This window comes from Gossypium raimondii, chromosome 9, assembly GCF_025698545.1.
Source record: "Gossypium raimondii isolate GPD5lz chromosome 9, ASM2569854v1, whole genome shotgun sequence".
Classification (NCBI taxonomy): domain Eukaryota; kingdom Viridiplantae; phylum Streptophyta; class Magnoliopsida; order Malvales; family Malvaceae; genus Gossypium; species Gossypium raimondii.
Genome location: NC_068573.1, coordinates 10,922 through 83,010, shown reverse-complemented (window position 1 = coordinate 83,010; position 72,089 = coordinate 10,922). Strand labels below are relative to the sequence as shown.

Below are 72,089 nucleotides of genomic sequence, written 5' to 3'. Positions count from 1 at the left end.
CCACTGAGAACAAAATACTTGTTGCTCGGACTGGTGTCTTCCTATAGAGAGAATTTGTTTTTAGAAAAGGAAGTGGGAAAAAGATTGAACTTGAAGAACTTCGAGAATCACAAAATACCACTGAACCAGAGATAGAACAACAGCAAGTTCCACAAGGGATTGAGAAACAAGTAGCTGCTATAGAAACACAACCACCGCGTAGATCTTTAAGAGAACGCCAAGCATATGAGAGATATGGATTTCTCATTACAACGCATGGTGATGTTCTACTTATAGATCAAGATGAGCCTAGGACTTATGAAGAAGTGGTGACGAGCTCAGACTCTGGGAAATGGCTTGAGGCCATAAGGTCGGAGATGGATTCCATGTATGAAAACCAAGTATGGACTTTGGTTGACCCACCCGAAGGGGTTAAACCCATAGGGTGCAAGTGGGTTTTCAAAAAGAAAACCGACATGGATGGTAATGTACAAACATACAAGGGGCCATTAGTCGCTAAAGGTTTTCGCCAAGTTCATGGTGTTGACTATGATGAAATCTTTTCTCCTGTAGCTGTGTTTCAATCCATCAGGATCTTGCTCGCTATAGCTGTATTTCATGACTATGAAATCTGGCAGATGGACGTCAAAACAGCTTTTCTTAATGGGAAACTTGAAGAGGATGTGTACATGACACAACCTGAAGGTTTTGTCAATCCAAAGGATGCTAGAAAGGTATGTAAGCTACAAAGATCCATTTATGGATTAAAGCAAGCTTCTCGAAGTTGGAATCTTCGTTTTAATGATGCAATCAAAGAGTTTGGTTTTATCAAAAATGAAGATGAACCATGTGTTTACAAGAAAGTTAGTAGGAGCACTATAACATTCTTGGTACTGTATGTGGATGACATACTCATCATAGGAAATGACATACCTACCTTGCAGTCTATTAAGACTTGGTTGGGAAGTGGTTTTTCTATGAAGGACTTGGGCGAAGCTACTTACATCTTAGGAGTAAAGATCTATAGAGATAGATCAAGATGACTACTAGGTCTAAGCCAAAGTATATACATAGATAAAGTACTGAAAAGGTTCAGTATGGAAGAATCTAAGAGAGGATTCCTACCTATGAGACATGGTATTTCACTCTCGAAGGAAATGTGTCCTTCAACTCCACAAGAGAGAAAACGTATGAGTAAAATTCCATATGCTTCCGCTGTTGGATCTATCATGTACGCCATGATATGTACCCGTCCAGATGTCTCATATGCCTTAAGTATGACGAGCAGATACCAAGTAGATCCCGGTGAAGGTCACTGGACCACAGTCAAGAATATCCTTAAGTACTTAAGAAGAACTAAGGATACGTTCCTAATATATGGAGGTGAGGAAGAGTTAAGTGTAAAACGTTACACTGATGCCAGCTTCCAAACCAACAAGGACGATTCTCGATCACAATCAGGTTTTGTGTTTTGCATTAATGGTGGTGCTGTGAGCTGGAAGAGTTCAAAGCAAAGTACAATAGCCGATTCTACAACAGAGGCCGAGTATATTGCAGCCAGTGAGGCAACAGAAGAAGCAATTTGGATCAAAAAGTTTATTACTGAACTAGGGATTGTGCCTAGCATATCAGATGCTATAGAACTCCGATGTGATAACAATGGAGCCATTGCACAAGCAAAAGAACCTAGATCTCACCAGCGATCCAAACATATACTTAGGCGCTATGATCTTATTCGAGAGATTATCGATCGAGGGGATGTAGAGATATGTAGAGTACCTACAGATGATAACATTGCTGATCCCCTGACCAAGCCTCTGACACAGCAGAAGCATGATCATCACACTAAGTCACTTGGTATTAGATATATAAGTGATTGGTCTTAGTGCTAGTGGGAGATTGTTAGAGTATGCCCAAAGATCAATCATGAGATGGTTGTAATAACATACTTGATTTATCATGTTTATTAATATAAGGCATTACCATTATTATTTCTGTTTCTTTTCTGTGTGTATAAGTAAACTGTTTTATAATAATGTCCTGAGAATAATATGATTATTCTTAAAGTTCCTTAGTCAAGTATTATTGTTGGATAGGAAAATGATAATGTATTAAGACTAACATGTAGTTGATTGATGATAAAGAGTTGTCATTGATATTGAATGTCAAAATCAATGCGTGAATATGTGTGTTAAAGAACAACATATTGGACCGACCCGCTATGAGTATGTTTCTTGGATTATTATGTAATTGTCACAACATTACTCATAATGATTAATATGTATATGATCTTCAGACTTGAGGTCATCATAATCCCAACATCATGAGTTGTATATTTTGATACAGTCAAATGTACACCGTAACTGGTTGTTCTATAAAGGCTGATGTTGGATATACCACGATCTATGTAGAGGGATATGGTTGATCGAGATAGGATAAGCCCCTCCTACATAATGGGAGTAATATCTTAGGCCACTTGATTGAGTGAGACTAGAAATGCATGGCCATGCTCAAATAAGTTGATAAGAGATGTCATACTTATTTGTATATCATAGTCTGCTTAAGATATCAAGGAACATGGAATGGACTATGCAAGTGTGGCTATCCCATGACTTGTGTCCAATTTAGAGATAAAGGACTTAAGGATTATTGCATAAAAGGTTAATCATAAAAGGTTATGTCGAATCATGATTTCTTGTGACTTAGGCAGCAATGATGCATTGCTAGATGCCACTCATTGTTTGTAACACTGGAATCGTTCTAGTATTACTGCTAACATTACAGGAACGTACAGGGTCACACCCTATAGTCGAAATGAACGGAATAAAACATAGTTGGTATTGTGTTTGGTTGTCGCTTGAATTAAATTAATTATAGAATTAATTTAATTGGGTAATCAAATATCGAACAGATTATGTACAAGGTTATTATACGCATAATGTGAACATGAATTTGGTTAGTATATAAATTAAATAAATATATGGTTTACCGAAATATATTATAATTAGTGGAATTATAATTTTCTGTTTAAAAATATTATTATATTTTTTTAATTTCTAGAAACCCTAAAAAAAGGATATATTTAAAGAATCTCGTTTTTATTTGTTCGGGTCTAGCAGCTGTCAAGGAAAATTTTCTTTTCAAAACTCTTTTAGGGGATTCCTTCCGTTCTTAGTCAACTGGGTGGATTACGTAGAGGCTGGAGTCACGATAGATTGTGGCTTGGTTCGATAGTAGATCAGGCTACTCGTTGCTGAGGCGTTTGTGTCTACTCAGACGAAATATTCGGTAATTTTACAACCTTTATCACCCCGATTCGTTCTTCACACATGGATTCGTGGTTAGGATCGCTGAATTTTTATTTTTTCCGCTGCGTCGTAGGGGTGCCGGCGATCCAACTGTAAGATCGCCGTACATCTTCAAACCAATATGTTACGGGTTAGAATGATAGCAGGGAAAGAATTAGTTAAAATCAGTTAAGTTTAATTAAAACAGAGAGTTTTGGGTATTAGTAGAACAATGCATTTTAATTGTAGCCGAAAGATGCCACTTCATTGTTTTGTTATTTTCCTTAAAATATGCATGTGCTGCATGGGAGGAGGTTATCAAATTACAGAAAAAAGTTTCAGCAATTCTCTTATCTTTTTCTTCTCTTCTCTTCCCCAAATTTTTACTCGATTTTCTATCATTTAACAAATGTATCAGAGCTTAATCGATCCCTTTAATGGCTAGCGATAGAGTGTCGACCCATTTACAAAAAGAGGTGGGAAGCATGCAGCGAGAAATCTCTAAAATCCAGGAAGAGATTGGCCATTTAGAGACTAAAATGGAAACAAGTTTGAAGGAGTTCAAAGAGGAGTTTAGGGGAGATCTGCAAGCTCTGTCGGGTCAGTACTTTGGACCACCACCGATGAGTTCAACAGGGAATGCTACTATCGAAAAAAGGAAGGGGAACTTGAGGGCTCCTCCGGGGTTTCTACTTAAGGACTTCGATCTACCTCACGCTCAGGCAGACCCGTTTGTCATGGAAGGGGGAAGCGTTCACGTGAGGGAGCAACCACTTGCATCGGAAGCTTCGATGAAATGTAGCAGGCTGGAATGTCCAAAGTTTGACGGTACTGACTTCAGGAGTTGGTGGACCAAACTGGAGCAATACTTCGAGGCAGAGGGTACAACAGAAGCTAATAAGGTCCGCCTTGTGATGCTGAATCTGGAAGGTAGGCGTTGGAGTGGCATCACTTTTATTCTTAGAGAAATGGAAGCTGCATATGCTGTCTTGGCTGGCATACCTGAAGAGTTTATAAGAGCGTTCCGGGTTCGGGCAGTTTAGAAATCCTATGAGGGAGCTGGTCAACCTGAAGCAGCAAGGTATGGTTGAGCAATATCAGGATATGTTTGTAGGGTTACTGAATCAACAGCATCTTCCTGAGACCTATGGTCTTAGTATCTTTATTAGCAATTTGAAGGCTGAAATAAGTCATTACTTAGATTTGTTTGAACCTCCTACACTGATGGAAGCCTTTCAGTTGGCCAGGAAAATAGAAGTAATTATCTCCCACTTAGGAAAGGAACATACAGCTTGGGGGGTTAGTTCACCTAAAACTTTACCCACCACATCGGTTGCCTCAAGGTACTCTTCCTCTCCTACTAGGACTTTGACGGGGACACAGTCCATTAACAATGTATCATCCAGCAAAGGAGGGTCCAAAACCATATCCCCAGCGTTGATGGCTAAAAGGAAACAAAAGGACCTCTGTTTCTGGTGCGGGGCTAAATATCACGTGGGCGATAAGTGTGTGAAGTCTCAGTTGTATCAATTTTTGTTGGAGCCGCTCTCTGATAGTGAAGTCAATGAATTTCAGGAGTGTTCTGAGAAGTTAGAGGAGAATGGTAATGAAGAAGAGGGCCTCAAGTCTCTTATTATTTCATTGCGTGCCCTAACTGGACTACAAGGGCATAACACGATGAGGGTGGCTGCTCGAGTTGGATAATGTGTGGCTATCATTTTAGTCAACTCCGGGAGCACCCATAATTTTATTGATATGAGATTGGTTAATAAAATGTCGTTACCTGTGATTCACCAGGAGAAATTAAAAGTATCAGTAGCAAATGGCAGTTCCCTGTTCACGAGAGGATTGTGCAAATGAGTTGTATGGGAGGTGCAGGATCACAAGTTTGAAACTGACTTCATGGTTCTATCATTGAAGGGTTGTGATATGGTTTTAGGGGTATAGTGGTTGCTGGCATTGGGGGACATCATATGGAACTTTAGCTCTTTAAGGATGCAGTTCCAGCTAAAAGGGGAATCCTATATTATTCAAGGCATTGTTCCTGGCGCTCTAGCAACCCAAGATAATGATTCAAAATGCTTTGTAATGATGCGACAGTCGCTGGGACCGTATACAGTAATATTGAGTTCGCTAGAGCAAGTACTGTTCTCCTCCATGGGGGTTGAGGATCTTAAGAATCAACTCCAAACATTGCTGAGGGAATTTAATGATGTCTTCTAGGTTCTTAAGGGATTACCTTCGTGAAGGGTACACGACTACAAAATTCCTTTAAAGGATGAGAGAGCCGTGATTAAAATTTGACCTTATCGTTCTCTAGCATTTCAGAAGACTGAAATGGAGAGGCTCATTCAGGAGATGCTTCAAGCTGGAATAATTCGCGACAGTATAAGCTCTTTTACGTCCCCTATTGTCATGGTTAAGAAGAAGGACGGGAGTTAGAGGTTGTGCGTAGATTATAGACAATGCAACCAACATGCGATTAAGGATAAATTCCCTATTTCGGTCATCGAGGAGTTATTAGACGAGCTAGGAGAAGCTCGAGTTTTCTCTAAGTTGGATTTGCAAGCTGGATATCACCAAATTCGCATGTGGGAACCTGACGTGCACAAAACTTCCTTTTGAACACATGAGGGGCACTATGAATTCCTCGTTATGCCATTTGGCCTAACTAATGCCCTATTAAGTTTCCAAGCTCTCATGAACTCTATCTTTAAGCCATGGTTGCGGAGATTTGTGTTAGTCTTCTTTGATGACATTCTTGTGTATTCAACTTCATGGCTTGAGCATTTGCAACACTTGAGGCCAGTCCTTCTTGTCCTTAGAGAACATCAGTTATATGCTAAGAAAACAAAATATTGGTTTGGTTCACCTCAAATACAATATTTGGGACATGTCCTACATGCGGGTACTGTTGCTATGGACTCTGCTAAGATCAAATGCATTTCTTCATGGCCCATTCCTCAATCGATTAGGGAGTTGCGCAACTTCCTAGGTCTCACGAGCTACTACAGAAGATTTATAAAAGGATATGGGGTGGTTGCTAAACCTCTAACAGATTTACTAAAAAAGAATGGGTGGTGTTGGTCAGAACAGGCCACCGAGGCTTTTCAAGCACTTAAAAAAGCTTTAAGTTCTACACCGGTGCTGATGCTTCCTAACTTCCAGTTAGAATTCACTGTTGACACAGATGTAAGCGGGTTTGGCATTGGTGCAGTTCTACAACAACAAGGTAGACCGTTAACGTTTTTCAGCAAGGCTTTGGGGGTACGACATTAGGCCTTATCAATCTATGAAAAGGAGAAGTTAGCAGTTTTGCTAGCGATTCAGAAGTGGCACACTTACTTGGTTGGCCGGCATTTTAAAATCCGAACAGACCATCAAAGTCTACGGTTTCTGTCAGACCAAGTAGCTGTTACCCCATTTCAACAGCGTTGGGTGGCCAAAATGTTAGGGTATGATTTTGAGATTGTATATGAAGGGGAACAAACAACAGGGTAGCTGATGCCCTCTCGCGTCAACCACAGTTGGAGCACTGTCAGCACTTTCAGCAAGTTCAGTTATCTCGAGCCTTTTAGAACAAGTACAGCAATCATACATTTTGGATGGTAAATTGCAGAGGATTATTTAGAATATCCAACAACAACAAAACCAAAACCAGAAGTACTCTTGGGATGGTCGATTTCTGTTTAGAAAAGGGAAAATTGTGGTTGGCCAGGTTCCACAATTAAGACAAGAGCTATTTTCTCATTTTCATGCAAGCTCAGTAGAAGGTCACTCGGGGGTGCACGTTACCAGGAAACGACTCTCAAGTTTACTATATTGGAAGGTATGTTAAAAAGTGGATTCGAGAATGCACCATTTGTCAGAAATGTAAAGGCGAAACAGTAGCTTCTTCTGGGTTGTTACATCCATTGCCAATTCCTGATAGAGCTTGGTCAGTGATAAGATGGACTTCATAGAAAGATTACCAACTTCCAACAAAAAGAATTCCATCTTGGTGGTAGTAGATCACCTCACCAAATATGGTTATTTCTTAGCTTTGTCCCATCCCTATATGGCTAAGAAGGTAGCCCATGTATACATGACACATGTGTATAAGCTCCATGGAATGCCTGAGTCCATCATCTTGGACAGGGACAAATTTTTTGTCAGTAACTTTTGGCAAGAACTTTTTCGGCAATCGGGTACTAAGCTTCTTTTATCGACAGCCTACCACCCTCAAATGGATGGCCAAACTGAGGTCTTAAATTGATGCCTTGAGAGTTATTTAAGATGTATGACGGGAGAAACTCCTGCACATTGGTTCTAGTGGTTGCCCCTTACTGAACGGTGGCACAATTCCTCGTTCCATTCTGCGATTCAGCTCACACACTACGTGGCTTTGTATGGCCAACCTCCACCGACGCATATGTCGTATTTAGCTAGAGCCTCCTCTGTAGTAGTTGTTGATCGTAGCCTACAAGCTCGTGAAGCTGCCAGGAAGTTGCTTCAATTCTGTCTTAAGAAGGCTTAGACTCGTATGAAACATGTTGCTGAAAAATATCGCTCAGAACGAAGATTCCAAATTGGAGACATGGTCTACCTGAAGTTGTAGCATTATAGACAACAGTCTCTTTGAAGGGTCATCAATCAGAAACTATCTCCAAAGTTCTATGGACCTTTTCCTGTTATTGGAAAAGTAGGAGCAGTGGCCTACACCCTTCAGCTTCCACAAAATTCTCGAATCCATCCTACGTTCCATGTTTCCCAACTGAAGAAACACGTTGGGTCAGCCTCAACTCAAGCTCAGCTACCCTTGGTGGATGATCATGGTACATTGCCAAAAGAACCAATTCGCATTTTAGACAGAAGAATGGTTAAGAGAGGGAACCAAACACTGACAGAAGTGTTGATCGAATGGACAAACACCTTTCCGGAGGATGCGACATAGGAACCACTCTCTGCAATTCAGTCCAAATTTCCTCATTTTCATCCTTGAGGTCAAGGATGTGTTTGTGGGAGGGAGTATTGTTACGGGTTAGAATGATAGTAGGGAAAGAATTAGTTAAAATCAATTAAGTTTAATTAAAACGGGGAGTTTTGGGTATTAGTTTAACGGTACATTTTAATTGTAACCGAAATATGCCACGTCATTGCTTTGTTATTTTCCTTAAAATATGCATGTGCTACATCAAAGGAGGTTATCGAATTACAAAAAGAAGTTTCAGTAATTCTCTTATCTTTTTCTTCTATTCTCTTCCCCAAATTTCTGCTCGATTTTCTATCGTTTAACACAATACACTACCGAATTCTTGATAACTCCACCACACAAGCAGGGACCCTTACGCAACCTTTCACCATCTAATTATTCTAACAGAATAAATACGGACACCCCAAATTAGAAAACAAAAAAAGAGTGCTTCAAAATCTTTGAGAGAATTTCATACGCTATAATGCTAGAATAAATGTTGTCCGCGGGACGATTTATAATGTATGTGATATGTGAAGGTTGGTAACATCCTATTACTCGGGTTCGGTGACTGAGTTGGAAATGTGGAGATGGGTAGGAAATGATTTCTAAAAATTTACACTGTTTCTAAAAAAGCGTTGCACCATCATCATCGATATGCATACTATTAAATGTGATTCTGTGATTGTATATTTATGTATGTGTGATTTATTATATTGTCGAGCTTCTGTCTTAATTTCTATTGATATGCAAATTGACCCACATTAGGCTTACAAGCTCACCCCTTTAAGTTTCTGTTTTTTTTTAGATAATAATCGAGGTTAGGACATGGGCTCAACTTATGGGGGTGCTCTCAAATATTTATTTGAATAAACCATGATACTTTATTTTCAGTATTTTTGAGATTGCTTGTTTATTTACTGTGGACTGTGGCACGGAACACTATTTTGGAATTTTTTACGCTTTGAATGATTGGTTTTCAAAACTATCATTTAAAATTGTTTATCTATTTGATAAGAAGAAACTGGATTTGCTACTTAATGACAAACTCAACTTAATGCTTTATTTTAAACTCAAAAATACGTTTTTACGGAACTTAAATCTGCTTATTCACTTTTGTGATATTTTACGAAGAGTATAAGGTTTTAGTTGTTTTTCTACTGCGATATATTTGAAAATGATGTTTTCCTTCTAAAGATCAAAACTAGGGTTTTACTAAATCAATCAAATTCTGATTCAAAAGAAATTTACACAAGACATTACTTTAGGTTTTTCACAAGAAATTTTAAATAACGATTTTAGATGACGACAATTGTTGAAATAAAATGATTAAGTTTTTTTCTGTGCCATCAACATGGCCAATGTGATCTTCGAGATTTGGCCATAACGTCTAGGCTGGGTTTTGGGGGTTACATTCTGATACTCTATTTTCAAGATATGTTTTTGATCTATTGTAATTCGGTGTAGTAAATTAAACTAGTTTTCGCACTTAAGGAGCTTGAATAAAAGTAATTTTATTATGTTTTAATTAAGTTTTTGTATTTTAGTTTGAATTCAAAAAAAATATATTTTGAGCCTTTTATTGACCTTAGGGGCCAAATAAGGCCTAAAGGCGAGCTAAAGTACTTAGTAAGTGTGTAGGACACCATTCAAAGGTGTAGGAACTCAAAGTTAGTCACTATGTTGCAACACGGGGAGTTTGATGTCGCAACATAAGGAGCAGAATACAAGAATTTCAAGTCTGCCTGTATGTGATTAATTTCGAGTCAAGGACGTTTTGGTCTGCACAATGGAAATTAAGCATTGGAACGTCAGCTAAGCTAGAGTTAAGGACGACGACTCTCCTAATTCTATAAATAGGCTCATTTAACACTAGTTTAGGATAACTTTTCATATTCTAAATTTTTTCTCTTTTATTTTAGTTTTCAATGTTCCTTTCTTTTCGGCCTGAGGTTTATTTTTAGTTTTTTTTCTATTTTGTGTTCTTCGGGGAACATGATTTGTAAACGCGATCAAATGCTAGTGTTTTTCTGCACTTTATCTATCAAATAAAAATATGATTCTCTAAACTTTATTCTTGATTTACTCTTTATGCATATATTTATTATCAAGTTTATGATGTTTATGGATTCCATGAGGAACTAATCCTCTTATGGGGGATTAGTGAGTGGAGGTGTGATTAATTAATTGTTATGTAGGGTTTTCTTAGTGGATCAGCTGTTTGGGAGAGGAAGAACTTAAACCCTAGGCTTGACGACCTTAGGAAGTCATTTCAGTGGGAATTAACCCAAAATTGGTATGACCTATCCGTGAACACCTTAGCCCCGAACCGATTTGGACTGTGAGGTCAAGAGATAAGTAGTTATTGTCGACTCATTAGTTTAGTGAAAGATCGAGAGATCCTGCTAGGGTAACAATTAGTTGATTGAATAGAAACCCAAAATATGAATTATTTATGACCATCGAAGTGAGCTAATCACCCACATCTAGACTTGATTAGGCTTTTAAGTTAGTTTTCTAAAGTTTCTTTTATTTATGCTATTTTTATTATCTTTATTATCAAAACCCTAAAATATTCTCTTTATGTTTTATCGTAATATAATTTATTTAGATTACTAATTAATTCTATTTGCGTTTAGGTTAACTTTAATATAGTACTTGCCTCCCTTGGGTATGATCTTCGGAGTACTCACATACTTTGTTGTAACTATATTACAACTTGACCAATATACTTGCGAACATCGCATCATTTTCACATCTTTAGTTGTAGTATTCATACTCTAAACATTGGTATGTTAGGAGGTGGTTAGTTTTCAAGTCATGTTCTAAAGCTATGTTTTAAAGATATGTTTTATGCGTGCTCCTTTGTGAGCCTATGTTTAAAAGCATGTTTTAAAAGTGCAGTTTTATAAGCTGTGTTTTTGCAAGCTTTTTATGTGAGCTCTATGTGATAAGTTTCTGTACGAGCTCCTTTATGAGCTTATATGTTGGATATATTGGAATACCAAAGGATTGTGAGGACTCACCTATAAGTTCTGTGATTTAGGCTTGGAAGCCTTGGGACATGTGGAGAGATAAGGGAATGTCGAGCTATGCTTCATTCAATGGGACATGTTGACATACAAGAGAGTGTTTAGCTTATGCTACACTTATAGGACATGTTAAGGACTCTTTGAATCATTATGAGGCGTTATAAGGAGATCCACATATCCAACAAGATAAGATAAGTATGTTAAGACAAGTGTGAGAACATATTTTATGTTCCTCAGCCATTCTAATAAGACAAGTATGTGAACATGTTTCATGCTATATAAGATTCATATTCAAACAAGAACAAACCAAGTTTTTAAGTATGATTTTCAACAAGTACAATCGAAACTATTTTTACAAACTTATGTTTTCGGGCAAATAGGTTTTGCGAACTAGGTCTCGTACCTTCATTGCGAACCCAACACGCGATAATATTTTTAAGACTAAGTTTTCTTTCTATTTTAAACTCTGTATTGTAAGCATACTCTGATGATTCTTGATTATTCACTAAGTTCGCAATAAAATCAACCACTCTTCTCTTTGCAGGCAAGTAGGTCGCAGATGGTAGTGGCGAGGTAGATAACTTAGCGAGACTCATCCTTGAACAGATATCAACGAACCTGGGAAATAGGCGATGGGGTTTTATTTATACGGGTTTAGATTTATCATAGTTTGATTCTATTATTGAAACAAATTCCTTGTTAAGTATATTGCAAACCTTGTAGCAAAACCTTTGTTACTATATTTTTCTCAACATGAATAAAGTTTGATGTTTCTTTGTTTCTCCTTGCATGCGTACCATGATGTATTCTTTCAATTTTGTCGAATTATGTGTCATAACATTGCCTACATAAAAGTACAGGGGCCTAGTAAGCAAAGCTAGACACGGAGGACCTAAATTAACGTAGAGTTGCCACTAACCAATTAGGGCTAGGTTGGTTAGCCACCTATCATCTAAAAGTCTAGAATTAATACTACAAAAAAACCCTAAAAGTCTAGACTCGATCTTATAACCAAATTTCGGGTTTAGGAGTATGGTTACGTGTGAGTAAGGTTATAACACCCCCACAATACCTATCCGAGGATAGTCCTACGAAATTTTGGGAGCTAGGTTTTTTATTTAAGTATATTAATGTCTTAATGTCTTTATCTGGTTAATGATCCTTTACTTCCTACTATTCCTGCATGTAAAAAATGGGAGCAACCACTGAGTGGGTACACAAAAATTAATTTCGATGTTTCTGTTAATAACAACAAAACATGCTATGGGGTTATTGTTAGAGATGAGGATGGCTTTGTCATTGGCGGTGGAGGGGGTTTCAAAGAAGAGATTTTGATGGCAGAATGGGCAGAATTGTATGCCTTTGAGAAAAGCTTAAAAATAGTGTGGAGTCTTAATATTACTACAGCTATTTTTGAGACTGACAGTGCCAGTCTCAATGAAACTCAAAAAATTATGGACAAGTTTCATTCGGCTATTATTTGTTGGGCCAACCGTAGTTGCAATAGGGTGGCAGATTTTATTTGTAAAAAACTCATAGCTAACTCTTGTAATTGGTCCTTTGATATGGATTATCCTTTGGATATCCATGATCTAGTTATTTGTGATTCAATTTAAGTGAGGTTGACCTTTTAGGTCTTTTTATCAGAAAAAGGTAATAAAATAGGAAAGTTAATTAAATTAGATAAAGTTAATGAAAAATTAAAACTTTTTAAAAGGAAATAAAAAACTTAAATAAATGAAAGAAATAATATCTTGACATGATGATGATAATAATAACAATAATACACCTTATTCATAATACATAAAAGAATCAAAGTAACATAAAAATTAAAATTAAAATGTATGTAACAGAATGTAAAACAAACATGAAAATAAATAAAGATGAAATAAGAATAAATAAAAATTATACAAGTGTGAATAAATATAAAAAATATTAAAATAAAGTGCATAATTGACATCAAATTTATAAGGTATAAATGCAAATGAAAGGGAAGATATAAGTGTAAATAACTTATTAACGATGGAAACAAAATGACATAGCTTGATTTTGAGACTAAAACATAAAAAAATGTGAAAGACAGATGACTGATGTAGCAATTAATTTGCTTTTAAATTTGAAATTTTGGATTAAATTGAAGGTTTGAATAAAAAAAAGGTCATGGGTGTAAATAGGCCAGAGAGTGAGGGTGGCGCTGCAATTAACGAGGTTTTTTTTTTATAAATTTAAAAAGTAAGTGGGAAGGGAAAAAATTACCCATTTGGGCTCCTATAAATAGGAAAAAACTATGCATTCTTTCATTTTTAACCTCATTTAAAAAAAAAAGGAACTCTTCCTCCTTTTCCTTCTTCTATGTTGGCCATAGCTCCACCACCGGAGAGCCCAATGGCTCTCCGGCTTCCGGTGGTGGAGCCGCCACATACGGTGGATGGAATCCTTTTTTTTTTTTGCAAAATAAAAAATTTCTTTTCAAAAATCACTACTTTTCTTAAATATCAAAGCTTTTATTTCAAAATAGTTGAAAAAAATCAAAATTTTATTTTAAAATTTTAAACTTTTTCCTTTAAAAAATAGATTTTTATTTCTAAAAATCTAAACTTTCTTTTTTTAAAAAAAATCAAAAATTTTCCCAAGATCAAGCCACTTTTTTTAAAAAAACTTTAATTTACAAAAGAAAAACGAGATTTTGAGGCTCCTAGGGGCGGAGGACCGATGTTTCGGTGATGTCCCCTCTATCGGAGTCCGAACCCGATCCCTCAAGATATGTATATGGCAAAAAAGAAGAAAGAAAAAAAAAAGAAATAACATGCTTATAGTTGTTGTTTTTTACCTCTTTTTTTTTTAAACATAGAATATGAAAAGCCCCCCCCCCCCCCTTTTTTTCTTTCGTTTCATGTATATATACAATTTTTTTAAGGGCACCCGAGTCAAAAGAAAAAACCAGCCATTGTTTCACTCATGCAAAAAAAAACTCACAAAAACAAACCCTACATAAAAGATTCATGCAAAAACAGGTAAGAGAACCAAAATAATCAAGGAAACAATAGGAAAAGGTAACATCACCGCTTTGACTATATAGCTTCCAAGAAACCAGCCCTCCTTAATGCTAGAAAAAAAAAGCACAGAGCCAAAAGCTTTCACATCAATCATAGACTTCTCTGTCACGCCACCGCCACACCTTAATTCAAAAAAGAAACAAACACAATCGCCACCAAAATCATCACAGAAGTGAAATTAAAACAATAAAACGAAAAACTCACAAACCCAACAACCCCCCGGTCCAATTGATCATAAAAGAACAAAGACAAACATCACACAAACAAGAAACCTAAGCTCCGCAATCTTGGAGAATTTTCTACCAGTTGACATTTTTTTTACAAAAAGACCCAAAAAGGCCAAGAACTTCAATTAATAGAATCACCAAGTACAAGATCATGGATTTCCTTAGGGTAATCCATACCAAAAACCAAATTACAATTATTAGTAATAGCAGTTTTGCAAATGAAAGCCACAATCTTATTACAGCTACAATTGGCCCAATTAACAGCAATAGTGGTAAACATTTCCATTGTTTTAAAAGCCTCTTTAATGCGATAACCCATTATTGTAATATCCTCTTCACGGTAATTGACCCTGTTCACGAGAATGGCACAGTCAATTTTGAAAATGGCTTTGGTAATGTTAAGGGAGCACACAATCTTAAGACCTTCCTCAAAGGCATAAAGCTTCGCCCATTCAGCCGTCATATCCTCATATTTGAAACCACCACCCCCACTAAGAATGAAACCATCAGAATCATGGACAATTACACCAAACCCAGTTTTATTGTTAAAAACAGTAGCATCAAAATTTATTTTCACTGTTCCGTATGTGGCTTTTCCCATTTTTTAAGAGAAAAGGTTAAAGGTAGCACCGGCTTGTTGACTAGATTATGGATCCGAAAATCCTGACAAAGAGTTTTGGCCCTATCCCAAATGACTCGAGCTTCTTCCTCCTTACCACAAAAAACATAATTGTTTCAGTTGTTCCAGCTATTCCATAACGTCGTTATAAAGTCTGCTATAACTTTCTTATCCAAAAAACACATGACATCTTTGATCCAATCAATGCAGTAGGGATAATCTTTGTTGAGAAGCCTACCATCAAGTCCACCGAGGGTAAGAATGGTTCGAGCAGTTGGACAATCTTTAAAGGCATGGATAAGGGTTTCTGCACTCGCACCACACTTACAGCAGTCCTTCCTAAAGTCCTGTTGAATAGAAAATATCTTGGCATTCATGGGAAGAAGCTCATATCCCACACGCCAAGCGAAAACCTAAATTTTTGGAAAGGTTTTGAGCTTCCAAATTGTCTTCCAAAAGAATCTGTGAGGACCATAGCCCACCTGCTTAAGAAGAAGCCACGAATAGGCGACTCAGAGATGTAGAAGCCATGAGGGTTATGGAACCAAACCATTCTACCGTTTGGGCCATTGGAAAAAATAGGTAAATTAAAATTTTGGTTCTCCCACAAAATAGCCATATAAATCACGCACCCTATCTTTGTTTCAGCTCGTATGATTATTGACCCATAAATCATACACTTCTCTTTCATGATTAGTCGAAATAGTGAAGCACAATGAATCATCGTTTAAACCTTCAAAGCCCCACTTGTCTTTGAAAATATCAAAACTATTCCATCACCAACTTGCAAACCGAAGCCATTTTCGAGGGCTTTAGCAGTTGTAGCGATGCTAGTCCATGTGTAACATGATTTGTCAACTTTTTTAGGGTGAAAAAGGTTGCCACTAGGGAAGTATTTCGAGCTAAGCACATGATAACACATCTTGTCTTTAATTGTGAGGAGTCTCTAAACTTGTTTGCCAAGGAGAGCCACGTTAAAAAGACGTAGGTCTCTAAAGCCAAGCCCTCTCATGCCCTTGGGGAGGCAAACTTTGTTCCATGCAAGCATTGCCCAGCCTCTTCCTCTTTCTTTGCATGCCTACCACATCCAACATATTTTGGATTACATATCCTCTAAAATACCCCTAGGAGTAAGGAAAAAAGAAAGTGCATAAGTCGGGAGTGATTGTAGAATAGACTTTATAAATATTTCTTTACCACCGTATGAGAGAAGCCTTTTAAACCAGCTATTGGTCCTGCAAGAAAAACGGTCAAGAATACTATGAAATGCCATAAACTTCTTCTTCCCAACAGAAAGGGGTAAACCAAGATAATTATCCAAATTATCAACCACTTTCACATGAAGCAAGTCGCCATAAAGTTGACGTTGGTCTATGAGAGTATTAAGGCTAAAGAACACCATTGATTTGTCAAGGTTTATTTTTTTACCCGAGACTTGCACAAACTTCCTAAGAATTTTCATAAAGGTTTTGACCTCACTTTTTTTGTTCCTGACAAAGAGAAGGGCTTCATCAGCAAAAAATAAATGGTTAATATGAGGGCCATTTTGACTAGCCCGAATGCCCGACTGGCATTTTGTGTATGTAAAAGCATTTTTGAAAAAGCCTCCATGCAAAATAAAAAGAGATAAGGGGAGAGGGGGTCCCCTTATCGAAGACCCTGCTCAGGAACAATAACCTCCGAGAGAACCATATTACATTTTACCACATATCTCACTGGCCGAACAAAACGCATGATTTTATCAACCCAAGCATCCTCAAAGCCTAAATTCTTCATAAATTTCTTGAGAAAATTCCACTCAACGTGCTCATAAGCCTTGCTCATGTTGAGCTTTATGACAAAGCCTTTATTCTAGCCATTTTTTGAGCTCTATAGATAGTGCATCAACTCATGAGCAATAAGAATGTTGTCATGAATCATGCGGCCTGAGACGAAGGCACTTTGGTTCTAACTAATACAAAGTGGAGAGGTAGCCTTAAAGAGATTTGCTAAGACCTTGTTAAATTTTGTAAATTACCCTGCACAAGCTAATAAGACGAAACTTAGTCATGCCATTAGGATCCTTAATCTTAGGGATAAGGACGATCATCATATCGTAAAGACAAGAAATATCCTTGTTGCCATCTAAAATATCATGACAAAGATTAAAAACCTCTTTACCCACCACCTCCCAATTCTCTTTAAAGAAAATACCCAAAAGGTCGTCAATCCCAAGGGCTTTATAGGGATCCATTTGATTAAAGGCTTCAAGGATCTCACCATTCGTAAAATTCCTAGTCGGCATGTTGTTACTATTCGAAGTGATGCTCTTTTGAATGTAACTCAAGTTGAGCTCATCATAAGAGGAAGCTTCCAACTTAAAAAGATTATGAAAATACTCCCACGCAACCTTACTATATCATCTGTATCATTCATCCAAATACCATTTAAGTTCTTTAACCTTTCTATTTTATTCTTCTTCAATCTACTGGTGGCACAAACGTGAAAAAAATGTGTTTCTATCCCCCTTTTTGAGCCATTTAATACGCGATCTTTGTCCTAGTAGCTCTCCTCTTCGGCATAAAGGTGCCCTAGCTTAAGGCGAGCAGTTTTCAACATGTCAGCATTAAACTCCTCATAAGGGTCATTAATGAGCTTGTCAATCCTTGCAACTAGCTTACGAATATGGTTTTTCATCTTTCTGTACCGACCATGTTGCCACGGGCCAAGCTCATATCGCACCTTCGCAAGCTTCTCAATAATGTTTGTATCGTTACTGCTCCAGACTTTCTTAATAATATCTTTGGCTTCATTCTCTTTCACCCAGCACACATCAAATTTAAAGAAAGTCTTAGGTCTTTAAAATCCTCTCTAGGCTTTCGAACCATAATATCTATGAAAATAGCATCGTGATCAGAGTTTGCTTGTATCACCACATTTGTCGCAAGAAAAGGGAAATTATCAATAGCATTAGCAGAAATTAGGAATCTATCCAACCTCTCCTTAACCATGTGAATCATCCCTTGTCGGTTTTGATGTCAACAAGAGTCAGCTCCTCTATAACATCTCTAAACTCGTCCATGGTTACCTTGGATTTCGTATGGCCCTCTTCTTTTTGAACTTCATTGATGATGGCATTAAAATCACCACCCACGATCCAATCATTCCTGACTGAGCTTTCCACCGCTCTAAGGATGTCTTAAGACCTACTTCTTAAATTCAGATCAACATGACCATAGAAACCCGTGAACCTAATGTTGTTATGACTCTCCATTCGAACAGGTGAGTCCATATGGTGACTAGAATAGTTTTGTATAGACACATCGATACCATCTTTCCACAATATCACCAACCCTCTTTGTAATTCCATCGATTACTCGCCTATCAAAAAAATGAGTTAGTTCTGCCAATCCTCTTATACCTTTTGTTAAGGATATTGAATAAAACAGATCTATGTAACCACGATTATATGACCAATCATATATAAAATATATCATTTTATCCAATAAAATTCTTTTAGGACCCCTTTTCACAAATGAATTTAGAAAGTTAAAATTTTGTAAAGATGAATAAAAGGTTTATATAAAAGGAATCTGTAAATATTCAAACAAGCTATACTCATTTGAAAAAGTTGCATTTTAAAAATTGATACTGAATCCTCAAAATCATTTGAATTTTGATGTAAAAGATTTATAGATGGAGTTAATAATTTTGATAATATATCCAACAGATGGATTCAGTATAATTCTTATCGTATAATTCTTATATATATTGTACAATGAAGTACCACATGAGTGGATATATAGGAATCCAAATCATCGAACCACTCATGTTATGATCTTCTACATCCTAGGTCTTCCCGTTCATTCATCGGCTTATGTTCTTCATGTAGCATTCGGATCGAATGACTCTATGAAATTACGTCGATACTTCCACATATTATGGGTAACGTAGGATACATCTCTATTTTTCCCGGGAATCTTTCAATTACCACTGCTTAGCTTTCAATTCGCCTCGACCATCAAATGAAATGTGAATAACCCGTCCTCCTCTCTTTGAAACAAGGGCGCTTCGGTTCATCGATTGCTTGAAACAATTTTGTCTTCTCCATATTACTATATCTCTAGAGTCAATAATTTTATATGAGGAACTCTCGAACTCAATCACTTGTCGTTACTCTTCGGTTTTACATTGAGGTCTATCCTGTAGAGGTACTCAAATTGGATCGATGATCGATTTTTAGGTTTCGTCGTAAACCTAATTGGTTCCTTCAATTACGTAAATCAATAGTTCAAACCGCACTCAAAGGTAGGGCATTTCCCATTTTATAGGAACTTCGTACGAAACAATGGTATCTCCAATTATAGCCCTCCGGGATGTAAAATATATCTCTTCTCACCAAAAAAATCCTTTTGTAGCAAATCATTTATTAAAAAATGGGCGAACGACGGAATTGAACTCGCATGGTGGATTCACAATCCACCGCCTTGATCCACTTGGCTACATCCGCCCCTACAATTAGTATACTCTATAGTATTTTTTACTTGTTTAAATATTTCAAATACAAATTGCAACGATTTCTATCACCATCATTCTTTTTTTATCTTATTTCGAGATCCAATATATAGAAAATTCCAATCTCTATCTTTTATTTTTACCTGAAATAAAAACGTTACAAAAGTTTGGTAAGAGCTTTTTACTTATTTTTATATTTTATATATAAAATAAAGGTAAAGTAAAGAAAAGAAAGACCACTAAATCGAAATAAAGGAGCAATACCAACACTCTTGCTAGAACAAGAAAGTGGTTATTGCTCCTTTATTTTCAAAACTCGTATACACTAAAACCAAAGTCTTATCCATTTGTAGATGGAGCTTCAATAGCAGACTAGGTCTAGAGGAAGTTATGAGCATTACGTTCATGCATAACTTCCATACCAAGGTTAGCACGGTTAATAATATCGGCCGGTATTAATTACACGACCTTGACTATCAACTACTGATTGGTTAAAATTGAAACCGTTTAGGTTGAAAGCCATAGTGCTAATACTAGAAATTCGTTTTTTCTCTTTTATAATTAGAATTTTTGTATTTGATTTTTGATTGTGTTTGTTCTCTTAGTCGATCTTTTATTTTTTTTCATTAATGAATAATTTGTCCACGCCATAGATTGAATTTGAAGGGATGATTTGTGAATCATCTTATTACTTGATTATCGAATCCTTTTAGTTTCGCCCAATTCATATGGTTCTCTCAACCCAAAAAATGGAATTGGATTTATTTTTGAAAGTTCTTTTATTAGTCCCTTTAGAAATAGAATGCTTTGAGTGATCCATTTTTTGTTTCTTTTGAAGCTTTTCAAACAATTTCGTTTTTCTTTTAAAATTGTTAAAGCTATAAAACATTTCCTTTTTCAAGGCTCGATAGATAATTTGATAAGCCAATGATTTTTTCCGTGTTTGAATACGATTAACCAACATGTTAACTAATCGATTACGATAAATTGGATCGGATTTTGCGCTTTTTCTTCTGCAGACCTCGGCGTGACATGAGCGTGAAAGGGTTCAAGAATCCATTTTCTTTTATAAGGGCTAAAATCATTTATTTTGGCTTTTGACCCCATATTGTAGGGTGGATCTCGAAGATATGAAAGATCTCCTCCAAGCCGTACATACGACTTTCATCGAATACGGTTTTCCACGAATTCCATATGTATCTATGAGATCGAGTATGGAATTACATTTACTCACTTTAAATTGAGTATCCGTTTCCTCCCTTTCCGCTAGGATTGGAAATCCTGTATTTTACATATCCATACGATTGAGTCCTTGGGTTTCAAATAGTGTAAAAAGAAGTGCTTGAATCATTGCTATTTGACCGGACTGTTCTAAAAGAGTCGAGGCATTTCAATTGTTTGTTGACACGGACAAAGTCGGGAAAACCTCCAAATTATTTCAATATTGGACCTTGGACATATAATAGTTCGAATCGAATCTCTTTAGAAAGAAGATCTTTTGTCTCATGGTAGCCTGCTCCAGTCCCCTTACGAAACTTTCGTTATTGGGTTAGCCATACACTTCACATGTTTCTAGCGATTCACATGGCAGCGATTTAAATCAAGATTTTTCCAGCAGCCTATGGCAAATCACAAATAGAAGTAGAAGCGAAAAATAACAAAGCAATCTTGCATCAGACTACTTGTCTTCTTGTAGTTGGATCTCCAAGTTTTTGGAATGCTCCAAATTCCACTTGAGCATCCAAATCAAATTATCAATAGCATTAGCAGAAATTAGGAATCTATCCAACCTCTCCTTAACCATGTGAATCATCCCTTGTCGGTTTTGATGTCAACAAGAGCCAGCTCCTCTATAACATCTCTAAACTCGTCCATGGTTACCTTGGATTTCGTATGGCCCTCTTCTTTTTGAACTTCATTGATGATGGCATTAAAATCACCACCCACGATCCAATCATTCCTGACTGAGCTTTCCACCGCTCTAAGGATGTCTTAAGACCTACTTCTTAAATTCAGATCAACATGACCATAGAAACCCGTGAACCTAATGTTGTTATGACTCTCCATTCGAACAGGTGAGTCCATATGGTGACTAAAATAGTTTTGTATAGACACATCGATACCATCTTTCCACAGTATCACCAACCCTCTACAACGACCTTCCGAACTTATGGCCAAACAACTAGACATCCTACAAAGATTACGAACACGTGTGAAGTTATTAGAATGTATTTTTGTTTCACATAAAAAAACAATATCGGGGTTATTAGCAATGAGGAGTTGCTTAAGTTCCCGAACTGTTGCAAGGTTCCTAAGCCTATAATAGTCTAGCAAAAAAACTTCATTGCTCTTGGTGGGCTGGTCACCAACCACCGCCTTGCAAGGTGAAAGACTGTCCACTAATTTTCTTCAAACCAATCTGGTAGGGCTCTCATCGTGTTGTTCTTCCCTTTACTCCCTTTTGTTCTTTTTCTTTTGTAGTTCATTCTGCCCCCTCCATAACGTGCTGATTTTATTGGGCGTTTCTCCATGGGGGAGCCAGATTTTGATTCCTTTTCCCCAACTTTGACTTTTTCTTTTCCCTTTAGGGTCATGAACTCATTTTCATACCCATTCCTAGTTTTGTTACTCTTATTCTCTTCACTCAAAATTATCTTCTTTTCCAGGATTTCGATCCCATTTCTCCAGTTTCCTCTATTTTGGGTTAACCCCTCTAGCTGAGCTCTAAGCCAGCCAGCTCCGATATTGAAAGTTGAGGTTATTCATTTAGAGATGTTCTTCTTTTCTAGGGCATTTCTATGTAGTATATTAGGACTTGAACCTAAGACCTAAGACCTAAGACCTCTATGATAAATTAAATAGAAGAGTGTGAACATTAGGACTTGAACTTAAGACCTCTAGGATAACTTAAGAATACTTAACCACTTGACCACTTTACTTCCTTATTCTTATTCTTACACACATTTTAATAAAAATATATGGGATGTGACACAAACAGAGGCACAAATGTGCAAATAGAGGTACCGAAGTGCAAATGGAGGCACTTAAGTGCAAATCAAGGCACGAATGTGCAAATAGAGACACATATATGCGAACAGGGGCACTTCCAAAACATCCATACACAACTATAAATCAATTAAGTTCTTTTCAAAAACATATATATAACTCATGTATGTCTATCTGATTACAATTAAATCCTTTCACTTTACATTTAATAGGAAATAGTTAATAACCTCAATCCAACAATAACAATTTATCCACAATTTAATTAATTAATTAATAACAAAATAAAACACAAATATATACATATAAATTTATACCATGAACTTACTTGGTATATTCAACTAACGAATAAATTTGAAAAGACTAGTCTACAATTTTCCTTTTCCCAGTTATCCTCTATACGGTTCAATTCTTGATTTCTATAATAATTAAATTTAATTTATCAATTTCAAATACATTATCAAACTCATTTTTATGCATATGACCAATAAATTTTTATTTTACAAAATTTACCTAAACTTTTACACTTTATTCAATTTAGTCCCTAAAATGAAATCATTTAAAATTTCACATTTAACCTCAAATATCCAAAAATGATTCTAACAGCACCTCAAAACAGCCTTTACACATTTGAAAATTTTACAAATTACATGCTAAATTTTATATGTTTTCATATTAGTCCCTAAGTTCAAAACTATCAAAAATTCTTTTGCACAGTAGTCCTATTTAACAATAAAGTTTACAATTTCATCATTTAACACCAAGAACATCAATTAACCATCAATAGCAAGTTTCAAAATCTTTAACAGTTTTATGAATTAGTCCCTGAGTTAACTAGATTACACAACAACAATCTCAAAAGCATAAAAATTATTAAAAACGGATTAAAAATACTTATCATGCAATAGCAGTTAGCTTTGGCCGAAGCTTAGGTTGACAACCTTGGTGGTTTCGGTGGAACAAAGGAAAAAAAATGAGGAAGATGTTTATTTTTCCCATGTTTTAACTATTATTTAATATTTTAATTACTAAAATTTTATTTTATTTTAACTAAATTAATGGCTTAAACCGTCCACCAACATTCAAAAAGAGTATAATTACCTTTTTTATCCTCAAAACCTCAATTATTATGCATTTTAGTCATTGGTGATGAAGTTTTACATATTTTACAATTTAGTCCTTTTCTTTAATTAATTAGTCAAATATTAAAATTTTTGGACCAAACTTCAATATACCTATATAATAACTCTATAAATATTTTAAAAAATATTTACAAGTTCATTCTGAAACAAGGTCCCGATACCTCATTTTCTACAACTACTTGACTTTAGGGATAAACCATTTGTACTTAAAATTGCTTCAATTAGCAAAATTTACTAGATCAAAATTAAATATAATATTATATTTGACTTATAATTATTAAATAATAATTATGGACTCGCTAATCGAATTTGTAATCTTGAAACTATTGTTTACTAGTTCGATTTACGAAAACGAGATTTTGAAATCACATTTTCTGTCACCATTAATTTTCGGATCATTACAAACCCAACTTTGTAAAAATTCATAAAAAAAATTATTAATTAAAAATTATAATAGGTTCACAATCTCTTTAGATGACAGATAACAAGATATCTCCAATATAAGAGTATATCTCACCAAATAATAATATTCTCTAACAAGTACTACAACCATTAACCATTTACTCAAATTCCAAATGAAAAACATTTGGTAACCAAATACTCAAAAACCTATTGAAAACTCAACTTTCTAAAATTCATAAAAAAATTGTTAATTAAAATTATAATCAATTCACAATCTGTTTATATGATAGAAAACAAAATATCTCCAAAATAAAAATATATCTCACTAAATAACAATATTCTCTAATAACTACTAAAACCTTCAACTATTTACTCAAATTATTAATCAAAAACACACTTTTGTAACTAAATATAAATAAATAAATTTCTTTTATAAAAGTTGATTGGAAGCTAACCAAAAATTTTCAGGGGAAAATATCTGTGTCCACACATACAAAATGACTTGATAAATATCCTCACTTAGTCCAAAACCATAAAAACTCTCTTAAACCTCCTCTTGTTTATCCCCTGTTCTGTGCCTCTTGTTTATTCGTCTTCCCCAGCCCAAAAATGCCCACTTTTTCTTCTTTTCTCTGAACATTCATTTCTCCTCTTCTTCCTCAACTATGGGCTCCCTCCATCCGGTGCCACAAGTCTGCACTCCTCTCCTGCTGAAATTCAGCTCTTCTTCTCCTTCTATCTGGACCCTTTTCACGGTCAACCGCTCTTTCCTCTACAAACAGAGATATCCATTATTAGCTACCATGGCTGTCTACACTCAAGGGCGTCTCCCCGTCTCAAGTCCCAACACCCACAAATTGGCTCCGAAAAGAGAAAAGATGGAGCTTGAGACTGATGCCATCTCCATTCTACACGAAAAGATACGCCGTGACCACGGCAAGAGAGAGGCCACAAGGCCTGGAATGGACTCTCAGGAGGCTGACATGTACATTCAGCTTGTGAAAGAGCAGCAACAGAGGGGATTGCAGAAGCTGAAAGGGGATAGGGAGTGTAAGGAAGGAGGTGTCTTTAGCTACAAGGTTGATCCTTACACGCTGCGTTCTGGGGACTATGTTGTTCACAAGAAAGTGGGTGTTGGCAGGTTTGTTGGGATTAAGTTTGATGTTTCTAGGACTTCTACTGAACCCATCGAGTTCGTCTTTATCGAGTATGCTGATGGAATGGCTAAGCTCCCTGTTAAGCAGGCTACTCGCATGCTCTATCGATATAATCTGTAGGTTTTTCTGCCTCCTTTTTGCTCTTGTTGGATTAATTTTGCTTTGATACCTGCTCCTGTTAGCATCTTATGGTTGAAATGTGAAAACAGCTTTCAATTGCGTCTTTTAAGGCATGTTTTGGTCGTATTTTCAGCCCAAATGAAACAAAAAAGCCTAGGACCTTGAGTAAGTTGAGTGACACTAGTGCATGGGAGAGGAGAAAGACCAAAGGAAAGGTTGCAATTCAAAAGATGGTTGTAGATTTAATGGAGCTCTATTTACATAGACTCAAACAAAAAAGACCTCCATACCCAAGGAGTCCTGCCATGGCTGAATTCGCATCTCAGTTTCCTTATGAACCCACGCCAGATCAAAAGCAGGTACCACTTTCAAAACTTTTACCTTTTTCTCTTACTGAGCTATACCTTTCATAGGTTTTATTGCACTTCAAGGACTTGAATAATCATCTCAGTTATTGTTTAGATCCCTTTGGTATATTCCTGAAAGCAGCAATCTTTCATTTCCCACGAACTCCTACTTTTTCATCAGTCACTGAAAGATTCAGAGATTGATGAGTAAGATGTTTTTCGTCTGCTAACATGAGCGATTCCCTTGTTACAGGCTTTTATTGATGTAGAGAAAGACTTAACCGACCGAGAAACTCCAATGGATAGATTGATATGCGGAGATGTTGGGTTTGGTAAAACCGAAGTTGCATTACGAGCCATATTTTGTGTGGTGTCAGCAGGGAAGCAAGCTATGGTTTTGGCACCCACAATTGTTCTTGCCAAGCAACATTTTGATGTCATTTCAGAGAGGTTTTCCAAGTATCCGAGCATCAAGGTTGGACTTCTTAGTCGGTTTCAGGTACAAGAAGTTCATTCACTGGATTGACCTCATTCTCTGACTAAAGATTGGTATCACAAGCTTTAATAACTTACTTAAACTTGAGGAGAAGTGCTGGACTGGGGGTGGGAAGAGTTTGGTTGACATACTTTCTAATCAAGATATTAAAAGTTCCATATTGCCCTATAAACAGATAATGGCAACAGAGTTGTGTCATAAATTTTGTTGATGGGGTTTACGGGAAGGGTTAAAGATATTTGCAGTTTCATTCTCACTTAAATATGTATATGCTGGATCAGAATTTTTCATGAAGGCTACTGTTTGAATTGATATGGCCTATTTCAACATGCAGGGTAAAGCAGAGAAAGAGGAGCATTTGAACATGATAAAAAAGGGTGATCTAGACATTATTGTCGGAACTCACTCACTTCTGGGAAACCGTGTTGTCTATAATAATCTAGGCCTGCTTGTAGTTGATGAGGAACAGGTTTGCCTCCAATCCTTGTCACTATCTTCAAGTCCTTGACTGCATAAACAATGATATTATCTAAGGATTTCCAGGTTTTTGGTTTTGTAGCACTTCAATTCTGGTAAGATTTAGCTTTTTTTTTTTTTTACGAAATGGATTAGAGTTGATGATTATGATTTAACCTCCTCTACAATCTTCAGTCAAGGGAAAGTAATGAAAGCTTATAGCTATGCTGGAATTAGCACCATCATCAATTCATGGTTGTAGATATTAAATGGTGTAGGGAACACTGTGTGTTAGAATTTGTACTAACTGAATTCCTTGCAATGATCTCTTGTACTTTTAGCTAATACAAGTTGTGCCCATTTGGCAGAGAGATGCTTGATTTTCTTGTTTGTATGTTTATGCAGAGGTTCGGTGTCAAGCAAAAGGAGAAGATTGCATCTTTTAAGACTTCAGTTGATGTCCTTACTCTCTCTGCAACACCTATACCCAGAACGCTTTATTTAGCTTTGACTGGTTTCCGTGATGCCAGGTAATATTTGTCAAAAAATCTAAATTGAAGCTTCTTTGGTGCTGGACTTAATCCTAGATTCAGATATCCAGTTAAGTTTGGTTATTGTGATGCCTTGGTGGAAAAAGGGTTGAGTATCAACCATGTCATTGACGTGTGTAAGCTCAGACAAGTTTTATCTGAAAAGTTGTAATACCTTTTACATGCATTGTAGATGCTATGAGTGCCAAGGCTTACCTTGCACATTTTTGTATAAACATGAATCAATGTATTTGGAGGAATGCATTAGGAAACGGGAACTTTGTCATTACTGTAGAACAATATAAACTGATAGATCAATTTTCAGTTTACTTTTTAGGAGTCATATGATCTGTACCATGCTTTTAGATAAGTGATGGCTATTCTTTAAGTAGGTTTCATGAAGCTGCCTCAAGCATTGTAAATATTGACTTGCTTATTAGAATCATATTCCATACTTCAAGAACCTATTCAGAGGCCATTTAGTTTGTATTCATTCCGAGCCTTGAATAAATTACCTGCAAGCAGTGAAAGCATCACTTTAATAGAATAGGCATTTCCTTGAACTTTAATTTCAGATTACTTGTCCTATAAAATCGGTGTGTACTTACTGTCCTTCCTTCATCCTTTCAGTTTAATTTCTACACCACCTCCAGAAAGGGTTCCTATCAAAACCCATCTTTCAGCATTTGGTAAAGAAAAGGTCATTGCAGCAATCCGGTATGAGCTGGATCGTGGTGGTCAAGTTTTCTATGTCTTACCTCGAATTAAAGGTAATGCCTTAATCCAAAGTTTCCTACTTGTTGCACTTTTAAATGTTCTTATCATGCCATTATCTATATGGTTTAGTAATATTTTGTGCTAGTTCTTTTCTGAGGCAAATATATATTGTAGGCCTGCTGCTCTTGAAAAATGGTAATATTGATAATCTTGTCTATATATGTTTATGTATTTGTGGAAAAATAAGTATCATCTAATGAGTTGAATCACAGAGCTGATAAATTAGATCAATTAAGATGTCCTTTTTACAGGCGGGAAAAAATGGGGTGGGGGAGGTAAAATGAAAATAAAAGAAAAGCTACCAATGATTAACATTCATATGCTGAGGGTGCGTTGTTTAGATGATTTCCTAGTATATATACATTTCTGTTGTTATTTTATGTTTCTCTCATTCAGTTTGTTAGTATTGATTCCATTCTTATGTGACAGGATTGGAAGAAGTGATGGATTTTCTTAAACAATCATTTCCAGATGTTGATATAGCTATTGCTCATGGGAAGGTATTTCTTGTTTTTAATATTTGAATTGTGTTTAATTTTTAACGAGCTACCGTCCACTAGACAATAATTGAGTTTTGGCTTTTGAGTGTTATCACTTTTTTTTTTTTTGAGAACTGAATTGTGTATATGTGACTACATTTTAAATTGTGGATATCATGCTTTCATTTTCAGAATCTTAAAAGTAAACTATTTTACAGAAGTTGAACCTTTCTTTATTTATCAGTTGATTTGAAATTATTTTGGTTCTCATATGTTACTCTTACAGCAATATTCCAAGCAACTTGAAGAAACCATGGAGAAATTTGCGCAGGGTGAAATTAAGATTCTTATATGCACAAATATAGTTGAAAGTGGGCTTGACATTCAAAATGCAAACACTATCATAATCCAGGATGTTCAACAATTTGGCCTGGCACAACTGTATCAGGTCCAGCACTTTCATATTCTTCTATCTCACTTGTTCTTATGAATTGTCAAAAGATGCGGTAAACGTTGAAGAGCACTATCAAATTTTTTATCTGGAAAATAATTTGAGAGGCATATAAACTAATATCTTGGTATACTTTGAGACTTCTCCTTTTCAGTTTTACCTGGAATAATGATGTGTAAATTAAATGTCTTTTAATGATGCACATGTGGCTCTGTATGTATGTTCATGTGATCTTTTATCTTCTACCAGGGAAAAAGTTTCTTGTCCAGAAGGATTTATGCACAACATTTAACAGGCTACAATGTTGTTCATTCTCATGACAGAGAAAATAGAATACTTTACTGTAGTTTTATATCTCCTGTTTACTTTGTTAATGTTGTTATAATTCTTTCAATTCCCATAGTTGCGTGGAAGGGTTGGGCGGGCGGATAGAGAAGCTTATGCATACTTATTTTACCCTGATAAGTCCTTACTATCTGATCAAGCATTGGTATGTTTTCTATGTTTGCCTTCACTTTTGTTGTCAAATATGCTGAAATGAAATCGTAGAAGTGACCTGGCATTACCATGGTTGTGCCTCAGGAGAGGCTTGCAGCTCTTGAAGAATGCCGTGAGCTTGGCCAAGGTTTCCAACTCGCAGAGAGAGACATGGGTATCAGAGGCTTTGGTACCATCTTTGGTGAGCAACAGACAGGGGATGTTGGAAATGTTGGCATTGATCTTTTCTTTGAGATGCTTTTTGAGAGTTTGTCCAAGGTATGTTCTGGAGCCTCTTCTTTTGTTGGTTGATTAGTGGAATTAACTATTTGGAAATCTAGCTGTCTACCTGGATGCTGTGTTTTTCCAGTCTCCTGTCTGCTATATTCGTCCAGTTAGTTAAGTTATAAGATTTGATTCAGCTTCACGGCCCTTCTCTATCAATAAACAGGAAATTACCTAGCTGATAGTTGATATCTACTATTTTTGTTAAGCTTCCAGATTTCTACCTGCTGGTATCAAAGTTTTTGCTTGCAATTTCTGACTTTCGCTCACCCCCTTTCCAGGTTGAAGAACACCGTGTAGTGTCAGTTCCTTATCAGTCAGTGGAGGTATTTTACTTTGGAATTTGTATCTTCAGAAAATATAATATGATGCTCTTAACATTAATTGCAATCTGAAAAGTATATGAGATTATACACTATGGCTTATTAGGTTCTGTTCTTATTGTGATCATACAAAAACTTTGAATGGGGAAGCCTAAAACTTCATTAGGATTTCATCAAAGCATATAAACTGGAAATAATGTTATTTTATGATGTCAAATATTGCAAACCAACATCCTTTATTTTACATTGACAACCATTTCTAAATGACATTTTTCTAACCCATTCACCTGAAATGCTGTACTAAGAGAATTAGCATTCAAACCAGCTAAGAGTTCAAATGCTAATTCTCTTAGTTTGCCAAATCAACTATGGCTTAGAAACCTGGGTTTGGTTCTGCCTCCTGACTGCAGTTCCTTGACAGGGAAAATCTATTGGTACATGAAAATCAATCTATTTTGGAAGCATTAGGTAAATAAAGGGGAAACATTCTATTAGCTTTTTAAAAAGCGAAAACGTGGGGTTTGGTTTTGTAACTTCAGTCAGAACTTTTATTGCACCTTATGAAATAATCTCTTGTCTTGATTGCTGGATATTATTCCTCCCTTGTAGTTATTTTCTTGAATAAAAGTTCTCTAAAGTTTAGATTTTAGTTGATGGCAAGTGAATCCAACCTGGATACACTTGAATTGCACCAATTATGTCAGTGGTTTATGAATTCTAACATGGCTTTGAGATTTTCTATTTGCTAGATTGATATCAATATAAACCCTCATCTCCCCTCTGAGTACATAAATTATCTGGAGAACCCCATGGAAATCATTAATGACGCTGAGAAAGCAGCTGAGAAAGACATCTGGAGTTTGATGCAGTTTACAGAGAATCTTCGCCGTCAATATGGAAAAGAGCCATATTCCATGGAAATTCTTTTGAAGAAGCTTTATGTAAGGCGAATGGCAGCAGATCTTGGGATCAGCAGAATCTATGCTTCAGGAAAGATGGTTGGCATGGAAACCAGGATGAGTAAGAGGGTTTTCAAGCTGATGACAGATTCCATGATATCTGATGTGCACCGGAATTCTTTGATATTTGAGGGAGGTCAAATAAGGGTAATTATTTTTTATTTACTATATTTTTTGTGGCTGTGAATAGCAGCACAAAGGTTGAGTAGTTTGCCTTTCTCATGCATCCTATACAAAGTTTGAGTAGTTTCCGTTTCTCATGCATGCTATATTTGTCAAGAGAGTGATAATAGTCAGCATGCTAGCTCATTTAAGTTCATTAAGATGGGAAATAAATTTGTTTGAACCTTAACTTAATAGCATCATGGATTACAGACTAGCACGACCATGCTGGAATTTGTATTTGAATTCTTGAATTTAAATATATCATGATACTTTATTTTATTATTATTAATTTCTTGATGTGTATATTGCAGGCAGAACTACTTCTGGAGCTGCCACGAGAGCAGTTGCTAAATTGGATCTTCCAGTGCTTGGCGGAACTTCATGCTTCGCTTCCTGCTCTCATTAAATATTAGTAGAGCATTGTCTATTTCACTTGCTGCTGGTTGCTCTATGAAAATTTTTATTGGAAAGGAAGCCCATAATCTCTCGTGCTCCAATGCATTTTGGTCCATTGTATAAATCACATTAGATGACTGGGGAGAAGAAAAGAAAAGGAAAGAACAGAAACCAACAGCCATTTATGAATACGTAGGAATATAGCATGGGAGGTGGTAGGATCTGATTATGATTGCATTTGTGCGCTGTGTTGAGGCAAGAAAAACAAGTTCTTTACAATTTGTCACGGCAATTATTGTAGCCTTTGATTGGCTCTCCTTATGCTGGTTATATAAGGTTGCAACAGTAAGCAAGCCAACTTATTCTGCTCATGCTTTAGTGCATTAATGGTCGTCTTTCTGATTTGATGTTGCTGCCTGCAATTGAGTTATGCAGGTCTCTTTCCATAAGCTTAGCATCACAAGGATGTATGCTTGCTGAAGGTAGAAAAGAGGATTGGGAGGTTCGTCATTCATGCCGCTCGTAACAATTACTTTGAAGCTGTAAGTGTTTGATAAGCATTGCCTCATTGGTGGTTTAGGATATGGGAAGTGTCATCGACATTTATGTTCCTGTCTCTCTTTCTATATATATGAATTTTAAAGTAAGAAGCAGAAAGTGTTGAGTCTGTAAATACCTTTGGTGATTGGATTTTGCACCGCATTCTTTTGAAGATCAACATTTACAGATGTAACTTTTCATAAAAAGAAAAATGAAAAAAGAAAAAAATTTGGAAATTATGAATTAAACAAAAACGGGTTATTATAGGCGGCAAATGCAAATTAGATTATTGTTTTGTGCACCTGAGTCTCAATTTTTTTTTTCTAGTTTTCTAATAAATTTTGCAACCATCATTATAGTATAGTTGTTTACTGAATATGGTTAATGGTTTTGCATTCTGCAAACAAAAGCACAACGAATACTAAGATTTGTTTTCACATTTCAATTTCTTCATGTACGTGGAATTTAGTTCAATGAGTAATTATACTATTTAATTCAAAGTATAACAAGTGAATTACACACTTAAGCATGGAGATTTCACTTTTGTACCTGAAGACGAGAACATTCACTTCCAAATTTTTCTTTTGAGAACTTAGGTAATAAATGCTCAATGTTTATAATTCAATTTGCACTCTTTAACAAAACAATTCCTCAATAAACATATTTAAGTGCTCTCAATATTCTCTCATACATAACCTAGATAAGCCTCTTAGCATATCTCAATTTTAACTTGTTAATATAGAATTTAAGTGAATACATAACTTCTTGAAATTAGCTATTACAACATAAACATTCAAAGCACAATGTGTTAAAAGATATGATCTCTAGATATTACCAGTACAATATCGATCAAATCTCCTCAAAGGGTTGTATTGATTTATTCGAATCCAATTCAATCTTCAACAAACATAAATTGGTTTTCATAGATGGACTATAGTATTCAAAATATCGTCATATTCACTAGCCTAAAGATTTTGCTTCATTAAATTACTAACTCAAATATGGTAAGTAACTTCATCACTTCAGTGACAATTCGTAGTTGGCATTTTTGAGTGTCACTTAGCTTATTTAGCACACCTTGCCTCAACAATAGCCAAAGTAATAACAAATTAGACATGAAATGTTATATTTGTTGGATCTGATGTTCTGAGTGTAGTATATTTGTTTGAAAACTTGTAATTTTTTTGAACAGATTAGTTAATAAAAGAAATTCACGGATTACATTATTATACTTTGTATAATTGTCCTCATATGATTTTTGCATGCAAAGCAAAAGAGAAGCAAATATTAGTTCACTGGTTGTCTGATGTTTAAATTAATACTAAGCGATATTATGTGGTCGGATCCTAATACGAAAATACAAATTATACCTGTCCATGGGCCGGGCCGGGCCGGGCCCGAAAAAAATTTTGGCCCAACTCTTAGGCCCTGGCCCAGCCCGGGAAAAAAATAATAAGCCCAAGCCCGGCCCGATTTTTAATGAACACAAAAAATTTTTTAAAAATAAAAAAATAAAAAAAATATTTTTAAAGTATTTTGAAATTAAAAAATAAAAATAAAAATAAAAATATATATTTATTATATTCGGGCCGGGTTGGACCGGGCTTGGGCCAAAAAAGTTGAGCCCGAGCCCTACCCATTTTTTAAACGGGCCTTGTTTTTTGCCCAAGCCCATATTTCGGGCCTATATTTTTACCCAAACCCTTCCATATTTCGAGCGGGCCGTCGGGCCGGGCCGAGCCGCCCGGCCCATGGACAGGTCTATAGTAGACAAACTTAAATGTGTTCTTAGTCTAATCGGAAATAAGCAAACCGATTGAAAGACTAATATGCTATCAATCAAATCCAATTCGGGAGATGCCTTATCTTGCACATCTGAGCGAATGACTTCCAGAAGATAGGGACATAGATGTGACTAACTAGACTGACAGTGCATTAGACTGGACCAAAAGAGAATGGATCTTGAATCCATTTATAAATTTATTCAGTTGTGATGTTCATAGTGTGGCATACCTAAATCACTCGGACTATGTATGTGTGACTCGTATACTTTGATGTAAGTAGAAGTCTGAGTTCAAATAGACAAGGAATCCAAAGCTGGTGCGTTGGGTATACTACTTCTGTAGTATGTAGTGTTATTAACAATAGTGAAATTCATAACCTAAGACTTGGGTAAATGATATCCTCTTATTGGCATTACATGATTGATGAAAAGTAAACATGGTCATGGGTCATTCTCCCTATAAATAGATGGCACCGGTAGAGTTCAAATCAAACCAACAGAAAGAACGAAAAAAAACAAAAGTTTCTTCGGAGTTTTCGATATTGCTATTTTGGCAAAAAGTAGTGGAAATTTATTTTAAGAATAAATTTTATTTTCTGGGAATTGCAATTCTACCAATTTCTATTTAAGAGAGATTTACTTTCATATTGAAAGTAAAGAAAATATTTTAGGTTCTGTATTTGATTCAATTTGTTCGAGTCTACACTTGAAGCAGTTTGTGGTACTAGAATAGTGGAGAAGATTCTTTGGTTAAAAGTCGGGAACGACAAGGATCCATTTATCTGAAAACACAAGTATGGATTTGGTTTAGGGTTTATTATTATAAATATCTTTTCAAAATTTTTATTTTTCGCGACACAAGAAAATCATTTTTGAATCAGATTTTTTCCAATAATTGGCATCAGAGCGCCATATTTGTTGAAGTATGCTTTAAAACAAATCATGAGATTATTGGAATCACATACTCGTTTTCCCTTGTTTATTAATATAAGACATTGCCATTATTATTTCAGTTTCTTTTTCTGTATATATAAATAAACTAAATTGTAATAAAGTCATAAGAAAATATGATTATACTTAAAAAGGTCATTAGTCAAGTATTATTGTGGGTTGAGACCAATGTGTAGTTAGTTGATGTCAAAGAATTGTTATTGTCATAGAGATGTCAAAATTAATACATGAGTATGTGCTAGAGAACAACATATTGGACTAACTCGCTATGATTATGTTTATTGGATTATTATGTAATAGTCAATGTCGAAACCGTTTTTTGAAAACAAAAATTTGAGTTGTCGACTTTAAAAAACAAAAACTGGAGTCGCCACCGATCCTTTATTAGGGTGTGATCGGCTCACCTTAAAAATTATTTTGGTCTGCGAATTTTAAGAAAACAGGTTCGGGAGTCAGTTACGCACGAGGAAGGGTTAGCACCCTCGTAACGCCCAAAATCGGTACCAAATTGATTATTAGATGTCTTAGTGTCGAAAGTTTAAAAAAGATTTTAAAATAAGTTTGAATGATGAAATTTGCAAAAGGATAATCAATTGTTCAAGTCATGTAAAGAAATCGAGTCCCAATACGTTAGGGTACAATTCCTCATAATCCCCGAACTCTGAATATCACTTTTATTTTATACGAAAATCTTCATTCCAAGAAAGTAACATGCCACACCCAATACGTTAGGGCACAACAAGTTAAGTTCCCAAAAATGATTTTTATGCATTTTGAATGAAAATATTCTCGATCATCTAGGATTGACAAAGAAAATCAGAACCCAATACGTTAGGGCTCAATTTCCCTCGAAAATCCCAAACCTCAAATAATATTTTTATTCAAAAAAAAACCTTTAAGTCAAGAAAATAACTTTGATGCATAGTTAAAAACCAAAATATATTTTCAAAAGAGTATGTTAAAAGTTAATATACAATATGATATGTGTCCTTTAATTTAAAGCATATATACATAAATATTTACAAATATATATACAAATACAATATAACAATAAAGTCGCAAACATGTGTTTACACATATCTAACACATATACCAAAGATACATGCAAATAGAAGGAATAAAATATATCCAATAAAACAAACAACAAATATGTATTCAAAAATAAAAAATGCATATGTATATATATATTTACAGAATAACATGTATAAGTGCATATATATATAATATAAGGTATATAAAAAGAAAAGAAAATAAGGATATAAGGAAAATGTATGTATAAATATATGCATGTATATTTTATATAAAACAAATGCGCATGTGTATGTATTTTATGAAATTTTTTTCTAAAATGTATGTATATATATTTATAAAATAAAAACAATGAAAACCAAATAATAATGAAACATATATATAATAAGTATATAAAAAGTAAAAAATGTATATGTATAAGAACAATAGCAAAACTAAAAAAAAATGACTAATAAATGATTTAAAAAAATCTTAAGGGCTGAATTTAAAATAATTTTTTTTTAAAAAAAGGGCCACTTGAATACGCGCGTAACAGTGGAGGATCAAAAAGGCAATATGCCCATTGATCCCACGGCGCCGTTTCAACGCAATCCGCAGTCCTGGATGGTGGACCAAATCGAAGCAGACGCTAAATTTCTGTGGCAAAATTGCAAATGCGCGCAATACCGCATTTAAAATCAAAACAAAGGAGGAAAGACTGGACCCGCAAATATCCCACCTGACGTCAGAGCGCGCGGATCCTTCCCTTCGGGTCGGGTCACCGCGCGGGTCAGGCCTGGGAAAACGGTGCCGTTTTGAATGTTATTTAAAACAAAATTTTCCCTTAAAAAAACATTTGAAACAGAGTAAAAGAAAAAAAAAATAAAAAAAACACTCAAAGGTCCTCTGGTGCTCTGCTAGGGTTTCGCCCCTAGCGTCATCGCGCCATCCCTCGACCCACGCCGGCGCTCCGACCACGACGGAGATGGCCACCGGTCCGGCGTCCTCGGCGAATGAGGTAAGTTTTTTTGTTATTTATTTAAACGCAAAAGAAAATAAAATATATAAAAAATAAAATAAAATAAAAATGCAAGAACCCGATTCACCTTGAATCAAAAACAATCTGATTTTTCCAAAGTTTTTTCTATTTCTTGCGTATTCTCTCTGTATTTCTTTTCAATCCCCCCCTTTTACAGAATAACACGGCTTTATATATAGCTCGAAACTGATTTCTTTACCCTATTATTTCTCTATTGGACTCTTTGAATCTGTTTTGCAGGTATTCGTGGAGATTACGGTGCGGGGAAGAGGCTCCGAGACGTGCGGCAACTAGAGAGTGCTGGAGGCGCTGAGCAAACATGCGGCTAGGGTTTGGGGAATTTAGGATGTTAGTTGGGCTAGGTTAATTTGATTTGGGCTGGGTTATTGGGCTTATTTATTTCTTTGGGTTTTATTTCTTTAACAGGCCAGATAAAATTGGGCCCTACAGCTGCCCCTCTTTGCTTGTTGTCGTGTAACGGGAACAGAGCAAAGACTACAAGGCCCAATTGTGCCCGGTCTTATTGAGCCTCAACTTCTTTAATGCTTCTCTTCTTCAAGTAGCCTTGTTCCTTCCTACTGCATCTTCAGAGGTATAGGAACTGGTGCTTCAATCCACTCCATTGCAATGTCGGGGAGATAGGATTCATATGTTGTAGCTTCTCAAAAGACTAAAATCTGCTATCTTTAATCTGCTCCACTGCAACTTCAGGGAGATAAGTCTTATAGCTTCAACTTGTTCTGCTACAATTTAAGGGTAAATCTGATGTGATCTGCTCTACTGCAACTTCAGAGAGATGAGATCTGTGGTTTTAATCCACTCCGTTGCAACTTCAAGGAGATAGGATTGGTTACTTTTGTCTGCTCCACTGCAACTTCAGGGAGATAAGACTTGTATCTTCGATCTACTTCACCACCCGTATGGGAAGACAAGATCTGCTTTTTCTGATTTACTTCACGCCAATACATGAAGACAAGATCTGCTTTCTTCGATCGATTCCACTGCTGCCCAAGGAGATAGAATTACTGGCTTCAATGTACTCCACTATAACTCAGGGAGGTAAAATCTGCCATCTTCGATCTGCTCCACTACTGCTTAGGGAGATAAGATCTGAAATTTTCAATTTGTTTAACTGTAATGTCGGGGAAACCAGATCCGCCGTCGTAGCTTCAGTCTGTTCCACTGCACTGCTAAGGAAGTAAGATCCGCTGTTGTGGCTTCAATCGTTTTAATTGCAATATCAGGGAAACCAGATCCGCTGTCGTAGCTTCAATCTGTTCCACTGTACTGCTAAGGAAGTAAGATCTGCCGTTGTGGCTTCAATCTTTTTAATTGCAATATCAGGGAAACCAGATCTGCCGTCGTAGCTTCAATCTGTTCCACTGTACTGCTAAGGAAGTAAGATCCGCCATTGTGGCTTCAATCTTTTAAATTGCAATATCAGGGAAACCAGATCTGCCGTCGTAGCTTCAATCTGTTCCACTGCACTGCTAAGGAAGTAAGATCCGCCGTTGTGGCTTCAATCTTTAATTGCAATATCGGAAACCAGATCCGCCGTAGCTTCAATGCTCACTTTGACTTGCTAAGGAAGTAAGATCCGCCGTTATGGCTTCAATCTTTTAATTTTTCAACCCGCTCCATTGTTACTCAGGGAGACAAGGCTTTATGATTTCACCGGTCTGCTCTCTGTGAAACATGACCTGTATGACTCACTTTATGAGCCTAATTATGCCTAATGATTAGGATGTCATGATCAGATGAATCAAATGCTCCTAACTAGGCGTGTATGAATGACATTTGAATGTTATACCATAAAAAATGCATATTGAATGTTTAAAGTCATTATTGCTCATTAAGGCTTCCTTTCTGACAGCAACGCTTTGTCAAGTCTTTAAAATTTTAATCTTGACTCTTGGCCCCTAGATATTTCCGACCTTTTAACTCGGTGAAGGTCTAAACAATAGTCCTGTTTCAGGTTCCTGAGCTATTTAAAGATTCCTAGAGTAATATGAAAAACTTCCCTTGTGAAAGTTTTACTAGTCCATTAATCGTCATTCTAATGCAACATGCTTGCGAGAAGATCATAACGATGAATAAAACAAAATTAATTTGGGAGCATAGCTCGCGATGGATTGTCAATGACAGAGGAATTATCTGGGGACATTTATATTGAAAGAAAAGAATGAAATATTCTAAAACAATGAATTCAATACAAATATTATGAACATGTGCCCCAGATATCTCTGCTTGAATTTCTCTATACAGCTTTTCGAAGACCCTTCTGAATTCACAACGTGTTTAGGAAATTCACAGTATTTTGTTGATGCCCCAAGATGTCGTCTATTCCTTTCTGCTGATTTAGGTACCACAAGACTACCACGCGACAATCAAAATTTGAGCCGCCCTTTTTGGGTTTTCAACTCAAATCCCCCTTTGGTCTTAAGGTGCCCTTTGCGGGTTTTCACCCTAGCCTCTCCATTTTTTTTTGGAATCAAAGCGCCCTTTGCGGGTTTTCACCTTGGTTCCATCCCTTCTTCAAGTAAAGTACCTCTTCACCGAATCTGAATTTACCGGATTAGGCAAGTTTTTCCCATCCATTTTAGCCAGGATCAGGGCTCCTCCAGAAAATGCCTTTTTTACAACATAAGGACCCTCCCAATTCGGCATCCATTTCCCCCTAAAATCCTTTTGTAGAGGAAGAATTTTTCTCAACACCAGGTCCCCCTCGTGAAATTCTCTGGGTCGAACTTTCTTGTTGTAGGCTCGCATCATTCTTTTCTGATACATCTGACCATGCTGAATAGCCTTTAGCCTCTTTCCCTCTATTAAGTTCAACTAATCATATCGACATTGAACCCATTCTGCCTCATCCAATTGTAGCTCAGTCAAAACCCGGAGAGAAGGGATTTCAACTTCGATGGGCAAGATTGCCTCCATGCCATAAACTAAGGAGAAAGGCGTTGCCCCGGTGGAGGTCCTGATTGACGTTCGATAAGCAAGGAGGGCAAACGGTAATTTCTCGTGCCAGTCTCTATAAGTCTCAGTCATCTTCCCCACAATCTTCTTTATATTTTTATTAGTCGCTTCCACTGCACCATTCATTTTTGGGCGATACGGTGATGAATTGTGATGTCTGATCTTGAATTGCCTGCAGACTTCTGCTATTGAGCTGTTGTTTAAGTTCAACGCATTATCGGATATGATTCTTTCAGGCATTTCATACCGACATATGATCTCTCTTTTCAAGAACTTACTGACTGATGACTTTGTAACGTTGGTACGAAGCAGCTTCTACCCATTTGGTGAAGTAGTCAATAACCACAAATATGAAACGATGCCCGTTTGAAGCCTTCGGCGATATTGGCCCGATGACATCCATACCCCACATGGAGAAAGGCCATGGAGAAGTCATGACATGAAGAGGTGAAGGAGGTGCATGCATTTTATCACGATAGATTTGACATTTATGGCACATTTTGGAGTAATTGATGCAATCCCCTTCCATGGTGGACCAATAATACTCGAATCTCATAATCTGCCTAGCCATTGTGAACCCACTGGCATGCATTCCGTAGATGCCCTCATGGACTTCCTCCAGAATTTTCTTTGCTTCTACGGCGTCCACACATCTCAGCAGTACCTGATCTTTTCCCCTCCTGTACAAGATCTCCCCATCTAAGATGTAATCAATGGCTAGTCTTCTCAGAGTTCTCTTTTCGTTCTCCGTTGCCTGGCCAGGATACTCACGATTTTTTACATACCGTAGTATATCTTGATACCAAGGACTATCATCGATTTCTCCTTCTTCAATATTGTAACAATGAGCCGGGTCTTCATAGATACTCATTTGGATTGGCTTCATATCCCCATGTCTATTCAGCTTGATCATGGAAGCTAAAGTAGCTAGTGCATCAGCCATCTGGTTCTCATCTCGTGGGAGATAGCAAAAAGTGATGTCCTCAAACTCCTTAATCAATTCGAGGACCAACTTTTGATAATTGATTAATTTGGGATCTCTCGTTTCCCATTCACCCCTGAGCTGATATATCACCAATGCTGAATCTCCATAGACCTCTAGCACTTTGATTCCTCGCTCTATAGCTGCACGAATACCCATGATGCATGCTTCATACTCTGCCATGTTGTTTGTACAATCAAAATCCAATTTGCAAGTGAAAGGATAATGATCACCATTCGGGGACACTAGGACTGCCCCAATTCCATTGCCCACGGCATTCGAGGCTCCATCAAAGTTTAACCTCCAACCGTGACTTTCTTGTGGATTTTCTTCAGTAGCCGCTATATACATCAGGTCTTAATTTGGGAAATCAAAACTCAACGGCTCGTAGTCCTCCAGAGCTATACTAGCTAGAAAGTCAGCAATTGCACTCCCTTTCACAGCCTTTTGGCTCACATAGACAATATCAAATTCAGACAGTAAGATCTGCCATCGGGCCATTCTCCCATTCAAAGCAGTTGACTCCATCATATACTTTAACGGGTCTAACTTTGAGATTAGCCAAGTCGTATGGTATAACATGTACTGCCTTAATCTTCGGGTTGTCCAAACCAAGGCACAACATAACTTCTCAATAGGCGAATATCTCATTTCACAGTCAGTGAATTTCTTGCTGAGATAATATATCGCCCTTTCTTTTCTCCCCGTTTCATCATGTTGGCCTAGCACACACCCCATGGAATTATCAAATACTGTCAGATACAATATCAGCGGCCTATCCGGGCTAGGTGGTGACAACACTAGAGTGTTAGACAAATACTGCTTCACCTTGTTAAAAGCTTCTTCGCATTCTTCATCCCAAGTACCAGGATTATGTTTCTTCAGAAGACGAAATATAGGGTCACATTTCTCAGTCAGTTGTGAAATGAACCTAGCGATGTAATTCAGTCTTCCGAGGAAACCCCGAACTTCTTTCTGAGTGCGAGGTGGAGGTAAATCTCGTATTGCCTTGACTTTGTCTGGGTCAATCTCGATTCCCTTTTCACTGACTATGAAGCCTAGCAACTTTCCTGACCTGGCCCCAAAAGTGCACTTCGCTGGATTAAGCTTGAGCTGGAACTTTCTCAATCTTAAGAATAACTTTCTCAAGACCCGCACATGTTCGCCCTTCGTTCTAGATTTCGTGATCATATCATCAACGTAAACCTCGATTTCCCTGTGCATCATGTCATGGAACAAGGCTACCATGGCTCTTTGGTATGTCGCTCTTGCATTCTTCAATCCAAACAGCATCACTTTATAACAAAACGTCCCCCATAACGCAATGAACGTAGTCTTTCTCATGTCTTCAGGATGCATCTTTATCTGATTATACCCAGAAAAACCATCCATGAAGGAAAACAGTGAAAAGCCCGCAGTATTGTCTACCAATGTGTCAATGTGAGGCAATGGGAAATTATCCTTTGGACTAGCCTTGTTCAAATCCCGATAATCCACACACATTCGTACTTTTCCATCTTTCTTTGGAACTGGTACGATGTTAGCCACCCACTCAGAATACCTGACTTCTTGCAGAAATCCGGCATCAAACTACTTTTGGACCTCCTCCTTTATCTTCAACACGATATCACGCCTCATCCTTCTGAGCTTTTGCTGCACTGGCTTGCAATCTTCTCTTATAGGGAGACGATGAACTACAATGTCGGTACTCAACCCCGGCATATCCTGGTATGACCATGCAAACACGTCCTTGAACTCGGAGTAATTCGATGAGGTCTTGTCTTGTCTTTGCAGAGATATCCGATCCGATCTTCACCTCTTTACCTTCCTCTAAGCTCACAATTTCTATTGATTCCCTGTGAGGTAGGATTTGCTTCTCGGCCCTTTCTACCATCTTCAACAAGTCAGGAGACAAACCACAGTCTTCGTTGTCTTCAAAATCATGCGATCCCTCTAAACACATGTTTCGTTCAAAAGGAGACTCTAAATTTGTAAGAGTGACATTCGCATCGTTGATATCGTGGGACCTGTTATAAGTATGAAAAACAATATGGATTCAGGAATTTGTTTGGTGCAATATGGTCATGAATGAAATGCTGGTGTAGTTTAAGAGAAACTTAAAATAACTGCTCTTATGGAAAGAAATATTTGCTCCAAAAATGACTGCAAACATGAGCTTTATTAAAATAACGATTTTCTGGACATGAGCCTATTTCACAAAGGAATCCTTATCACTTCTAGGCTAAAAAGCAATAAGGGTGTTCTGGACATTACTCTGAGGAAATCCTAAAAACTACAGGTATTTCTTTTGCAGTCCAGTTGTTTAGCTCCCTTTCCGACTCGTAAGGACGAATATCTGGCAAAGTTCTTCCTCGCGTCGCTTCTTCATACACGGCATGAATATTCCCTAGCTCCGTGTTAATACTTCTGACCCCTAGCATTCCTTGATAGACGAATCCTCCCGATACAAAAGTCTTGGATAGGTGAGGAAAGGTCATGGGTTCCCATTTGACTTCATCACCTGTCAAGCGAGCCCTTCTCCTCACTCGCTTCTTTTCCTGCTCTATCCTCTTTTGCCTAACATCCGGCTTGTATCCTAAGCCAAAACGGTCCTGCTTGTCTTTCAACATTGGAGCCTTAACTCAGCCCTGAAGATATCTCCCCAATCCTCTTCTCGACAAAGCTCCCTTTCCAACAGTCAACTGCAGACCCATCTCTGTGGTCCTGGATATTCTCGGCATCGGGATCTTGTTTCCCTCGCGAATGAATATTGCATTTACGAATTCCAAGGAACGGAAAGAGCATTCGATTGCATCATTGCTCGTTTCTAGATAAGACGCATCATTGGTCACAGATGCAATGATATCTTCTTCAGCATCTATCGTCACAACCCTGCCTTCTGACACCAACTTCAGTTTTTGATGTAGCGATGACGGTACCGAACCTGCTGAATGAATCCATGGCCTTCCTAATAGGCAACTGTAAGAAGGCTTGATGTCCATAACTAAGAAGTCCACCTCATAAATAGTTGGGCCAATTAACAAGGGAATGTCAATTCTTCCCATGACCCTTCTCTCTGTACCATCGAATGCTCGAACCACGTTCTGACACGATTTCATATGCGAACTATCCACAGGTAGCCTGTTGAGTGTGGATAGGGGCAATACATTTAATGCTGATCCATTGTCTACCAGAACCCCCGGTAATATGCACCCTTTACACATTGCAGTGATGTGTAAAGCTCTAGTAGATCCCATACCCCCAGGTGGTATTTCATCATCGCTGAAAGAAATGAAGTTATCCGCGCTTATATTGCCGACCAGTCGATCCAACTTGTTAATAGAGATATCGTCGGCCACATAAGTTTCATTTAGCACCTTCAGTAGTGCATTCCGATGTCCCTCCGAGTTCAGGAGTAAAGCTAGCACAGATATGCGGGCTGGTTGTTTGTGCAGCTGTTCCACAACGCTATACTCGCTATGCTTTATGAACTTCAAGAACTCTCTAGCTTCCTTCTCTTTGATTGGTTCATTGACCAAAAATTCGGGTTCAACCACATTCTTCTTCTTTTCAACTAAAGTTTCTTCTCTTATTGGCTCTACTCGTGCTTCCATCTATCCGTGGTGCCTTCCTTCATCCTGTTCCTCTTTATTGATTACATCTTCCCTCCCCGGGATTGTCACATTACAATCGTAATTCCAAGGAACCCTCCTGTTATCCTTATATGCAAACACAGCCAATTTTTGAATGATTACTTTTGGTGTTATTCATGCCCCAATCTCACTGTTCTGAGGTCGCGAGATGATGACCACAGGACGGTTAGCCTTCGGGACTCCCAATGCCAACTCTGATGCGCATACATAACTCTCCTCTGGAACTTCTTCACAGAATTCCACTTCTCTATTATCCATCATACCTTGTATCACGGCTCTGAACTCCGTGCACTCTTGGATTTCATGCCACACTTCATGGTGGAACTCACAGTAGTTCCCCCTCTTTTCACAACTTCCTTCTGAGACGATTAGTCCCCTTTTCACCATCTCCTTCCAGACCAATCTCAGACGAGTTTTCACCTCAGCAATGTCTGCCTTGATCCTTCTGTCTTCACCCACCATATTTACCCCACCATCAGTGTGATTCAGTAATGGGTTTTCTGCCTTGGTCGAGTCATCAAATTTAACGACACCCATACCAATGAGCCTTTCAACCAACTTCTTAAAGGCCGTACAGTTTTCTATGGAATGCCCTGTTATTCCCGCATGATAATCGCACTGTGCATTCGCATCGTACCATTTGGGATACGGGGGTTGCAAGGGCTTCAGATAGAAAGGGGAAACTACGTGTGCGTCAAATAAATTTCGGTATAGTTCCCTGTATGACATAGGAATTGGCGTGAATTGGGGCCTCTCAATATTTCGCCTTGTGTCGACCTCCTGTCTCGAAGAGCTTTGCTGGCTGGCAGCCACCTTCCCTGGCTGACTCACTGTTACTGACTTCGAGTAACCTTTCTTGTACATGCTCATGTTGTTCACCTCATTTTCCTTCCTCTTCGAAGCTGATCCTCTGTTACCCTCTCCAGCGTCGATCTTCCCACTCCTGATGGCATTCTTAATCATCTCACCGTTCATGACTATGTCAGGGAAGCTTTTTGTGGCACTTCCTAACATATGTGTAATGAATGGTGCCTTCAGGGTGTTAATGAACAACATGGTCATTTCCTTTTCCAAGAGCGGTGGTTGAACTTGGACCGCGACCTCCCTCCATCTCTGTGCGTACTGCCTAAAGCTTTCGCTCGGCTTCTTCTCCATGTTTTGAAGGGTGATTCTATCAGGAGCCATGTCTGTCACATGACTATATTGTTTCATGAATGCTTGCGCCAAGTCCCTCCATGAACCAATCGTAGCTCGACTCAACTGATTATACCACTTGGATGCTGCCCCTGCAAGGCTATCTTGGAAGCAATGTATTAATAGCTGGTCATTATAAACGTATCCAGCCATTCGCCTGCAGAACATGGTGATATGAGCCTCTGGGCAAGTCGTCCCATTGTACTTCTTGAATTCAGGCATCTTAAACTTATGAGGGAGTACTAGATCTGGCACTAAACTCAGCTCTTTTGCGTCAATGCCTCGATAACTTTCAGTAACTTCCATCGCCTTGAACTTCTCATCGAGCCACTTGCATCTCTCCTCTAACTGTCTCGGTAACTCCTCCTTCACTCTTTCCTTCTCAACCACTTCATCAAAGTCAGGAATGGCAGAGTTAATAGGATTATTTTCGGGATTAAAACCCGGCCCAGTTTGGAGGTTCGAAATACCAGCTCGAAATTGCTGAGGCATGATGGTGACGATGAGATTTGCGGGTATTCAGCTTGAGCTCGCTCATGTGGAGGGGTGAAACCTGGAGGATAGAAAAGTTCATTATCATTTCCCTCATCGACATCTGCCATGGGGCCCTTTCCTTTGTCACCTCCCTTAGTTATCAGTCGGGTTAACTTTGCCACTATATCCTCTTGAGATTCCCGCATCTTCTCAGACATCTCTTGTTTCATCTTGTCTAACCGCTCCAGTATTTGTAGCTGAAGCCGGTCTTGCATCTCCTTCTGGTACTGTTCGAGCTTTTCTAATCTCTGATCCATATCTTTTGTCTTTGCTCGAGTGCTGTATCGGTGTCGGGTTGGTTGGTTGGTTTCTAGGTTAACTGAGCAATAATTTTAACTTATTAGGATTTAATAAAGGTCTTTAATGCATATGATGTGATGCTAATGCATATGATGCGATGCATGAGGTGAATGCAAAAAAGGCGTTAATTATAATTCAATTCCACTCAGAAAACTTTACTAGTGAAAAAAAAATTCTTTACATAAAACAACTATAAATACGGCTTTGCCCTAACACTTAGAACCTTAATCTCCCTAAGTAATGATGCCAACTTCTGCCCCTGATCTGATTCCGATTCATACTTCACACTTAGTACATCAGCTTGTACTGCCAAAGTCTGCAAGTGCTCAGCTACCCCTTGAATCTGAACCACAGCTTCTCCCATGATGTGATCCCTTCTTGCAACTTGATCCTGGAGATAGTGAAGCTGTTCATTTTGAGGATCTTCATTTGCTTCCAGATGTTCAATTCTGGCTTCATAGTCTTGTAATATTGCCTCCAGTTCGGCCACCCTAGCTTTTAATTCATCCTTTTCGTTCTGGCTTTCAGACAAACTCCTCTCAAAGGACTTATTTTGCTTTTGAGCCTCCTGAAATCTCTTTTCCCACCTATCAGCCTTGACCTTTTCTTCTTGAACTTCTTGACACCACTGCTCTGAGGTTTTTCCCAATCCAGCAGTTCTCATTGACATACGTAGCCTCTTATAATCCATCTTCAAGCTATTCAAATCCTCTTCAGCTTTGCGCTTTTCTTTCCTCAGGCCTTCGGTTTCCAGCTTTTGAACATCCACATCCAGCTTCAGACTCATCTTTTCCTCTTCCATTTGCCCTAGCTTCTTCTCAAGCTCAGAGTTTCTTCTTTCAAAATCTTGCTTTATAATTTCTAGCTCAGAAGGGACCATATGTACATGCTTTTCTACTAATTGGCTGTCTCCTTAACCTGGTACAGGTATATTATCATTGACCCTCCTACCCAGCCAACTGACATATTCAGGAGTCATCGACGGACCTACTGACAATCTCTTCAATCGACGAGTCTGCCTCCAAGCATTTGTCATTTCTCGAATCTTTTTCTTGTAACCATCACACTTATACGAGAACTCACTTTGAGCTAATCCTTGGGTTGTAGGTATGAACTGCCTCGATCTATACTGCCTCGATCTATACTGCCTCAATACCAGTAACGGTGCATAACCAATAGCTCCCCAAATCCCAAGTAGAGGAACCCAATCGAAATCTCCACATCTATACAATATCTCATCTGACAGCAACCAAGGAGCTCTCCACTCAATGTCCTCCTCTTGAAGATTCAGAAGAATTGCAATCCATCTTTCTTCTAAGGCCCCATCTTGCATCGGTATTTCCACTATTTCCTTTAAGGGCGAATAAGTTTCAGAAAAAACTCGATATGAAAATTTATCAACCTTCCTGAAATGACTGTGAAACCATGCCAAGAGAAGCTGCGCACATCCAATGAATCTTCCTTCACCTACTCTTCGGCATTCGTTCAGTGACCTGAAAGTTTCTGCTAAAATTGCTGGAACCGGTGTGACTCCTTTATCAAATCGATCGAAAAGATCAGTGACTGCTTCATCGATATGTCCCAAGGCTTTGGGAAAGACAACTAGGTCGTAGATGCTCAAAGCAAAAACATCAACCCTCTTCTTTGTGTCTGGATGTACTTGAATTAAATCTCTCAGATTCTTCCAAGGAATACATTTGCTATCTCCCTTCTGTTTGATTCGTCCTGCGACCCATTGCTCACTCATCCCAGTTATATTCACCAACTTCTTCAAAAAGGTTAGAACATTAGCAGCTCTTGAATAGGCTTTGTCCACTTGAATTTTTGAACAACGAAGCAATGCCGTGTATTCCTCCACTGTAGGCACTAAATCAACACTTCCAAAGGTGAAACAACAATAAGCCGAATTCCAAAATTGGGCTAAGGCACGGAACAGGCGCTTATCCACCTTTACGTCGAGCAAGTAAGGTAGGTCTCCATAGCTAGAGTAGAAGAGTTGCTTAATCTCATCATTCCACCGGTCCCAGATTTCCTTTAGTTCCTGTAGGTTATTCTGAGTCACACTAACACGAGTGAAGTCCCACAACTCTGATACATATCCTTCGGCCAAACTATCACCTTTCTCATGTTGTGTTGTCTCAGACCAAGTTTGGACAGCCGCATTATCTTCCACCTTATCAAGAAACCCTTTTTCCATGATAAACTTTCTGTCTAGCAACCAAATTTGAACTAACGCCCTTTTAGGATGAAATGTTATGCTATCATGATGTCATGCAAATAACACAAAAGAAACCCAAGTCAGTATCACATATAAAGATATAAACAAACATAAAATAGCAAGAAACACCTAAACAGGAATCCCCTAGGGTTTTGGGATAGTTCTACCAATGTCAAGTTCCTAAAGCTCACTATATGAGGTTTAGTTTCTAGAGTAAGGGTACCCAAACCAGCAAATTCCTCGATCCTCACCCATTATAGGCTCATGTGGATCGAGTTCGGTTCAGGGGGACACATTTCCCTATGGCTGCACGGAGATGAAAATCTCACGAAGACATAGGTACGGATGTATCCCGGAAGCGATCCACTACCCTGTACGGAGGTGAAAACCTCACGAAGGACTAGTTTCTCACTCCCACTTAGGGGTAAAATGCAAAATGCAAATGCAAGGTTACCAACATACCAAGATGAAAAAAACGATGAATGCGAAGGGAACTCATGAATTTTTTAAAACTTTTGATTTTGGACACAAAGACAAATATAATCAGTTTATGGCTCGACTCTCAAGTGTTCCCCAGTGGAGTCGCCAAGCTGTCGAAACCGTTTTTTGAAAACAAAAATTTGAGTTGTCGACTTTAAAAAACAAAAACTGGAGTCGCCATCGATCCTTTATTAGGGTGTGATCGGTTCACCTTAAAAATTATTTTGGTCTACGAATTTTAAGAAAATAGGTTCGAGAGTCAGTTACGCACGAGGAAGGGTTAGCACCCTCGTAACGCCCAAAATTGGTACCAAATTGATTATTAGATGTCTTAGTGTCGAAAGTTTAAAAAAGATTTTAAAATAAGTTTGAATGATGAAATTTGCAAAAGGATAATCAATTGTTCAAGTCATGTAAAGAAATCGAGTCCCAATACGTTAGGGTACAATTCCTCATAATCCCCGAACTCTGAATATCACTTTTGTTTTATACGAAAATCTTCATTCCTAGAAAGTAACATGCCACACCCAATACGTTAGGGCACAACAAGTTAAGTTCCCAAAAATGATTTTTATGCATTTTGAATGAAAATATTCTCGATCATCTAGGATTGACAAAGAAAATCAGAACCCAATACGTTAGGGCTCAATTTCCCTCGAAAATCCCAAACCTCAAATAATATTTTTATTCAAAAAAAAACCTTTAAGTCAAGAAAATAACTTTGATGCATAGTTAAAAACCAAAATATATTTTCAAAAGAGTATGTTAAAAGTTAATATACAATATGATATAGGTCCTTTAATTTAAAGCATATATACATAAATATTTACAAATATATATACAAATACAATATAACAATAAAGTGGAAACATGTGTTTACACATATCTAACACATATACCAAAGATACATGCAAATAGAAGGAATAAAATATATCCAATAAAACAAACAGCAAATATGTATTCAAAAATAAAAAATGCATATGTATATATATATTTACGAATAACATGTATAAGTGCATATATATATAATATAAGGTATATAAAAAGAAAATAAAATAAGGATATAAGGAAAATGTATGTATAAATATATGCATGTATATTTTATATAAAACAAATGCGCATGTGTATGTATTTTATGAAAAAAATTCTAAAATGTATGTATATATATTTATAAAACAAAAAGCAATGAAAACCAAATAATAATGAAACATATATATAATAAGTATATAAAAAGTAAAAATGTATATGTATAAGAATAATAGCAAAACTAAAAAATGACTAATAAATTATTTAAAAAATCTTAAGGGCTGAATTTAAAATAATATTTTTTTTAAAAAAGGGCCACTTGAATATGCGCGTAACAGTGGAGGATCAAAAAGGCAATATGCCCATTGATCCCACTGCCGCTTCAACGCAATCCATGATCTGGATGGTGGACCAAATCAAGCAGCGCTAAATTTACGTGGCAAAATTGCAAATGCGCGCAATACCGCATTTAAAATCAAAACAAAGGAGGAAGGACTAGACCATAAATATCCCACTGACGTCAGGCCAGCGGATCCTTCCCTTGGTCGGGTCACCGCTGGTCGAGCACAGGAAAACGGCGCCGTTTTGAATGTTATTTAAAACAAAATTGTCCCTTAAAAAACATTTGAAACAGAGTAAAAGAAAAAAAATAAAAAAAAACACTCAAAAGTCCTCTGGTGCTCTGCTAGGGTTTTGCCCCTAGCGTCATCGCGCCATCCCTCGACCCACGCCGGCGCTCCGACCACGACGGAGATGGCCACCGGTCCGGCGTCCTCGGCGAATGGGGTAAGTTTTTTTGTTATTTATTTAAAAAAATAAAACGCAAAAGAAAATAAAATATATAAAATAAAATAAAATAAAAATGCAAGAACCCGATTCACCTTGAATAAAAAACAATCTGATTTTTCCAAAGTTTTTTCTATTTCTTGCGTATTCTCTCTGTATTTCTTTTCAATCCCCCCCTTTTACAGAATAACACGGCTTTATATATAGCCCGAAACTGATTTCTTTACCCTATTATTTCTCTATTGGACTCTTTGAATCTGTTTTGCAGGTATTCGTGGAGATTACGGTGCGGGGAAGAGGCTCCGAGACGTGCGGCAACTAGAGAGTCTTTGGGCGCTGAGCAAACATCTTGACTAGGGTTTGGGGAATTTAGGATGTTAGTTGGGCTAGGTTAATTTGATTTGGGCTGGGTTATTGGGCTTATTTATTTCTTCGGGTTTTATTTCTTTAATAGGCCGGATAAAATTGGGCCCTACTGCCACAATATTACTCATAGTGATAACTATGTATATGATCCTTAGACTTAAGATCATCATTGTCCTAACACTGTGAGTCGTATATTTTGGATACAGTCAAAACGTCTATCGTAACAAGTTGTACTATAAAGACTGATGTTGGATATACCCATGTAATGAGATATAGTTGATCAAGATAGGATTTATCCCTACAACATAATGGAAGCAATATCTTAGGCCTTTTTTTAACACCCCTTACTCGTATTTAACTCCGGAATAGGGTATGAGGCATTACTAGAACACTTACACATGTAAACGTATTAAACCGAGTTATAAAATTTCATTCAAATTTAAACTCTTCAAATTTTTAACATGCTTTTATAATTCTTTACAACATATTCTCAAAATATTATATTCATAACAAATAGGGCCTACGAGACCCGATACTTACTCATGTAATTCAATGCTTCATTTCCATTTTATTCAATTCACAATCTTTCATGTTCACAATTCAAATCAATTTCTCAATCCAATATATATATCAATACCACAATAATTCTTTTAATTCAAATCATATCACTAGAAACTTCCATTTAATTCATGTACACTTCAATATCGTTAAGTTCAATACTAATACGTATTCAGCATTTAACTCAACGTTTATCGATTATACCATTCATTAACACATTTATAAAATTCTTAGTATTACAATGAAAACATCACTTAAGCTTAAATAACAACATCAAATCAACTCATCATCCCCTTTTTCGTCATTTTATTCTTCAAGTATGAACTTAGTATTTCATTTCCCTTCCACACCCATTTCCTACGAATATCACACAAAACAATAACATATCATTCAACCATAGTCACAAGCTAGTACATTTAAAACATAATTCTTTTTGGAATTAACCACATGATAAACCATTCCAAGTAAGTTTACATAATTTAAACATTACCACCCTTTCCATGATCACAAGCATATTCCCATCTAGGCACTTACCATTTCAATGCATAACTTATAAATTTAACGTGGCATAATTCAACCACCACTTGGCCAAAGCTTAAGCGTGTACACTACACATGTTAGCCAAATAAACATATAGCGTAAGCATTATAAGTATGGCCGAGTTCAACATTTATTCATGTATCAAACTTACCAACATGAGTTAATCCATAAACCATTCATGGCCTTACTTTATATAAACTCATATACCAAATATACCATATTCACATACTATGAAACTTTATTTTCCTATATGAGCTTAAACCATGATCGATAAAACGCAAATGTAAGCATCATTTCTATTTTAACGTTTATCGATTATAATCGAGTATATAACCAATTATACACAAATCATTCATATATATAATTAATTTTCCTCCTCCTCCTCTCCATTCCACATCCTTTATGAATAAAACATGCTTAAATAGCATTATACATAATTTCACTATTCACTTATATTTAAATTCAAAGTTGTCTATTTGAGTCGAGTCACTAAATCATTTTTATCCAAAGCTAAAGAGCTCCAAATTAAGATCCGTTAATTTTCCTCGAAACTAGACTCACATTTATTCTTACCATAAAATTTTCAAAATTTTTTACTTGGCCAATTAGTACAGTTTATTCTTTAAAGTCACCCCTGTTTCACTGCTCAACATCTCTGACCTCTCTTCACTAAAAATGAATTATCTCATTGTACAGAATTCAGATGATATTTCTATTTGTTTCCTTTGAAAATAGACTCATTAAGGATTTTAAGCATATAAATTATAACTCGTAATTATTTTTTTACAATTTTTAATTATTTTTCAAAGTCAGAATAGGGGATTCCGAAATCAATCCGACCCTGCCTCACTAAAATTAAAATATCTCAAAATGTATAACTCTTTTTCTTGCTCTGTTTATTTTATGTAAAAATAGAATTCTTAATCTTTCATTTCATATCTTATTCACTCTCTAATTAAATTTCCACAATTTTTGGTGATTTTTCAAAGTCACACTATTGTTACTGTCCAAAAGTATTTTGTTGCACATTTTACTTTTTCATAATTTCATTACTTCTTTTCATCTTACACAAGGGTCGATTAAATATCGAACCCAATATTCATCACGTAACCTTATTCGATTCACATATATTTTCACTTATCCAATTTCCCCAATGAACACTTCGAAATATTAACCGTTACACGGTGGAATCAACACTTAGCAACCACATTATAATAAATGATACGGGGAATCAGCACATAGCAACCCCTTTCACAATCAAGGATACGGTGAAATCAGCACTTAGCAACCGCCTTATAATCAATGATACGGGGAATCAGCACATAGCAACCCCTTTCACAGTCAAGGATACGGTGGAATCAGCACATAGCAACCACATTTATATTCAATGATAAGGGGAATCAGCACATAGCATTTAACTTATTTAACACTCACGTTATTCAATCTAGTCCTAAAATCACACTTTGGCAAAATTACATTTTTACCCCTAAAGTTTCACAAAATTACAATTTTACCCCAAAGCTTGTAAATTAAACTTCATCCCTTATTCTTATGTATTATGACATGCAGAACATTTTTCCCTTATATGGCAACATCTAATTCCCACTCTAACACTTATGAACAATAGGTATTTTTACCGATTATGTTGTTTTACTCGTTTTCACTTAAAATTGCTTAGCAAAAGTTGTTTAACATAATTTCAAGCTTCATATTCTACCATAAAACATCAAAATAAACACATTTCACCTATGAGTATTTTTCCAAATATAAACCCTAGATTAAATTATTGCTAGAATAAGCTAAATCAAGTTATCGGGACTCTAAAAACGTACAAAACATTAAAAACGGGGCTTGGAATCACTTACTATGGAGCTTGGAAGCTTGAAAACCCTAACAATGGCTTCCCCACTTGTGAAATTCGGCCAAGGCTTGAAGATGATGATTTTTGGCCTATTTTGTCTTTTTAATACATTTTAATTACCAAAATACCCCTAACTTAAAAATTTCCTATTTCACTTATCTCATGTCCATTTTTGTCCACAATGTAACCAATGGTCTAATTACCATTTAAGGACCTCCAATTTAAAATTTCATAACAATTGGACACTTCTAACATGTAGAACTCAACTTTTGCATTTTTTATAATTTAGTCCTTTTGGCTAAATTGAGTGCCCAAACGTCAAAATTTTTAAACGAAATTTTCACGAAATCATTCTGTGAAGTTGTAAACCATAAAAATATAATAAAAATAAATTTTTCCTCGTCAGATTTGTGGTCTCGAAACCACTGTTTCGACTAGGCCCAAAATCGGGTTGTTACATTTTGGTGGAGTGAGACTAGAAATGTATGGTCATACTCAAATAAGTTGATATGAGATATCACACTTGTAACACCCCTAATCTGTATCCGTCACCGGATTAAGGTTACGGAGCATTACTGAATAAATGGAACACTTAAATATACCTTTCACACATAGTCATAATCATAACATGAATTAAACAGTCACATACATATAGTCCCTAAATCGAGCCCTCAAGGCCCTAGCAATACATTAGAAATAATTGGGGACTAAATTGGAGACATTTGGAAAGTTTAGGAAAAATTTAGAAAATTTGAACTACAGGGGTCACACGATTGTGTGGCCAGGCCGTGTGACTCACACGGCTGAGACACATGCCCATGTCTTAGGCCGTGTAACATTCAAAATAGGGACACACGGTCGTGTTCCCACTCGTGTCCTTATATGTATAACTAGAGGTGTCCATGGTAGGTAGGCCAGAAAAAATTTTCACCGGGTCCTAGGCAGGCCCTACTTTACCCAAATATGGGCCTAAAATTTTGCCAGGCCTGGCCTAGGAAAAAATTCATAAGCCCGGGCCTGGCCCGGCCCGTTTTTTAAATAAATACCAAAATTTATTTTAAAATTAAAAAAGTATTTTAAAATATTTTAAAATTAAAAATTAAAAATGTATTTTAAAAAAATTTTAAAAAAATTTTAAAATTAAAAAAAAAGTATTTTAAAAGTATTTTAAAATTAAAAAATTAAAAAAAATAAAAAAATTTATTATTCGGGTAGGCACGTGCCGCGTCTTAGCCAAAAAGTGGTGCCCGAGGCAGACACATTTTTAATCGGGCCTCGTTTTTTTGCCCAAGCCCATATTTCGGGCCTATATTTTTACCCAAACCTTCCCATATTTCGGGCAGGCCGTCCCATGAACACCTCTATGTATAACTCTCTAAATAGCCTCACACGCCCGTGTAATAGCCTGACTTGCATGCGATAGAACCTACAGGGGACACCGGTTGAGTCATACGCCCGTGTCTTAGGCCGTGTGTATAAGAATTTGCTAGAAAATCAAGCCATTACCAACTCTAAATCATACATACACCTAACAATATTTTTATGCACACAATCAAAACATCAAACCTTACCAAAACTTGCATATAATGACCAATTCAATAGTCTTAAACCAATCAACCAATGTGCCGTTCAAGGCACCTCAATTGTAAACATTCAAACTTACCTAAACATGTATACTTTACCACATTTTAGCCATACACATCTAGTTCAATACCATATCAAAACATACCATATCTTGACCATATTGAAAACAATTCCTCACTTATCATTTTAATCATTCAAACATGCATCAAAACTTAATCATATGAACACATACTAATAAGGCATCAAAAGTACCAAACTAAGTAACTTATACAAACTAAAACATCAAACAAACATTCAACTAAACATCAATATAAGTCCACCTATACATGCTATTATAACCCACAGCCAAAATGCTCAAACTACCGAATTAACTGCTGGATAGTGTGATAGGTCTCCGACGAGCTTCCAACCAAATCAAACCTTCCGATGATCTACAGGAAAAGAAAACAACTAACGTAAGCAATAATGCTTAGTAAGTTCGTAAAAAAAGGCAATTTAACTTCTGACTTATTAGAATAAACAACTAAGCATAATTTTTACTATACTTTAAGCTAACTTTCTTTTTCTATAAATTACCCCTCTCATGGATAATTGGTGTAGCCTTGCATATACATGTATATTTATTTTTCCTTATGAGCATTTTATATAACCACTTTACTTAAATGTTTCTTATTACCATAACACTTTCACATTTAACATATAATCATTCGTAATTCATCACTCATTTTAAACTTTCCTATAAACATATCATCCGGAATCACTTACTTTCACTAAACAAGGTGAAAGTTGAATGAATAAATTAATTATAATTGTTATACATTTATGAATCACTTATAGGTTTAATATTGAAAATGGTTCATCGTATGCTTCTTGTACTATGATAATTCAATCCCAACTCATACATATATGTATATAAACATATATCTTTAACCGAATAATCATCAATATAACGATACTCATATATGATTAAGTAATTCATTGAACATTTAACGTTTAACATTTACTAATATCTTGACTATACATTAGCCTTTAACATTAAAATAATTTTGTAAATTCCATTCACATTTAGCCTGATGAACTTGTAACATGACTTAGATACTCGAGTAACTACATCACATATGAGGCACCATAGATGCATAACAGGGGCACCAAAGTGTAAATAAGGGTACAAATGTGCAAACAGGGGCACCAAAGTGTAAATAAGGGTACAAATGTGCAAACAGGAGCACCGTAGTGCGAACAAGGACACCAAAGTGTATACAGGGGCAAAGAAGTGCAAACAGGAGCACCGAAGTGCCAATCCTGTACAAGCGCGCATTCTAACCCTATTGACATGCCAATTGTATCCTAATTGTTTACTATGTCCAAATGGGCATTTTAACAACATTATGTCTTTCATGAATCAGAGACACTTCTGTATTTCTCAATACACATGCTGTAATAATTCATAATCATTCTGAAATCACATATATCATATTTTATAAATATTCAATAGTTTTCTAATAAATCCTTTCTCACATTATATTTAGTTATCATATTTCGAATTCCAACTCATATTTTAAACATCATATATAAATATATACATTCATAAATCAGCAGTAACATTATATATATAGGTATGTACAATTCTATACCTACGAACTTACCTAGCTAAATTGCAAGAATGATTAAGTACAAGGACTATTTGGTAATTTTCTTCTTCTCGATTTTCCACTCGTTATTGATATAAATTAATAATTTCATTCCATTCATTAATTCAGATAGTAAAACCAATTTATTTTATGCAATTTAGTTATTTTTGACATTTTATAAAATTACCTCAATTTTTCATTTTATTCAATTTAGTCCCTATATCCTAATCATGCAAATAAACCAATTTTATTAAAACCCATACCACCGAATATTAATAGCTTTTATTACAGCCCACATTTGCAACAAATTCACATCAAGTCCTTGAATTATTATTACTTTAACAATTTAATCCCTAAACATTTAAATCATTAAAATTACTTTACAAATTAATCATGAATAACAACTAATACCTTAAATTAATCATTTAACATCTAAAATCACAAAGATTCATCAATAGCAACATTCAAAATCTTTAATAGTTTCAAAAACGAAGGTATGAGTTTCCTAGACCTAGTTGTAACGATCTAAAAAACATAAAAATTACAAAAAAACGAATAGTTTAGAGGCTTACAAGGAACCATTGTTAACCGAAACTTGAAGCTGCTCAAATGGAGTTTCTTCATTCTCTTTTTGGTGAATAACAAGGTAAGATGATACTTTTCTATTTTTTTTTGTTTTATTATTTTAATACTTTAAACATTAATTAATAAAATAATTCAAATAATAACTTAATAATTAACCACATTGCCGCCCACTATCACCAATTATGGTTAATTTGCCATATTAAACTATCCATTTATATTCATTAAGCCATTTAATCATTCAAATCTAATAGTGAGCAAGTTTTACATTCTTTACGATTTAGTCTTTTTAATTAATTAATTATCTAAATATTAAAATTTCTTAACAAAACTTTAATCTGAACTTAATAACACTCCATAAATATTTAATAAAATACTTACGGGTTTACAAAAATGAGATCCCAATACCTCATTTTCTAAAATCACTTGACTTTAAGGTCATACCACTTGAACCTAATTGTTCTCTCAAATAGCATAAATTACCAATTCAACATTTATTTTAATACTATATTTGACTCGTAAATATTAAATAATAATATTTACAAACTCGCTCGTCGGATTTGTGGTCTCAAAACCACTGTTTCCAACACCATTAAAAAATGGGTTGTTACAACACTTATTTGTTTATTGTAATTTGCTCAGAAAATCAAGAAATATGAGATTGGACTATACAAGTGAAGGTTATGTCGAATCACGACTTCTTCTAACTTGGGTGGCAATGATTCATTGTTAGATGTCACTCATTGCTTGTAATGATTCATTTGGTATTTAATTTAGTTGTCACATGAATTAAATTAATTGTTGAATTAATTTAATTTGATAGTTAAACATTAAGCACATTATATGTACAAATTTGTTATACATAAATAGAGAACATATATAATTAGTATATGAATTTGATTCATACAAAATATTAATTGTATATATTTTACTAAATTTATTAATATAAAATTATATTAATTAATTTCGGTCAAAATATAAAATACGTGAAAATTAATATTCTTTTAGAAAGAATATAATTAATATATAAATTTGATTTATACAAAATATTAATTGTATATATTTTACTAAATTTATTAATATAAACAATTATATTAATTAATTTTGGTCAAAATAAAAAGGACATATAAATTAATATTCTTTTGGAAAGAATATAATTAATATATGAATTTGATTCATGCAAAATATTAATTGTATATATTTTATCGAATTTATTATTATAAATAGTTATATTAATTAATTTCGTGAAATATAAAAGACATGAAAATTAATATTTTCTTTTGGAAAGAATATAATTAATATATGAATTTGATTCATACAAAATATTAATTGTATATATTTTATCGAATTTATTAATATAAATAGTTATATTAATTAATTTCAATCAAATATAGAAGACATGGAAATTAATATTTTCTTTTGGAAAGAATATAATTAATATATGAATTTGATTCATACAAAATATTAATTTTATATATTTTACTAAATTTATGAATATAAATAATTATATTAATTGATTTCGGTCAAAATATAAAAGACATGGAAATTAATACTTTTTTGAAAAGAATATAATTTTTTTTTCTAACTTTCCATCTACCTTCTCTATTAATAAGAGAATAATCCTGATTTTCCTTTTAAATATGTAATATCAAAGAGGATAAAAGGATGATAATCCCTTAGTGTGTTAATGTTACCAGCTTAATAGTTTAAAAGGTTTAGTAACCGTTTTTAATACAAAAGTTTAAAAGCACTCTTGAAGGATGTCGAGAGAAGTTGGTGAGAATGAGCCAATGGAGACCCGTGGGAGGGCTAGAAAGGCTAGTCGATTGAGGGACCTGTTGTCGAGCTTGGAAAATCGAGTGGTCAATCTCGAGGAGTCCGTTGGTGACATGAGAGAGACACTCGAAGTGGTCCTGACCCGTATGGAGGAACTGAGGGAAGACAGCAAGGAATTCGTGCTGGACACTCTTATATCCACTTCGGACAAGTTGACGGTAAGGGATGAAGCTCTTGAGGCCCTGGTGACTGCTATGAAGGAGGAGATTGCTAAGCTTAAGGGGGAGCTCACAATCTGTAAGGTCGCTCTAGGAAGTGGGATGTTGGCTTCAGGACCAAAGCAATGTCATATGGATGTTCTAAAACTCGAGAAGTTCAAGGGGGCTAGGTCTGCAAGAGAAGTGGAGAACTTCCTGTGGGAATTGGAGCAATATTTTCCAGCAATGGGCATTGAGGATGATGCCGCTAAGGTAAACACTACTTCGATTTACTTTACTAATGTTGATCTCTTGTGGTAGCAACGTAGGTCCACGGATGAGAAACATGGAGGAACGACTATTGGGACTTGGGAGGAGTTCTAAGAAGAGTTAAAGAAGCAGTTTTATCCGCAGCATGCTGAAAAGAAGGCTCGTGCTAAGTTGCGCCGGCTTACGTAACAAGGCACCGTTCGAGATTATGTGCGGGAGTTCAATGAGCTAATGCTTCAGATCTTAGACTTGAGTAAGAAGGAAGCATTTTATTGGTTTGAGGATGGGCTAAAAATGTGGGCTAAGCAAGAGTTGCGTCGCCTAGGTATCACTGATTTGACCGTAGCCATGGCTGAGGTAGAAAACTTTTACGAAGTTGGTGAGAGGAAGTTTGACAATAGTGACGCTTCCAAGCCCAAGCCAAGACCCAAAGGCAATGGTGGGGGAGACAAAGAGAAAACCGAAAGGAATGGCGAAGCCCCAAGGGCTAATGATGGTAGACCATGGGATAAAAAAGGGCCAATGAGATGCTATCTTTGTCAAGGTCCACACAGTTTAGTGCTTGTCCAAAGAGGCCCGCTTTCAAAGCTATAGAAGCGCGCGAAGAGGACGATCATGACACCAAAAGTCTTAGCTCAATATTGGGTGGTGTTGAAGACAAGGCGAGTAATGGGCTAATGTTTGTGGATATCATCGTGGCAGGCAGTAACACTAGAACGATTCTAATGCTACGAACAATGAGTGGCATCTAGCAATGCATCATTGCTACCTAAGTCACAAGAGATCATGATTCGACATAACCTTTTTATGATTAACCTTTTATGCAATAATCCTTAAGTCCTTTATCTCTGGATTGGACACAAGTCATGGAATAGTTACACTTGCATTGTCCATTCCATGTTCCTTGATATCTTAAGCAAACTATGATATACAAATAAGTATGACATCTAATATCAACTTATTTGAGCATGGCCATGCATTTCTAGTCTCACTTAATCAAGTGGCCTAAGATATTACTCCCAATATGTAGGAGGGACTTATCCTATATCGACCAACCATATCCCTCTACATAGATTGTGGTATATCCAACATCAGTCTTTATAGAACAACCAGTTATGGTGTACGTTTGACTGTATCAAAATATACAACTCACGATGTTAGGATTATGATAATCTCAAGTCTGAGGATCATATAAATATTAATCATTATGAGTAATGTCGTGACAATTACATAATAATCCAAGAAACATACTCATAACGGGTCAGTCCAATATGTTGTTCTCTAACACACATATTCATGTAATGGTTCTGACATTCCATATCAATGACAACTCTTTATCATCAATCAACTACACGTTAGTCTTAATGCATTATCGTTGTCCTATCCAACAATAATACTTGACTAAGGAACTTTTAAGAATAATCATATTATTCTCAGGACATTATTATAAAATAGTTTATTTATATACATAGAAAAGAAACTGAAATAATAATGGTAACGCCTTATATTAATAAACATGATAAATCAAGTATGTTATTACAACCATCTCATGATTGATCTTTGGGCATACTCTAACACTTGGTAGCGCGAGATGGTTTACTAAGTTGGATTTGCGATCGAGGTACTACCAAGTGAGAGTAGCCGAAGGGGATGAGCCTAAAACAGCCTGTGTGACTCGATATGGGTCTTTTGAATTCTTGGTGATGCCATTCGGGTTGACAAATGCTTCGGCCACATTTTGCATCCTAATGAATAAGGTATTACAACCTTTCTTAGATCGCTTTGTGGTTGTTTATCTTGACGACATTGTGGTGTATAGTAAGACGCTTAAGGAGCACGTTGGACATTTGAGGGAGGTGTTCCAAGTCCTACGGGAAAATGAGTTGTATGTCAAAGAAGAAAAATGCTCATTTGCCCAACGAGAGGTGCCTTTTCTAGGCCATATTGTGGGAGGTGGCACGATCCGAATGGATACAAGTAAAGTCCGAGCAATTTCTGATTGGGAGCCACCAACCAAGGTAATGGAGTTGCGGTCCTTCCTTAGTTTAGCAAACTACTATTGACGTTTCATTGAAGGCTACTCCAAGATCACTGTACCCTTGACGGACTTATTGAAAAAGGGTAGAGTATGGGACTGGGACTCTCGGTGTGGGAAAGCATTCGACCAAGTAAAGCAAGCAATAATGAGTGAACCTGTACTTGCTTTACCGTACTTTTCAAAGGCGTATGAGGTACATACGGATGCTTCAGACTATGCAATTGGGGGAGTATTGATGCAAGAGGGGCATCCAATTACTTTCGAGAGTCGAAAGCTTAATGAGACAGAACGGAGATACACGGTCCAAGAAAAAGAGATGACTGCTGTGGTGCATTGTTTGCGCACATGGAGGCACTATTTACTGGGTTCAAGGTTCGTGGTATTCACTAATAATGTTGCAAATAGTTATTTCCTAACCCAAAAAAGTTGTCCCCAAACAGGCTCGTTGGCAGGTTTTCCTAGCGAGTTTGATTTTAGCATGGAGTACAAGCCGGGGAGTGCCAGCATTGTGGCTGATGCACTTAGCCAAAAGATGGAATTTGCAACGATAAGCCAACCCAATAGTCCCTTATTGGAGCGCATTCAAGAAGGGTTGTCCCACAATTCCACGGCCAAAATTTTGATTGAGCTTGCCAATGAGGGAAAAACGAGGCGATTTTGGCTCGAGGGAGAATTACTATACACTCAAGGACAACGTCTATATGTGCCCCAACATGGGAACTTGCAAAAGGAAGTATTGAAGGAATGTCATGATTCAAGATGGGCTGGTCATCCGGGCATGCACCGCACTTTGGCTCTCTTAGAGGATCGATTTTATTGGCCTCACATGAGTGACGATGTGGAGACTTATGTGAAAACTTGTTTGGTGTGCCAACAAGATAAAATTGAGTTGAAGGCTCCTGCTGGGTTGTTACAGGCTTTACCTATTCCGAAGTGCCCATGGGAGAGTTTATCCATGGACTTTATTGTAGGTTTGCCTAAATCTGATGGATTTGCAAGCATTTTTGTTGTGGTGGACAGGTTTTCAAAGTATGCAACTTTTATCCCCGCAACCAAGGAGTGTCCTACTGAAGAGGCTGCTCGCTTGTTTCTTAGACATGTGATGAAGTATTGGGGAGTGCCACAGTCTATCATCAGCGATCGAGATGGGCGGTTCACGGGACGATTCTGGACGGAGTTTTTCAAGTTAATGGGCTCGAACTTGAACTTTTCAACTAGCATGTATCCACAAACCGATGGGCAAACTGAACGAGTGAATGCGTTATTGGAGATGTATCTTCGGCACTATGTGAGTGCCACACAAAGGGACTAGCCAAAGTTGCTCGATGTGGCTCAGTTTTCTTACAACTTGCAAAAAAGTGGGGCGACAAACCAGAGTCCGTTCGAGATAGTGACAGGACAACAACCACTTACACCTAATGCTGTTGCGACTCATTATGCGGGACCGAATCCAACAGCTTATCGATTTGCAAGAGCAAAATGATTTGGCTAGAGATTGTCTTCACAAGGCAAGTAAACGCAATAAGAAGTGGGCAGATTAGAATCGAAGGGAGGTGCAATATCACGTTGGTGACTCCGTCCTTGCTAAACTGCACCTGATTTTGAGACACAATGGGTTGCATAAAGGGCTTGTGCGACGTTATGAGGGGCCATTCTGAGTTGTGAAGAAGGTAGGCAAGGTGGCCTACAAGCTTGAGTTGCCTAAACTCCATCTAGTGTTCCATGTGAGTATGCTTAAGCCATTCCATAAAGATGGAGAAGACCCAAAATGAAACGAGTCCAAACGAGCACCGATGGGGGTAAATGCCGCTTATGATAGAGAAGTTGAAAACATAGAGGGGGATCGTGTGATCAGACAGAAGTACTATCGACCGCGGCATGAATACCTAGTCCGATGGAAGGGATTTCCCGATAGTGAGACAAGTTGGGAACCCGCTGAAGCCTTGTGGCAATTTCAAGACAAGATAGATCGTTACCATGCAGAGGACACGACGAGGACGTTGCTAGATTTGGTGGGGGAGAATGTCATGGGTTGCGCATGGGAGCCTGCAACCATGACACATTCGTGTGATCCATCAAGTAGAAAGGAGGTCGTTTGGCCCGATCGGACTGACCCATTGCTTGAAGAGATTGAAGGCCCATCTACAAGCTCGTCACATATGGAAACATAATCTTTGAGGATATGCAATCGTAGATTTGATATGTAACCGTAGAAGATATGATTTTGTAATCTTAGAGATTTGATTTGTAGATACCATTCGATCTTAGCCATTCATGTACTTGATTTGTACCGTTGGATTTGGGGGAGGCTCTACTATAAATAGAGGCCTCTCCCCTCATTGTAAATCACTTGAGTTTGGAGGAATAATAATAGTTCTTGAGAGTATTCACTCAAACTTCTTTCTCTCTTGTGTTCTTAATATTCTGTGGCTCGTTCCTATTTTGTTCTTTGTTCATCCTTGTTTGATCTTCAAGTTGCTTTCGCTTGTGTTGTTTTCAAAGGAGGAATTCGGCTGAATCCTTAACTTGTGGAGTTAGGCTGACTTAGGTGTTTTGGGAAGTAAGAAACTGCCTAAGGCTGCACGGATTGCGAGGCAAAAATCCTAAGTCCGTGACAATAGGATATTGATAAGATTAATTAAAGGATTAAATGGACAAATGTTGACCATTAATGGTGAGATTAATTTAATTAAAAAACCCTTAATAAAATATTAAGTTAAGATTGCCTTCCAATATTTACCCTCGTTAAAGCATCGATTGATACAATTTGGGATCTGTTAAAGTGAACTACATGTATCTATCTTGGTCAAGCGCGAAGAATAAGCAAGTGATATTTGCTGGTTATGATATTGGTTAATAACTTAACTAGGTTACTCTAATATGATTAGATACCTCGAGGCAAGAGATCTGGATAAATCATGAGATGATTGGAACAAAATAGAGGAGTTACATGTGATATAATTAGCAAGTGTTGTTTACTTAAATAACCATGATTTTGAGAGTAAAGCCAAAGCTGACTTAAAAAGAGGTGAAATATGGATCCTTACCCATTAGAAAAATTTAGAGAATGCCTTTCCAAAATTAAAATTTAAGGGTTATTAATTTTGAATAATATAGTGGGAGCATCATTTAATAAAGTCTTTTTAATGATTATAATAAACTTGGTAAATATACTCATGAACATATTTTATTATTATAGATTAATTATGGCAAACAACACAATTTCTTTATCATTGTGATTGGTACTTGAGAAGGACAAGTTGAATGACTTGAACTTCCTTGATTGGTTCCATAACTTGAGGATTATCCTCAAACAAGAATGGAATTTATATGTCATTGAAGAACCCGGTCCTTATGAGCTAGCAGCTAATACCTTTAGAGCTAACAAGGATGCTTATAAGAAGCATCTTGATGACATGTTGGACATAGGATGTCTAATGCTTGCCTCCATGACTCCTGAGCTTCAAAAGCAATATGAGGATATGGTTGCCGATGGTATGATCCAACACTTCAAGGAATTAAATGAGGGGCAAGCATGTCAAGAGAGGTACGAGACCTCTAAAGCTTTGTTTTGATGCAAAATGGTGGAGGGAACTCCAATGGGAACTCATATTCTGAAGATGATAGGATATATTGAAAGCATTGAAAAACTAGGATTCCCTCTAGGTGTGGAGTTGGCCACCAATATCATCCTACAATCGTTGTCGGATAGTTTTAGCCAATTTGTCATTAATTTCAACGTGAATAAGATTAATAAGACTTTTCCATAGTTGTTCAGCATGTTACGAACTGTCGAAAGTAACATGAAAAAGGCTAGGCCTAAGCCTATTCTGATAGTTTGCAAGGACAAGGGCAAAGGAAAGGCTAAGGCAAAACCCAAGGACAATGGCAAGGCCAAGCCCAACAAAGGAAAATCTGCATTGAAACCTAAAGGAGGAATTTCTAAGGAAGAAAAATGTTTCCATTATGGTAAGATCGAACACTGGAAGAGTAACTACCTTGCCTATCTTGAAGAGGTTAAAAAGGTAAAGGAAAACAGAGCATTAGGTATTTATGTTATCGATATTAATTTATCAACATCTACTTCTTGGGTATTAGATACCGGATATGGTTCTCATATTTGTACCTATGTACAGGGACTACAAAAGAGTGGGAATCTGGCTAAAGGAGATGTGGACCTGTGAGTTGGGAATGGAGCAAGAGTTACTACATTAGCTGTAGAAACACATATTTTATCACTGCCTAGTGGACTTGATTTAATTTTGGAGGATTGTTATTTTGTGTCCAGTTTGACTAGATACATTATTTCAATTTCTTGTTTAGACAAAATTGGTTTTGAGATAATTATTAAAAATAATTGTTGTTCATTTGATCTTAACAATGTTTTCTATGGTTTGGCATAATTAGTAAATGACCTCTACATTTTAGATCCAGATAAACCCATTTATAACATAAATAATAAAAGATAAAAAATGATGTATGTGGACCAATGAACACACAAGCCAGAGGAGGTTTCCAATACTTCATTACTTTCACTGATTACTTCAGTAGATATGGGTATATTTATCTTATACGCCATAAATCTGAATCCCTTGAAAAGTTGAAGGAATTTAAAAATGAAGTACAAAACCAACCAAGTAAAAGTATTAAGGCACTTCAATCAGATCGAGGAGGAGAATACTTAAGCTTAGAGTTTGATGAGTTTTTGAAGGAATGTTGGATTGTCTCACAACTTACACCTCTTGGTACTTCACAATGGGATGAAGTTTCTAAAAGGAGAAATCGAACACTGTTAGACATGGTTCGATCGATGATGAGTCATGTTGATCTTCCTACTTCCTTTTGGGGACATGCATGTTAGAGTATGCCCAAAGATCAATCATGAGATGGTTGTAATAACATATTTGATTTATCATGTTTATTAATATAAGGCGTTACCATTATTATTTCAGTTTCTTTTCCCGTGTGTATAAATAAATTATTTTATAATAATGTCCTGAGAATGATATGATTATTCTTAAAAGGTCCTTAGTCAAGTATTAATGTTGGAAAGGACGACAATAATGCATTAAGACTAGCATGTAGTTGATTGATGATAATGAGTTGTCATTGATATGGAATGTCAAAATCAATGCATGAATATGTGTGTTAGAGAACAACATATTGGACTAACCCGTTATGAGTATGTTTCTTGGATTATTATGTAATTGTCACAACATTACTCATAGTGATTAATATGTATATGATCCTCAGACTTGAGATCATCATAATCCCAACATCATGAGTTGTATATTTTGATACAGTCAAACGTACACCGTAACTGGTTGTTCTATAAAGGCTGATGTTGGATTACCACGATCTATGTAGAGGGATATGATTGATCGAGATAGGATAAGCCCCTCCTACATAATGGGAGTAATATCTTAGGCCACTTGATTGAGTGAGACTAGAAATGCATGGCCATGCTCAAATAAGTTGATATGAGATGTCATACTTATTTGTATATCATAGTCTACTTAAGATATCAAGGAACATGGAATGGACTTTGCAAGTGTGACTATTCCATGACTTGTGTCCAATCCAGAGATAAATGACTTAAGGATTATTGCATAAAAGGTTAATCAAAAAAGGTTATGTCGAATCATGATGTCTTGTGACTTAGGTAGCAATGATCCATTGCTAGATGCCACTCATTGTTTGTAACATTGGAATCGTTCTAGTATTACTGCTAACGTTACAGGAACCTACAGGGTCACACCCTATAGTTGAAATGAACGGAATAAAACATAGTTGGTGTTGTATTTGGTTGTGGCTTGAATTAAATTAATTATAGAATTAATTTAATTGGGTAATCAAATATCGTACACATTATGTACAAGGTTATCGTACTTATAATGAGAACATGAATTTGGTTAGTATATAAATTCAAATAAATATATGGTTTTCTGAAATTATATTATAATTAATGTAATTATAATTTTCGGTTTAAAATATTATTATATTTATTTAATTTATAGAAACCCTTAAAAAAGGATATATAAGAATCCCGTTTTTCTTTGAATTGGTCTAGCAGCCGTCAAACAAAATTCTTCTCAAAAACTGTTTTGGGGATTCCTTCCGTTCATAACCAACTGTGTGGATTACGTAGAGGCCGGGGTTAGATAGATTGCGGCTAGGTTCAATAGCAGATCAGACTACTCGTTGTTAAGGGGTCATTGTCTACTCAGAATAAACATTCGGTAATTTCGTAACATTTATCACCTTGATTCGTTCCTCACACACGGATCCGTGGTTAGGGTCACCGAATTTTTAATTTTTTCGCTGCGTCGTAGGGGTGCCGGTGATCCAAAAATGCATTTGAAACAACTGCTAATACGAGCTCGTTTCGGAAGAGGTGACGAGTCGTAATGATTCCCGATCGAAATTACGTAGTGTCGGATTAAGGAATTTCAAGTTTATGAGTTTCAAGGATTGACTATCGTGATCAAACAAAGGTGTTCTTTAAGTTTATGAATAATGGAATCAATTTGAAAGATGGCTAATAAGATGGAATATTCAATGAAACAAGATCAAACCCTTATTAACAAGTAAGGACCTGGGCTTAAATGTTTCAAGGAAAATGGGAAGGAATTAGGAATAAAACTGAGACCCTTTATTTAGCGAAATAGGAACCTTCGGTATAATGTTGAACACCATACTACGGGGTGATAAGTTCAGAAACAAAGTCAGATTGACGCCACTAGTGAAGATAAGTCAATTTGAGCTTTGAAGAATAAAGGGAGTGAATTAACTCACCATAGAAATATAGTTTCATTCAGAAATTTGGCAAAAAGTCCTTTTACAAGAAAATCAACAAATATTTATAGCCTAATGACTAGTAGCCGAATGGACAGATTTAAGGCTTAATAACTAAGTAAAACATTGAACTAAATTCTAGCTTGAATTCATGAATGGGCTGCACCAAGGTTCGGCTGAATGTTGACCAAGGAATAGCTTCCAAATTAAGCAAATGAATTTTAGGAGATTATAATAGTAGCTACATTCGGCTAATGGCTTGAATGGGGCATTCAATAAGCAACTCTTGCTGAAAAATCACCAACATTAAAGAGGGAACTTGAGCAGCCATTTTAGGTGTGAATGGGCGGTTTTAGAAAGGCTCATGGTGTGAACATAGCTGAACCGAATAGCCATGGTGTGAACGGCTGGTGTGAAATGCATTATACTACTTTGGGAAGATAATCGGCTAGACTTGAAAAATGATATGGCTGCTAACTCTTGGCTGAATGGTTGTCTTAGGGAACCAAAATTATCCAACCTTCATTAATTGTATCAGCTACACATGCATCTTCCCATGCATGAATCTACATGCATGCACCAAGTCAATGTATCTTCAAATTCGGCTGCACCTAAATAAAACAAATGAACTTAATTAAATTAAACCAATTTAGCTGGACTTAATTTAAAACATAATATGAACACACTAATTAACATTGTGACAAATTAAATAATAACTAAACATGACACATTAATTCGGCTAGACACAATTATAACATGTATTAGCTTAGGACAAACTTAATGAAATCAAGACACATTTAATTTAACTAAAACAAGACAAATTAAACACTTATATTAATTAAAGACAAACTAATGAGCTGTAGTAATACTTAAATAAATGCTTAATTTAAATGGTTCAAAATTCCAGTAGCAAATTAATTAGCTAAAACGAAATTCGGCTTCCCAAAGATTGAAAATATTGAGCTCGTTCTTGAACTCCTTGCTGTCATTTTTCCATGTTTGTTCCACCATTGCTGAAATAGCCTCCTTAAATTGCTTGGCTCGAGCTCGTGTTATCGAGCCAGTAGGCATCTTGATGGACTCTTGGTCGATCTCTACTTGTTTCATAGGCGAGCTCACATCATTCCCCTCCTTTTCAGAACGATTTGTCCTCAAATCGCAATCTTCATCAAACGGAGACAAATCAGAAACTTTAAAGCTCGCACTAACATTGTATTGACCTGGCAAGTCCAATTTATAAGAATTATCATTAATTCATTCAAGGACTTGGAATGGTCCATCTCCTCTAGGAAGGAGTTTAGATTGTCTTTTGTGCAGGAAATCTTTCCTTGCGCATATGCACCCAAACCCAATCTCCCGACTCAAACACCACAAGCTTTCGGCCTTTGTTAGCTTGTTGCTCGTATTTCTTGGTTTTGGCTTCAAGGTTGTCTCAAACTCATTGGTGCAATTGCTTGATGTATTCAGCCTTGCGTTTTCCATCTATATGCACAAGTTGGTTAGAATACAAAGGCATTAAATCAAGTGGTGTTAACGGATTGAAACCATAAACAATTTCGAAAGGAGAAAGTTTAGTTGCCGAATGAATAGCTCGGTTGTACGCAAACTCCACATGCAGTAAACAGTCTTCCCATGCCTTCAAATTTTTTCGGTTGATTACTCGAAGCAATGTGGACAAGATTCGGTTGACCACTTCAGTTTGGCCATCCTTTTGCGGATGACAAGTGGTAGAAAATAACAGCTTGGTTCCTAGTCGCCCCCATAGAGTCCTCCAGAAATGGCTAAGTAATTTCGCATCACGATCAGAAATGATCGTCCTAGGCATTCCATGCAATCTGACAACTTCTTTGACAAATAAATTAGCAATATTCATAGCATCATCAATTTTATGACAAGCTATAAAATATGCCATTTTTGAAAACCTATCCACAACTACAAATATTGAATCTCGGCCATTTTTACTCCTCGGTAAACCTAACACGAAATCCATGGAAATATCAGTCCAAGGGGTTTCAGGAATGGGTAATGGTTTATACAAACTGTGGGGCTTTATTCGAGACTTAGCCCGCTTGCATGCAATGCATCGATTACAAAACTGTTCAACATCTCGTCGCATCTTGGGCCAAAAAAAGTGTTCGTTGAGTGTGGCTAAGGTTTTGGCAACACCGAAATGCCCTATCAACCCACCACCATGCGCTTAATCAATCAACACCTCCCGAATGGAACCTTGAGGTATGCAAAGTTTTCCTTCTCTGAATAAATACTCGTCATTGCGATAGTACTTCTCATACGTTCCTTTTTCACATAACCTGAAAAATTCACCAAATTCAATATCATCGGCATATAAATCTTTAAGAAATACAAACCCCATCAATTTGGAATCCAAAATATTTAATAAAGCATACCTTCGAGATAATGCATCAACCACTACATTTTCTTTACCTTTTTTATATTTAATGACATAGGTAAAATATTCGAGAAATTCTACCCATTTGGCATGTCGTTTGTTCAATTTATGCTGCCCTTTTAAATACTTCAAATATTCGTGATCGGTATGTGTTACGAATTCTTTGGGCCAAAGGTAGTGTTGCCACGTTTCTAAGGCTCGAATCAATCCATATAGCTCCTTGTCGTACGTCGGATAGTTTAGTACGGCACCGTTGAGTTTCTCACTAAAATACGCGATAGGGCGTCCATCTTGCATCAATATGGCTCCAATACCTAAACCTGATGCATCACACTCTAACTCAAAAGTTTTATCAAAATTCGGCAATGCCAATAAGGGTGCATGAGTTAAACAAGTTTGAATTT

At 36.6% G+C, this 72,089-nt stretch overlaps 3 protein-coding genes and 1 long non-coding RNA gene across 6 annotated transcripts in view; 1 reads left to right on the top strand and 3 right to left on the bottom strand.

Moving 5' to 3' along the window:
• The first annotated feature begins 24,726 nt into the window (after positions 1–24,726).
• LOC105798007 (ATP-dependent DNA helicase At3g02060, chloroplastic) lies at positions 24,727–32,451 on the top strand. 3 transcript variants are annotated; one of them, XR_001134882.2, is made up of 14 exons: positions 24,727–25,465; positions 25,603–25,828; positions 26,070–26,315; positions 26,647–26,781; positions 27,174–27,298; positions 27,929–28,068; positions 28,505–28,575; positions 28,841–29,002; positions 29,409–29,495; positions 29,588–29,761; positions 30,049–30,093; positions 30,840–31,196; positions 31,526–31,946; positions 32,046–32,451. XR_001134882.2 is itself a non-coding variant. In XM_012627869.2 (13 exons), exons 1-13 carry the CDS (start codon positions 24,858–24,860, stop codon positions 31,625–31,627), a joined length of 2,478 nt encoding a protein of 825 aa, XP_012483323.1. In that variant the 5' UTR covers positions 24,727–24,857; the 3' UTR covers positions 31,628–32,451. The 3 variants fall into 3 exon arrangements, 1 of the variants encoding a protein (XP_012483323.1); XR_001134881.2 differs by having other exon boundaries at positions 31,526–31,955; XM_012627869.2 differs by having other exon boundaries at positions 31,526–32,451.
• Positions 32,452–45,798: 13,347 nt separating this feature from the next.
• On the bottom strand, positions 45,799–47,450 carry LOC128032495 (uncharacterized). Its single transcript, XM_052620824.1, has 4 exons — positions 46,787–47,450; positions 46,207–46,289; positions 45,878–46,114; positions 45,799–45,828 (listed from the first exon to the last, which is right to left on the bottom strand). The coding sequence occupies exons 1-4, from the start codon at positions 47,448–47,450 to the stop codon at positions 45,799–45,801; spliced, it is 1,014 nt and encodes a 337-aa protein (XP_052476784.1).
• A 33-nt stretch (positions 47,451–47,483) lies between these two features.
• On the bottom strand, positions 47,484–48,767 carry LOC105797359 (uncharacterized). The gene has a single exon (XM_012627344.1). The coding sequence runs from the start codon at positions 48,765–48,767 to the stop codon at positions 47,484–47,486; it is 1,284 nt and encodes a 427-aa protein (XP_012482798.1).
• Positions 48,768–70,144: 21,377 nt separating this feature from the next.
• Positions 70,145–72,089, bottom strand: part of LOC128032486 (uncharacterized) — a 9,059-nt gene continuing 7,114 nt past the window's right edge. Inside the window, exon 2 of the long non-coding RNA XR_008188705.1 lies at positions 70,145–72,089. This exon is cut by the window's right edge and continues 227 nt beyond it. This is a non-coding gene — a long non-coding RNA (uncharacterized LOC128032486).

Excerpts from the sequence above, each read along its gene's own strand:
- LOC105798007 (XM_012627869.2), top strand. The coding sequence starts at position 24,858 with ATGGGCTCCCTCCATCCGGTGCCACAAGTCTGCACTCCTCTCCTGCTG. Across the intron at positions 26,782-27,173 it reads TTGTAGTTGATGAGGAACAG|AGGTTCGGTGTCAAGCAAAA; the intron begins GTTTGCCTCCAA and ends ATGTTTATGCAG. Across the intron at positions 28,069-28,504 it reads TGTCTTACCTCGAATTAAAG|GATTGGAAGAAGTGATGGAT; the intron begins GTAATGCCTTAA and ends CTTATGTGACAG.
- LOC128032495 (XM_052620824.1), bottom strand. The coding sequence starts at position 47,450 with ATGGTCCCTTCTGAGCTAGAAATTATAAAGCAAGATTTTGAAAGAAGA. Across the intron at positions 46,115-46,206 it reads GCCTCAGCAATTTCGAGCTG|GAAAGAGTGAAGGAGGAGTT; the intron begins GTATTTCGAACC and ends GTGGTTGAGAAG. Across the intron at positions 45,829-45,877 it reads GCAGGCGAATGGCTGGATAC|GGGCAGCATCCAAGTGGTAT; the intron begins GTTTATAATGAC and ends ATAGCCTTGCAG.
- LOC105797359 (XM_012627344.1), bottom strand. The coding sequence starts at position 48,767 with ATGGAAAAAGGGTTTCTTGATAAGGTGGAAGATAATGCGGCTGTCCAA.